We start from the raw sequence: 72,089 nt of genomic DNA, 5'->3' as shown, positions 1-72,089 counted from the left end.
TATTCTAAATATTTTCCTTCTGTACTCACGTGTCATGTACTTATATGAACTTGTTTATTGTTGCACGTAACACTTATTATCTTTTAATCGCAGCCGTTAAAATTAGGATCAACATAGTATATATTTTAAGCATATGTGGACAAACGTGGTTGATTTATTTTGCATCCGTATTTTACTTTTAGTATATAATAGATAGAGCATCATCATGATCCGTTGAAATGACATCATATGAGTTATGGCATGGGTATAAAACCTAATAGTCCTTTCTTAAATTTTGGTATGCATAGCATAAGTAAATAAGTTTACAATCAAAATCGGATGAATGTCTTTGTTGGTTATCCCAGAGAATTAATTGGGTATTCTTCCCACTATGAAGTAAACGACAAAAGTGTTTGTTAATGTTACTTGCTTATTTCCAAGAAATTGTTTTCTAGCGAAGTATTTAAGTGGGAGGACAATAGAACTTGATAAGGTTTATGAACCTGAGCATAATGATCAGAGTAGCGCAGCATCGGAATTGGTTCCGGAAGCGGCCACGGGGATCATGGCTCCCATGACTACAAAGTGTTTTAGCCATGGAGATCGAAGTACCTATTGAACCTTGTAGGTATGGTTTACTTTGTGATCAAATAAATGATTTGTGGACAAAGGATTGATTTTGAACAATGATAAACCAACTACAAACAAAGAAGTTATGATGGGTCCTGGCTCCGTTAAAATGGCTATACACCTCCAAGATAGATGAATACTTTTTGAAAGTAAATGGATCTATAAAATTGATAGACTTGGATGGAATATCCTTGAATAAGCTCGACTTGTCGAAAGATTGTTTACGACTAAGTTCAAAGAGTTGACTACGATAAGATTAGATCTTCCGTAGCGATGCTTATAGTCTATGTGGATTATTCTAGTAATCGCTACATATTTCTTTTATGAGATATGCTAGTAGGATGGCAAAATACATTACTTAACAGAAGTGTGTATTAAAGGTGTATACAAGATACAACCAAGAGTTTTGCTGGTCCGTGGAATACTAGATAGGTATACAAACTTCAATTGGATGAAGTGAGTATCGCGGAGTTGGAATCTTCACCGGATGAAATAGTCAAAGAGTTTTTGATTTCATCAGAAACGATGAAGATGCTTGCATTTGCAAGAAATTAAATGGGTGCGCTGAGACATATTTATAATACTTTATGTAGATGACATATAGTTGGTTATAAATGATGTAATTATATACTTGATTATAAAAGGTTTCATTGAGAATTAACTTCAATGAAAGGATATGGACTGAAACATATTTAGTGTCAAGATCTATGAAGATAGATTGAAACACATAATAAGTTTAAGTCAAAGTACATATAATGGATATTGAAGTAATTCAATATAGAAATATTAAGAAGGTGTTCTTTTCATGTGAAGGTTTAACAAGACTTGAGTGTATTTGACACTCGATGAGTAAAAACACATGAGTGATTTTAGATCATGAATAATATGTACAAAATCAGATATCCTGTGCTCTAAAAAGTTAGGAGCATATACCAGAATGATTCATGTGATGATCATTGGACAACAATAAGAATATCCCTGAGTGCTTTAGAAGAACCAAGGATATATATAGTTTTATATGGGGTAATGACAAACAAATCGCTGTAAGGTGTTGCACCGATATTAGTTTGGTCACATATAAAAATGAAATTCAAATCTCAATTAGGCTATGTGTTGTTTAAAAGGTAGCACAATGCTAGATTTAGAAGAGTTCTAAATATTGTGACGGATTCTACAAACGAAGGCAGAGTATGTCATTGTTTTGACAATGATTGAGGATGTTTAAGTCGAGGAGTTCTTTGAGAACTTGGTGTAGTTCCGGTTGTGTCAGAACTTTGAAGCTATATTGTGTGTGACAATATTAGTGACATATTTTAGACCGCGAAATTAAGGTTCCACCAGAGGACTAAGCATATATAATTAATGCCAACTCATTTGGAAAATGAGTGATGCGTTGAGACGCAAATGAATTGCAAAATACATATTTTTCTGAGCGTGTCAGATCCGTTGACTAAAACCTCTCCCGTGAGCAAAACATGATAAGCACCAGAAGGCCATGGTGTTATATCTTTACAAATGTAAACTAGATTATTGACTCTAGTGCAAGTGGGAGACTGTTGGAGATATGCCCAAGAGGCAATAATAAAGTGGTTATTATAATATATCTTTTTGTTTATGATAAATGTTTACATCCCATGCTATAATTGTATTAACTAAAACATTGATACATGTGTGTTGTGTAAACAACCAGAGTCCCTAGTAAGCCTCTTGTATAACTAGCTTGTTGATTAATAGATGATCATGGTTTCGTGATCATGAACATTGGATGTTATTAATAACAAGGTTATGTAATTAGATGAATGATATAATGGACACACCCAAATAAGCGTAGCATAAGATCACGTCATTAAGTTCAATTTGCTATAAGCTTTCGAATACATAGTTACCTAGTTCTTCGACCATGAGATCATGTAAATCACTTATACCGGAAGGGTAGTTTGATTACATCAAACTCCACTGTGTAAATGGGTGGTTATAAAGGTGGGATTAAGTATTCGGAAAGTGTGAGTTGAGGCATATGGATCAAGAGTGGGATTTGTCCATCCCGATGACGGATAGATATACTCTGGGCCCTCTCGGTGGAATGTCGTCTGATTAGCTTGCAAGCATGTGAATAAGTTCACAAGAGATGATATACCACGGTACGAGTAAAGAGTACTTGTCGGAGACGAGGTTGAACAAGGTATGCAGATACCGATGATCAAACCTCGGACAAGTAAAATATCGCGTGACAAAGGAAATCGGTATCGTATGTAAATGGTTCAATCGATCACTAAGTTATCGTTGAATGTGTGGGAGCCATTATGGATCTCCAGATCCCGCTATTGGTTATTGGTCGAAGAGGAGTCTCAACCATGTTTGCATAGTTCACGAACCGTAGGGTGACACACTTAAGGTTTGATGTCGTTTTAAGTAGATATGGAATATGGAATGGAGTTCGAATGTTTGTTCGGAGTCTCGGATGGGATCTAGGACATCACGAGGAGGTCCGGAATGGTCCAGAGAATAAGATTCATATATAGGAAGTCACTTTCCAAGTTTGGAAATGATCCGGTGCATTTATGGAAGGCGCTAGAATGTTCTAGAACCTTCCGGAAGAAATCACCATGGAAGGTGGAGTCTTCGTTGGACTCCACCAAACCCAACCAGCCAACCAAGTGGGAGGGTGGAGTCCATGGAGGACTCCACCTCCTTGGCCGTCCAAAGAAAGGGGGAAGGGGAGAGTCCCTGTCCCTCTAGGTTTCGTCCATAAGGCAGTTTTTGAATTGGGGTCTTATTCGAAGACTTTGGGCAAACCCTTGGGGTTCCACCTATATAATGAGGAGGAGAGGGAGGGGGCTGCCTCATGACTTGGCCGCACCACCTAGGGCTCCCCTGGCCGGCGCCCTAGCCCCCCTCTCCCCAAACCCTAGCCGCCCTCCTCCTCATACCTCTCCCGCAAACGCTTAGGCGAAGCCCTGCCGGAGTTCTCCACCACCACCGCCACCAAGCCGTCGTGTTGTCGGGATTCCGAGGAGGATCTACTACTTCCGCTGCCCGCTGGAACGGGGAGAAGGACGTCGTCATCAACACCGTACGTGTGACCGAGTCAGAGGTGCTGCCCTATTGTGGCACCGACAAGATCTTCTACGCGCTTTCGAAAGAGGCAAGTGATCGACTACAACAACAACGAGATCTAATCTTGTAGGCTTTGGAAATCTTCGAGGGTTAGTCTCATGATCTTCTCGTTGCTACCATCGTCTAGATTGCATCTTGGCTTCTTATTCGTTCTTGCGGTAGGAATTTTTTTTGTTTTCTATGCTACGAATCCCATCAAGTAGCAGCAGAGGCTGCCGTTCGCAGCAGTAGCTGCGGCCGTGGGTAGCAGCGGAGGCGACCGCTCGGGGCAGCGGTGGTGGCCGTGGGTAGCAGCGGCGGCCGGCAGTAGCAGCGTCGGCGAACCTTCGCAGCAGCGGCGGCGACGAGCGACCAGGTAGTAGCAGCGGCCAGCCAATGCTACAATCAACAACCGTCCTTCTACAATTCGCGACCAGGAGATGCTACCATGGCGCGGTGGCGCTGCTACAAATGGCGGATGACCTTGCTACAAGGGTTGACCAACCTTGCAGCAAGGGGCGGCTGGCGGTGCTACCTTGGCGTGACGGCGTTGCGACAAGAGAAGGGAGGCGGTGCTACAGGAGGGGTGCGGTGGTGCTACAGGCGGTCAACTTCATTGCTGCTTCGGTGGACGATGAAGCTACTTCACCGGCGACGTGGCGTCGGTTTCTCCACGACCGCGTGGCCGTCGGAGGGGATGAGCGGCGTGGGGAGAAGATGTTGTTTAGTTCTCCGGCGAGCCCTTGACTGGTTCTGCGGCGCCCGTGACAGAGTTCTCCGGCGACGCCCACAACAAGTACTCCAGTGACGGTTGTGGCTGACGGGAGGAGCGGGGACGGGGAAGAGAGAGGTTGTGTGGCAGCGCCATGTGCGGGAGTTCAATGACAAGAATCGGCCAGATCGTGGATGTTCTTTTTTCTTTTCCCTTTGTGGTGCCGTTGACCCTGCATGGACGGGTTAGATCTATCGATCGGACGGCTAGCGACCAGGGGATCGGGAGATTTGATCCCCGGGGGACGCTCAGCACGCCCCATTTAAGAAACTAGAAGACTAAATTTCAAACTTGGCAAAGAGATAAGGTTTTCTTATGTAAGAGATAAATTATCATCTTTAGGCATTTCCAATGTTAAAAAGTCCGTAAGGATTTGCACATTAGCAATCATAATAGAAACATCTTCACATATACCAATAGAAATAGCAGTGGATTTATCAGCCATTTAAAGTGAAGCATCAGTAAAAACTAAATCGCGAGAGAAAACTAGAAGACTAAATTGCATATTTGAAAAAATGAAACTGTGTCTAGGAGGAACTAGAAACTTTTTTGATATAGTAGAAGCGGGACTTGGCGTGACAATTCCGAAATTCGTTCCTGACAGGAATCGAACTCCGGTCGTTGGGGTGCGCCACTGCGACCCCAACCACTGGGCTAAGCCCACGTCGTCCTAAATTGCATATTTGGTGAAGAGATAAGGTTTCCCTATTGCTTCCTTTGTGTTGTGCACGAATCAATTATTAGGCTCAGGTGCTTGCATAGAGGGTGGTGCGCCGCGGTTGGAAGTTGCCTTCATCGCGTGTAGGCGGCCACCAGCTGGGAGGAGAAGCGCTGGGGACTGGCTGCCGCCACGGGCCGATGCGACATGCTCAGAGGAGCACCGCCAGGAACGAGCGCGCCGCATCGGAGGACGCTGCTACACGTGCCGGTTTTGGGTTGTCACCGTCGTCCATGGCGCGTGCCCGGGGCACAGCGGCACGAGGTTTTGGCCATTCTTCGCGCTGTAGGAAGGAGCCGCGCTGAAGAGGCTGTGACCGCGTTGGGGCTGATGGCCAGGCCACGAGTCATGCCGAAGAGTCTGTCGCCGCCCGCCAGACCGTTCGTGGCGTGCTGCTTTTCTCGTCTCCTTTTCTCCTCCATTCTTCTCTTGCCCTTACGCTCTCGGTATAGAAAAAGTGCGTGATAACATGTTTGAGAAAGAATGATTAAGAGAATTAAGTGATGTTTCATTGATGATTGTTGGGTGTATATATACCAACTGAACAGACGCCAATAAGGTGGTTACAAGGCTCTTGGGTATTACAACATTTGGACAAAACTAACTACCTACTTAGGGCATGTGCAATGGTTGATAAGACCTGTATTATTTTCACACGCCATGTAATCTAGATATGATAATAAAACTGTTATATTGTGATCCAAATTCATACTAAAGGGAGGCTTTCACTCGTTAGAAGTTAGCCTTAGTGAAACATCATTTAATTCTCATAATCATTCTTTCTCACGTAATCACGAACTTTGTCTCTACCGAGAGCGTAAGGCCAAGAAAAGAACGGAGGAGAAAAGGCTAGGGTTTATCAGACTATAAGATATGGATCGATGCCACCGTCTATATATACCTCTTGTAAGCCGTCGGCTATGGTTTATCATATTATAAGATAACCACGACATTTGTAAACACCTCCCGATATAGTGAAGTTTTGCTAGCTGACACCCGTGGTTTTTTTCCCTTTGTGTTGGAGAGGTTTTTCACGTTAAAATCTTGTGCCTCCCCTGCGTTTTCCATTTCGTTCTTCGTTATTTGCTTGTCGCGTTTATAACAAAAATATGATATACAATGGACTATTTTTTAGTCTTATCTCTATTACCTAGATATCCTAAATTTATGGTGAGAAAAATTGTGCTAAGAGATCATCTCTTAGTTAAGAGAAGACACACCCTTTTTTCAACTTTCTTTTTCCTCCACCTCAACGTTTATCCTATGTGACACCGCTAAAAATATCATCATTGTATATGCCCTTAGCTTAGGACCTAACCTAATATTGATAACTGCCTATTTAGTTTAGTATCAAAGCTATCCTATTTCTAACAGGTGGCACGAACTTGCGCGATCGATGAGTCAGGGCCTCCCAAAGCTGGATCAGAGGGAGGCTACGTGGGGATTATTACGAAACATAAAAGTTTCATAGTAATTTGCCTTAGCTGTGTGCGTGTGATTTCAATGAAATTCTGATGGCATGTGACAAGGAGAGTCGGGAATGCACCGTTTCAAGGAGGCTCTCAAGGATTGTGAATTGCATGATTTGGGTCTCTCCGGTGATCCATGCCCTTGGATAATTAACAACTAGTCAACAGTGGAAAATCAATAAAAGAATGCTTGGATAGAGTTGGGAGATCCGGAGAAGCGAATTACACGTACAAAGAATGATCTAGAGGTATGTAGGAGGTGTGGGATATCACAAGCCCAAGTGCTAAAAGAGCATATCTCGCGTTAAAATTTGGAAAAACTAGAGGCACAACGGGATGTGTGTTGGAAGCAAAGGTCGAAGGTGAATTGGTTGACTAAGGGAGATAAAAAAAAAATAGCGTTTTTCAATTCTGATGCATGGGAGAGATAGAAGCATAATCCTATGAGACATTTGAAGTCGGAGATGGCGGCGATGGTCACCAGTTATTTTTGATGAGATGTCCACCTCCAATGCAGGAGACCGTATGGATGAGCTGTTGGAGCGTGTCATCTGATAACGCCGGACATGAACGGCATTCTCCAACGAAATTTACAGAAGAGGAGGTGAAGAATGCGCTTAATTGTATTGGAGACTTAAAGACGCATGTCTAGTATGGTATGCCCGCCGTTTTCTACAAACGGTTATGGGATGTCTTTAGGGAGTGTGCTACGCATGAGGTCCTTCATGTGCTGAATGGTGGGGAACTCCAGCTAATTGGAATGAAACATATGTGGCTTTAACAACAAAGGTAAAGAATCCAGACAAAATGAAGGATTTACGTCTATGTAATGTGATGTATAAGTTTATGTAATGTCATGTATAAGTTTGTGTCAAAATTTCTAGCCAATAGGCTTAAGCTCATCCTTTCGGATATTATTGCACCCAGTCAGAGTGCCTTTTTTCGAGACGGTTGATCACCGACAATATTTTGCTTGCATAGCAGGTGAATAATTATTTGGAAAATAAGAGGAGTGTTTCGGTTGGTCATGTTGTACTAAAACTTGATATGAGTAAGACATATGACCGAGTCGAGTGGCATTTTCTAGAGAAGATAATGAGAAAAATAGGTTTTGATGAATGGTGGATCTCACTGATTATGAAATGTTGCTCCTAAGTAAAATTCAGATATAAGGTGAATTCACTGGTGGAAAAAGGGCCTTTGGTCGCGGTTCGCAACTGCCATTAGTCGCGGTTGCGCAACCGCGACCAAAGTAGCGCGACTAAAGGCCCCCCCCTTTAGTCGCGGTTCCTTACGAACCGCGACTAAAGGCCCGTCCACGTGGGCGCCAGGCGACCGTCGGGGCGGAGGCCCTTTAGTCGCGGTTCTTCTGGCCGACCGCGACTAAAGGCCGCCGCAGGTTTAGGGTTTTAGGCCCCCCTAAACCTGCCCCCCCCTAAACATGTTTTCTGTTTAATTTGTATTGTTTTATTTCTTTTGTGCTTTATTTGTAATTTTGAAGGAGTTTCACATATTCTACGGTACTACATACATGCATGCATATGAATGTACAATTTCAAACAAATTTGAAATTAGAACCAAAAAGAATTCAAGAGGAATATACAATATATATTCAATATCATCGGATGACCATATACAAGTTTGAACAAGTTTCCATACATAATTTAATGCATGTATAGTTCTACGTCCTCTACGTAGTGTTGTCCTGTAGGATCGATGACTTCCCTCGCGAACCATCCAGCTAGTTCCTCCTGAAGTGGTCGGAAGCGAGCTTCGGACTAAGCGTCTTCCGGAGGTTATTCCTCTTGATGTTGATCTCATCCGACTGGTCCCGCTCATTGGTGTATCTCAGGATCCTCTCACAAACATAGTATCCACATAGATTGGTCCCCGGTGGCTGAATATCCCCAGTCGTCCGCACTGCCCTTTTAAAATGTAGCTCTTTTTTGAATTCACCGACCTTTTCATCTACGAACCGTCTCCAAACCCTACGAGGCAAAGAAAATTAAATGAACAAGAGAGTTATTAATTAGTTACTTGATATTAGGAAATGATGAACGAAATAGGCCGATCGATATAGAGCGCAAATGAATGAAAACAATTACTTTTGCATCATTTTTCTCATGTCGGCCCAAAGCGCCGCATCCATATTCAGAGAGTCGTGGACGAGAACCGTGGAGGTGTGAAATTGAATTACCATCGGAATCCCAGTGGAACCTGCGGACACGATACATGCACAGTCATGCATATATAAATCATCGATTAGCCACATACCATGCATGGAGTAAACAAAAGAGAATGTGCTCAAGACAGAAACACTCACCCAAAATGGTAAGGAAATAGAATATCACTTTTGAGTTCCTGTTTTCTAAGAAACCGCCACAGGTCTTCCTCCACGTCGGCGGGGTGGTGTTCTAACACATATGAATTAACGATGTGTGGGTCAATGAACTCAACATCATGGATGTTCCTTATTTGCATTTCCCGCTTCTTCATTCTGCATAATAGCGTACACAACAAGATAGTTAGGACAATATATAGTGCAGGCAATGAACGAGATGGGGTAGAAATTAATAAATCACTTACGTAACGTAGCAACCGATGATAGATTTGTCGAGGTCGCGCAGATTGAACAGCTGGAACAATTCACTCCGATGAATTGTTATATAGTAATGTTTGAAGTGATGCTCAGCTCTAACTTCCGCATAAATATAGTCTTTGGCGTTTTTAAGTTTTATGTAACTCTTGTACCAATTTAGCAGACCTTTCATTTGTCGAGGTAGATCCTCTTCCTGCGCAGTGCTCGACGAGAGGGCCATTCTTCACATATGTAAATACTACGTCCTTCATTGGCGCCTCATCAAGGCCTAACAGTGCACGAAGAGTGATACCTAAGGTGGCCGCTTGTTCTCTGGCACTCGTTACAGTCAATCCATGTGTTGCCGCAGCTGTTATGATATCGGGGGCATCCGAACCGTCGGCTTGCACTATGAGCGGGGCGATCGATTGTTTACTTTGTTCCCCGAGCTGGGCAACTTCTTTCCCCCTTTCTAATTTTTTCTCGGCCTCCTCCAAGGCTTTCTTCTCCTGCTTCTCCGCCAACTCTTGGTTCCTCTTGAACGCGAGTGCTTGCCTACGAAGTTCACGTGCATAGTCGTCGAGCAGATTCTTTGCGGCTTGGGACGGTGTGTTCAAAAATGACTTAGCCCACTTCTTTTGCTCATCGGTAAATACCGGCTTGGGCTCGCCCTCTATTTTCTTCTTGCAGCTCGCCTTCCATTTCTCTAAATCAGCAGCCGCGCGCCGCCTCGACTTCCTCGGCACTACTTTCCCAAGGCCTCGTGGGGAGAGGCTTCGGTGATACCTCCGGTACCTTTGTTTTCTTAGGTACGTAAGGGTCCGGGTTAATAATCCAGGACTCGCCGCTTCGCTTCTTCGCCGGAGGTGGATTGGGGGCGGCGTGCCGCTTACCCGCCCGGGGCGGACTAGGGGCGGCGGCTGCTACCCGCCGGAGGTGAATTGGGGGCGGCGTCGGCCCTCGTGAAGGAGGTGTAGGTGAAGCACCACCACCACCACCGCCACCGCCGCCACCACCACCACCGTAGGGGTGGACTTGTTGGCGCCTCGCCCGGAAACTTGATAAACTTCTTCTGCCATAGAATGAACTGGCGCTTGACATCTCCAAGTCTTGTCGCCCCTTCGGTGTAGCAATGTCAATGTCCAGAGTCCTCAAACCCTTGGACTATGTCCTCCACCGTGACACGAGCATAGCCATCTTGAATGGGGTTGTTGTGCCGGAGTGCTCCTGGTGGTAAAGCATCGCCGATGGCTACCTTCATGGACATGTTCCCGATAGGATAATACGGATGACATGCTTTCATCTCCTTTATATCGTCCACGGGGTAGCGAGGAGGCTCCGGTGCAGTAATTTCGACCACCGGAGGCTCCGGTGCAGCAATTTCGATCGTCGGTGCACCAGCCCGATGGGGCCTCCGTGGAAGCCACGCTCGCTTCTCCGCTCGCTGGCCGCTTCCGAGATCCAATGGATGATCTTCATGCTCGCGCCCGAGCTGCATCTCTTTCGGCTACTAGTACACTCACGGTTTTCTTCATGACATCCATTTCCGATGCCAACCGCGCCACAACATCCGCTTCCCGATCCATCTTTCTCTTACGGCTTCGTAACCATACGGGTCATCGTTCGGGGAACCCTATTTTCCACGGAATGGGCCCCATGCCTCGTACACGTCCTCCGTGTTCAGGATTCCCGAGGGCTTTTGTCAGGGCGTCGTTCTCTTTGTTGAACTTGATCCTCCCCTCTTGAGCATCCCTCATTGCCTCAATAAGCTTTTTGGTGGGTGTAATTATTTTGCCCTGGTAAACACACTCCCCTGTCTCCAGGGTTCAGCGATCCCCCATGCCCGTACCACCAGCTTTTGGCCCTTGGGTCCCATCCCTCCGTACCTGGACGGATTCCTCGCGCCCTCAGCTCGTTCTCCATCTTCTCCCACCTAGGCAGCCAAAAGCGATACCCTCCTGGCCCCATTTTATGATTGTACTCCTTCTTGGCCGCATTATCCTTATTTTTCTTCGATATTTCAAGGAACTGCTCCGATTTCTTTTGCTTCACAAATTCTGGCCAATCATGTTGCAGTTTCTCATATTGTCCTTTGAAATCCGAGTCTTGCCCGGCTTGACAAAGTCATGGGCTAGATTTTGCTTGTATTTCCGAATGCGTTGGCCATCTTAGAAAGAGCGAACTCGTTTGACTAGCTTGCACCTCTCCTTGTTTTCCGCAATCTTGTTACCCTCCTCATCGTATTTGCGGTATTCCGGAGGTAGAACGAAATGTTCCATAAGCTTTTTGAAGCAATCTTTTTTTGTTCTCTTATCGACAAAAGTGAAACCAAGCACGTGCCTTCTTTGGCTCATTCCACTCCTGGACGGTGATCGAGACGTTGTCTCTAACAACGGCTCCGCATTGGCCGACAAACTTGGTGGCGTTCTTGCTGGGCTCCGGCGGCTCGCCGGTTGCTTCCTCGACAACATCGATGGTGCATGTTTCTCCTGCTTTCATCGTCTTGGTTGCGCCACGCTTTGACGACGACGTACTCGATTGTTTCAACGATCCGGCCGAGGGCTAAAATAAGAAAGAGAGGCGCGCGCGTTAGTACACACATATTTATTCAAATCAGTGAGTTTGTATCACCAGAGGCTCAATGTATATATATATACCTCGACGCCGGAGGTGGTTGCTACTTCCAACTGAAGATCGTCGTTTATCGACGTTTCTTCGGCACCATCTTGCTGACCATGCCCTTCATCTTCACCCTCAAAGTTCGGATAAGAAGAGATATCATCTTCTTCTTGTCCGGTCGGCACATATAGAACATCGCCTTTTATGATGCCGAAGATATGTTCTTCAGCGTCCGGATCATAGTTGTCCATAATCGGGTCAGCTCTATCGTCCGCCATATGTCGATCCCGAAAACATGTAGTAAAAACAAATTAATTGTGTATATGCATTATCACATCTCTTCTACATATAAACAGAGAGGGCGACGAGGGAGGCGACAGGGGGGACGCAGTGACCGCGTGACCGAGAGACCGGTGGCGGTGGCGAAAGGGCGGTGGCGAAAGGGCGGTGGCGGTGCCGAGGACACATAACCCTCGCCGCCCCCTCTCGATCCGTATACGTGCGGTGGTTAAGTTATTTTTGTTATTTTAAAAGTGACAAACTTTTGTTAAGTTATTTTAAAAGTGACCGAGAGACCGGTGGCGGTGGTGAAATAGCGGTGGCAAAAGGAGGGGGCGAGGAAGGGGTGGGAGAGGGTGTCGCGGAAGAGGGAGGCGAGGACGAGCGCGTTGGCGTTGGCGCGTTGACGGCGTTGGCGTTGGCGCGTTGAATAGAGGTAGCGTTGGCGTTGGCGCGTTGAATAGAGGTAGCGTTGACGGCGTTGGCGCGTTGACGGCGTTTGGCGACGGTATGGCGTTACAATTTTAGTTCATTTTTTATTAAGTCAAAATTTTAGTTCATTTTTTATTAAGCCACACTTGAGCTTTCTCATTTAATACACTCCGCATCTTGACGGCGTTGACGCGTTGACGGCGTTTGAATAGAGGTAGCGTTGACGGTGTTGGCGCGTTGACGCCGTTAATTTTAGTTCATTTTTTATTAAGTCAAAATTTTAGTTCATTTTTATTTAAGTCAAAATTTTAGTTCTTTTTTTAGACAAAGTTTTTAATTAAGTCAAAATTTTAGTTCTTTTTTTAGTACCCATTTTAGTTCAATTTTTACTAGTTTTTAATTAAAAAAACTTATAGTTACACAAAGTAAAAAACAAAAAAACTAAAAAAAAAGAAAAAAAAAGGCAGGTCGGGGCTCTCGTCTGCGCGCGCTCCTCCCCTCTCTCTCTCATGCGTGCACACGCGGCGGCCGCCGGCGAGCAGAGCGCCCCCGGGGCGAGCAGAGCGGCGGCGGCCTGGCGCCTCTCCTCTCTCTTTCTCTGCGCCGGTGATGACGAGGGGCGGCCGGCCGGCGACGCGCGCGCGCGGGCTACCGTACGGATCGACACGGGCGTGCGGTACACGTACGCGGAGGGCGGCGGCGACGGCGTCTGCGCGGCGACGGCGTCTGCGCGGCGACGGCGTCTGCGCGGCGACGGCGAGGCTCGGCGACGGCGAGGCGCGGTGACGGCGAGGCTCGGCGACGGCGAGGCGGTGGCGACGTACAGGGCGCGCGAGCTCTCGATCGGCAGAGAGACGGAGCAGAGCGGCGAAGAAGACGATGTGTTTGGCGACGGTTCGGGAAAACTATTTATAGCCCCACCCCTTTAGTCGCGGTTGGGGAGGAGAGCCGCGACTAAAGGGTACCCTTTAGTCGCGGTTGGCCAACCCAACCGCGACTAAAGGCTTTTTTCGCCGGTTTTTCGTTCCCGCGCGCGCACAGACCTTTAGTCGCGGTTGGCGAGGCCAACCGCGACTAAAGGTATTTTTCGAATTACTTTTTGTTTTTAAAAATGTTAAAAATACAGAAAAACTCAGAAAAATAAAACTAATTCAATTCAAAATTTTAAAAATACAAATAATATATCAAAAATTCAGAAAAATAAAACTAATTCAATTCAAAATTTTAAAAATACAAATAATATATCAAAAAATTCATAAAAATAAAACTAATTCAATTCAAATTCTTAAAAATACAAAAAAAATATATCAAATAAATCAGAAAAATAAAACTAATTCAATTCAAATTCTTAAAAATACAAAAAATATATCAAAAAAATCAGAAAAATAAAACTAATTCAATTCAAATTCTTAAAAATACAAATAATATATCAAAAAATCAGAAAAATAAAACTAATTCAATTCAAATTCTTAAAAATACAAATAATATATCTAATAAATCAGAAAAATAAAACTAATTCAATTCAAATTCTTAAAAATACAAAAAATATATCAAATAAATCAGAAAAATAAAACTAATTCAATTCAAATTCTTAAAAATACAAAAAATATATCAAATAAATCAGAAAAATAAAAATAATTCAATTCAAATTCTTAAAAATACAAATAATATATTAAAAAAATCAGAAAAATAAAACTAATTCAATTCAAATTCTTAAAAATACAAATAATATATCCAAAAAATCAGAAAAATAAAACTAATTCAATTCAAATTCTTAAAAATACAAATAATATATCAAAAAATCAAAAAAATACTTCCCGCCACTTTCTTCCCGCCACTTTCTTCCCGCCTCTTTCTTCCCGCCACTTTCTTCCCGCCACTTTCTTCCCGCCTCTTTCTTCCCGCCACTTTCTTCCCGCCTCTTTCTTCCCGCCACTTTCTTCCCGCCTCTTTCTTCCCGCCACTTTCTTCCCGCCTCTTTCTTCCCGCCTCCCGTCTTCCCGCTCCCATTTTTCCCGCCATTTGTCACCGCATATAGGTAGCCCGGCTTGGCCGGCATTATCACATCTCTACAATCTCTCATCACTCTCTCATGGCTTCCACCGCACCCACTCTAACCTACCAGCCAGGTGGAGGAGCTTTGCGCCTCGAACTACCCTTGCCCACCGGCTACCGCGTCCCCGCCGGGCCGGAGCCTAAGCGCCGGCGGTGTGCCGGTCCCTCCCGTCCCTCGGGGTACCGCGCGCCGGGCGGCCATCACGAACCACTACTACCTCGACCTCACGCCGGAGCAGCGGATGAATCCCGCCGGCATCCCGATAACCAAGCACACTTGGGACGCCTTCTTCATCAATCGGCGTGAGAGGGCGCTCGCCGGGTATGAGGAGGACGGTCTCGCCTCCCGGAAACTTCCACGAGGCCGGCCGTCGGCTATGGTGGTACGGCCGGACTCTGCGAGCGTCATGGACTACATCACGGCCGGCGATATCCCCCGCCCGCGCTACCCTCGCTTCGAGCCACGAGCACCGCCCGACGACGGCGACGACGACGAGCCGACGACGACGCCGGCAACTTAGAAGGCCACGACTACCAGTACAACGGCGGCGGCTATGAAGACTACGAGTATGCATATTATACGCCTAGGCAGGAGTATGACTAAATCACTCCAAAATTAATGTATGCAGGAGTATGACTTAGTCACTCCAAATTTCCTGTATGCAGGAGTATGACTTAGTCACTCCAAATTTCCTGTATGCAGGAGTATGACTGAATCACTCCAAATTTCATGTATCATCAGTGCTATCTCGAGTCAATTGAATCATTCGAAAATGGACACCAAACACATCACGGGTAATATAATTCACATGATCCATTCAACAAAGTTTGGTACAATAAATTATTACACATCATTTCTTTCCTTGTGTCCCCGCTTGCTTACGATTGTGCCGTATCCATGGAGCATCCTCATCATTTAACTTAATGCTTGGGTCGGTGTTCACTTTGAAGGGCGGAATTTCAGCAAACATATTATAATCTTCTCGACATGTCTGTCTTGTCCTCCACTCCCACGATGTTTCTTTTCCCCGAAAGAACAATGTGGCGCTTTGGATCATCGCATGATGTACTGATCGTTTTCTTATCTTTCCGTTTCCTCGGTTTGCTACTCATGTCCTTCACATAGAAAACCGGAGCGACATCTTTCGCTAGGGCGAATGGTTCGTCAAGGTAACCAAGATTGTTGAAATCCACCATTGTAATTCCGTATTGCTCGGTCCACCTTTACCCCACCTCCCGTTAGCTTGAACCATTTGCACCGGAACAAAGGGACCCTAAAGGAGGGTCCATAGTCAAGTTCCCATATCTCCTCTATGTAACCATAATATGTGACCTTTTGCCCATTCTCGGTTGCTCGCATCAAAGCGGACACCACTGTTTTGGTTGGTGCTCTTTTTATCTTGGGCGATCGTGTAAAATGTATTCCCATTTATCTCGTACCCTTGGAAAGTCGTTATAGTCGAAGATGGTGTCTTGGCCAACATGTACAACTGATCTACAACATCTTCGTCACTCATTAAATGTTTTCTCAACCAACTGCCGAAAGTCTCCATGTGGGCCTTCCTAATCCAGGATTCAGGCTTCCTGGGGTTGTCCGAGCGTAAAATATTCTTGTGTTTCTCAAAGTACGGAGCCACCAAGCTGGAATTGGTCGAACCGTGTGGTGTGCTTCGGTCGAGAGAATGGCCGTCCATACATATCGTTGATTTCCTTCCGATCGTGCCTTTTCCACTTAGTCTCCCCTCGTGCCGCGATCGAGGAAGACCAATCGGCTTAAGGTCGGGAACAAAGTCAACACAAAACTCAATTACCTCCTCATTTCCATAGCCCTTGGCGATGCTTCCTTCCGGCCTAGCACGGTTACGAACATATTTCTTTAATATTCCCATGAACCTCTCGAAGGGGAACATATTGTGTAGAAATACAGGACCGAGAATGGAAATCTCATCGACTAGGTGAACCAGGAGGTGCGTCATAATATTGAAGAAGGATGGCGGGAACACCAACTCGAACCTGACAAGACATTGGATCCCATCGTTCTGTAACCGTGGTAGAACTTCTGGATTGATTACCTTCTGAGAGATTGCATTGAGGAATGCACATAGCTTCACAATGGCTACTCGAACATTTTCGGCGAGAGCCCCCTCAAAGCAATCGGAAGCAATTGCGTCATAATCACGTGGCGGTCGTGAGACTTCAGGTTTTGGAACTTTTTCTCCGCCATGTTTATTATTCCCTTTATATTGGACGAGAATCCAGACGGGACCTTCATACTCGCTCAGGCATTCAAAAAAGATGACCTTCTCTTCTTTGGTCGAGCGTAGCCGGCACGACCTTGAAACCGTTCCGGATGCAGGTCATCAGGGTCTTTCAAACTTTGCTGGTCCTGCCGTACTTCCTTTGTATCATTTGACTTCCCATACACGCCCAAGAAGCTTAGGAGGTTCACGCAAATATTCTTCGTAATGTGCATCACGTCGATTGCAGAGCGGACTTCTAGGACTTTCCAATATTCTAGCTCCCGAATATAGATTTCTTCTTCCACATGGCTGCGTGCCCGTCGGCTCCCTTCGGAACCGATTGTCCGCCAGGACCCTTTCCAAAGATGACTTTCAAATCCTTGACCATATCAAATACCTCAGCACCGGTAGTGTTCCGCAGGCTTCGGCCGGTGATCTGCCTTGCCGTTGTAATGCTTGCCTTTCTTTCTTATCGGATGACCTTTCGGAAGAAATCGACGATGCCCAAGGTACACGTTCTTCTTACAATTTGGCAAATGTACACTTTCGGCCTCATGTAAGCAGTGCGTGCATGCATTGTATCCCTTATTTGACAGTCCCGAAAGGTTACTAAGAGCAGGCCAATCGTTGATGGTTACGAAAAGCAACGCTCGTAGGTCAAATTCCTCTTCTTTGTGCTCATCCCACACACGGACACCGAGGTCTACCCCACAGCTGTAAAAGTTCATCAACTAATGGCCTTAGGTACACATCGATGTCGTTGCCGGGTTGCTTCGGACCTTGGATGAGCACTCGGCATCATAATGAACTTCCGCTTCATGCACAACCAAGGAGGAAGGTTGTAGATGCATAGAGTCACGGGCCAGGTGCTATGGCTGGAGCTCGCTCGCCAAAAGGATTCATGCCATCCGTACTTAGACCAAATCTTATGTTCCTTGCATCAGCTGCAAAATCTTTGAACTCTCTGTCGATCTTTCTCCATTGCGTTCCATCAGCGGGGTGTCTCAACTCCCCGTCCGACTTACGGTCCTCTTTGTGCCATCGCAACAACTTGGCATGCTCTTTGTTCCTGAACAGACGTTTCAACCGTGGTATTATAGGAGCATACCACATCACCTTGGCGGGAACCCTCTTCCGGGTTTCTGGCCCTCAACATCGTCACCGGGGTCATCGCCTCGATCTTATAACGCAATGCAGGTGCATACCGGGCATTCATTCAAATTCTCATATTCACCGCGGTAGAGGATGCGATCGTTGATGCATGCATGTATCTTCGGAACCTCTAAACCTAGAGGGCGGACAACCTTTTTTGCTTCGTACGTACCGGCGGGCAACTCGTTATTCTTTGGAAACATATTCTTCAACATTTTCAGCAAGTTTTCAAATGCCGAGTCAGCTACACCTGCCCGTGCCTTCCATTTCAGCAAATCCGAGTGTGCAGCCCAGCTTTTTCGGACCATCATCGCATCCGGGTACGGCGCCTTCCCGTGATCCTCTAACATGCGATCCAAATTCTCCCTCTCATTTTCAGTTTCGCAGCGTCTCCGTGCATCAGCAATGGTCCGACCAAGATCATCAACGGGATCATCACGTGCCTCTTCTTCACCTTCCCCTTCACCTTCCCCTTCACCTTCAGCATCCTCCATGAAAGTATCACCGAAATGAGCAAGATAGCTTTCATCGATGAAATCATCCCCTTCTTTATCTTCTTCCATTATAACCCCTCTTTCTCCATGCTTGGTCCAACAATTATAGCTTGGCATGAAACCGTGCCGAAGCAGGTGCATGTGAACATCTCTTGAGGAAGAGTAACCCTTCCGATTCTTACGGTTAACACATGGACGAGATAACAAAACCCCCCGCTTGTTCGCATTAGCCACTACGAGGAAATCTTTCAAACCCGTACTCGAACTCGCCGGAGAGTCGGTTACCGTACATCCATTGCCGATTCATCTGCATTATTATAATATAAAATATATAATTAACCATCATGCATTTGTTAAACTAACTAGCTACAAACAATATAAATTAAACAATGAACTACACACACATGCATATTTTATCAATGACACATCAAAGGTTCAAGTTGCTAACCGCGATCGAGGAGGAAAAAATAAATGAGAAAGCTCAAGTGTGGCTCCAACACTTCATATCATGTTTGTTTCATGCTCTTGGGGCATTTCATCAAACACTTTATGTGCATAAGAGGAACCAAAAGCAAACCTAACACTCACTTGTGAAGTTTGTGAAGAGAATGGCTCCAAATGGCTAAGTGTTGGCTGCTGGATGGGTATATATAGGGAGGGGCTTTAGTCCCGGTTGGCCCGGCCAACCGCGACTAAAGGCCTTCGGGCACCTTTAGTCGCGGTTGGCCCGGCCAACCGCGACTAAAGCCCCCACGTGCACCAGCCTGGCCACCGTGCGCCCGGGCCCAGGACTTTGGTCGCGGTTCGCCACACGAACCGCGACTAAAGACCCCATTAGTCGCGGTTCCTTTACCTTCGCGACTTATGGGGCTTCCCGGAAGCCTGTTTTTCTACCAGTGATTATTAATTAATTAATTACTAAATTATTTATTTATCCAAGACCTGATATCATGAACAAGAAGCCAAGCTTTTGCCGCTTCAAACAGACCCAATGCCGGCCATTTGCCGGTCAGGCTTCCAAGCAAACAAGGCCAATTATCATTCTACGGCCAAAACAAAGCAAGTCGCACCGGCCACACACATGGGTTTATCAGTTTTGACAAGTAGATAAACCGTTCCATCTGTGTGACACCTAAGGAGGGGTGTTTCAGTTCCGATTTTTGGGTGCAAGTTCAGATTGGGACTTAACGTAGAGCCAGGAAAATATTTTCACGCATTACATGTTTTTGCATATAGTTTGGATGATGACTCTTTTTCAGTTTCTTATGGTGCATCACAAGAATTGCCATCTCAATTTGTATACCAAGAAATTCCATCACATAAATTTGCACAAGATGATGGTCCATCCCAAGAATTTTCACAAGGTCAGTGATGGTGAGGGTTTTGTCCGTGAACCAACTAAGCGAAGGGTCATGAGAGGAACTAATTTCACTAAGAAGGAAGATGAGGCCTTGTGCAATGCATGGAGGTGTACTTGTATAGATCCTAGTGTTCGGAATGAACAACAAACCAACTCCTATTGGGAGGGTATCCATGAGCAATATCTTATCCACTCCAAGAACCCAAGGAGTCAAATATCTCTTCAACACCATTTCCCAACTATCAACCCCATACCGAATATCTAAAATGGTCTTGTTGCTTAGCTGTTAGGCCCGAGATACTGTAGCGGGACTTTTATTTCTTAGTTTTCTTTTCTTGTTTTTGGCTGTGTGCATCCGTAGTGCCATTAGGGTGGTGCGTTGTTGCAGAGGCTAGGTGTAATTGGTATCTTCTTGATATTAATATATTCCCTTTATCGAAAAAAAAATATCTCTTCAACACCATTTCCCAACTATCAACCCCATACCGAATATCTAAAATGGTCTTGTTGCTTAGCTCAAGTAGACCATCTCAATCCAAGTGCGACTAATTCTCAAGATAAGGTATGAAAGATCAACTATTGAAAGTCCTTTAGGCTCCCGAGCTCCACTGCTCCTTGCATGTTAAAAAACTCAAAATTATATTTACAAATTCAAACAATAATGAAACAAAATTCTGAAAGTAGTTAATTATTTATCCCACAAACTTGAAAATCTCAATTCAAAATGTTTTGAATTCTGAGCTACATAAAAATGAAAAAGTATGGATTTTTTTCGAGATTGAAAATCACTACATTCAGATCCACACTTTTTTCTTTTTGTGTGGCCAAAAATACACATTATTCCAATTAATAATTTTCATGTTTCCATTAGTTTAGAATTTTGGTTACATTGGCTAGTGCATGAAGCTTGAAATGGTATTAGAGCCAAGGTCTCAAGTTCGAGTCATGTGTGCCATAATTTATCCTAAAATTGTAGGTGCCTCTCCTTCCATGTATAAGGCTTTTGTGCCTACCTCTTAGTTTCACGTGCTGAATTTCTTTTCTCCCGTCACACAATAGGAGGGGTGTTTCAGTTTGCAATTTTGGTTGCGTTGACTAATAGATAAAGCTTGATAGCTAAAACCCGCGGTCAAAATTAAATAGTAAAAGCCTTAATGAGGCACCAAAATAGTAAGCCAAACTACTAAGTTATCATAGAGTTTACCACAATAGGCTCAGATTTTTTCCAAAGGAAGACAGTAATAACTATATGACCATAATTGATCCATTATTGGAATTCGGGGCTCTTCAAACTTCAAATAAATATTGGCCATACCACTCAACATTTTTTAAACGGAGGCAAAAGCTTTGCCTCATGATAGGGCAAAGGTGGCCGATCTTTCGATGAGACATGGATAGATCGATTTGTTGGTGGAGTTCGTGCTTGACGATCCGACTACACGTGCAAAGCTCGTGCGCCAATGCAATCGCTAGGACAATCTCCGGGAGTTACTGATCTTGCGGATGCGCGATTAGCCTGACCAGCGAGGGTCTTAATTCCTACCTGAAATCGAGAACGAGTAAGAACTAATGATGCAATCAGAATATTGCGGATGAAAGATGAAAGCTTTATTGACAAAGGTGGGATTCCGAATAGTCGGTCTTGTTTTGGGCGTTGGCCTCAAAAGAAGTACACGAGAGTTGCAGTGATGGCTAACTTTTAGTCTAATCAAAATCCAAGTCTAAATGTGACGACTATGGGGGTATTTAAAGGAGGAAAAGGTGGGGTTTCGGCCAGCCATACATATGGTGGCCGAACCAAACCCTAGAAGGCCTTGTCCCCTTCAATACGGACTCTAAAAAGTGCATGACTTAATTCCTGCGAATATGACATGGGCCTGGCCCAAAACTAAAGGTGACGCAACACCATATTATGCTATGGACGAAATTATGAAGTGGAAAATTCTATATTTCGTCCATGTCTTCATCTCTTCTTATGGTGGCTTCAAAGTTCTGAAATCTCCACTTGCGGCGTCATCTTCAATCCTCAAATGCTTGCTGCCATCTCCTCCATGCGTGATCATGCTCCAATGCTTGTCCTCCTCATCCATGCTTGGTCCATCATTCCTAAGAGTAACAAACATATCTGATTTAGGCATCATCATATTCTCATGTATGTGAGGAATAGTTCCAAGAAACGAAAGTACCTGATAGTTAAGTTGTTTGGCACGAGCTCGAGTGATTGGTCCTTGTATTTGTGTGGCTGTAGGTACAACGATTGTATCAAGAGATGGGATGTCCTCATCATGCCCACCTTCTTGAATGGAAGTCGTCCTCGACGAAAGCTCCTCTTCTTCACCAAAGTAAGGCTTCAAATCTGCAATGTTAAATGTAGGACTAACCGGACCCAATTCTGCAGGAAGCTCAAGTTTATATGCATTATCATTTATTTTCTCTAACACCTTAAAAGGACCAGCAGCGCGTGGCATTAGTTTAGACTTGCGCAATTCAGGAAAACGATCTTTGCGCAAATGCAACCAAACAAGATCACCAACATCAAACACAACATGCTTTCTTCCTCTATCCCCAGCAATTTTATACTTAGCATTCATGTGTGTTATGTTGTCTTTAGTAGTCTCATGCAATTGTAATATCAATTCAGCATGTTGTGTAGCATCCAAATTATTTTGCACCGAAGATGGTAAAAGCAATAAATCAATAGGTGTACGTGGAACAAAACCATAAACAATCTCAAATGGGCACATCTTAGTGGTAGAATGCAGTGAACGATTGTAAGCAAATTCAACATGAGGTAAACATTCTTCCTACAATTTTAGGTTCTTCTTCAAAACAGCCCGCAGCATAGTAGACAAAATTCTATTTACTACTTCAGTTTGTCCATCAGTTTGGGGATGACATGTAGTACTAAATAGCAATTTAGTCCCTAACTTAGCCCATAAACATCTCCAAAAGTGGCTAAGAAACTTAGTATCACGATCAGAAACAATAGTATTTGGCACACCATGTAAACGAACAATTTCGCGAAAGAACAAATCAGCAACATCTGTAGCATCATCAGTCTTGTGACATGGAATAAAGTGTGCCATCTTAGAAAACCGATCCACAACAACAAATATACTATCCCTCCCCTTTTGTGTACGAGGCATACCCAAAACGAAATCCATAGAAATATCCTCCCTACACTAGGAACAGGAAGAGGCATATATAAACCATGTGGATTAAGTCGAGACTTAGCTTTTTGACATGTAGTGCAGCGTGCCATAAATCTCTCAACATCTCGACGCATGCGTGGCCAAAAGAAGTGTGCAGCAAGTACATCCTCTCTCTTCTTCACACCAAAGTGACCCATCAATCCTCCTCCATGCGCCTCCTGCAACAACAAAAGACGAACGGAACTATCTGGGATACATAGCTTGTTTGCACGGAACACAAATCCATCATTGAGGACGAATTTGTTCCATGTTCTACCATCTCTACAATTCAACAACACATCTTTAAAATCAGCATCATGCAAGTATTGTTCCTTTATGGTTTCTAATCCAAAAATCTTGAAATCAAGTTGAGATAGCATAGTATAACAGCGCGACAAAGCATCAGCAATAACATTATCTTTACCCTTTTTGTGTTTGATAACATAAGGAAAAGACTCAATAAATTCAACCCACTTTGCATGGAGACGATTCAACTTAGCTTGACTACGAATATGCTTCAAAGATTTATGATCAGAATGTATAACAAATTCTTTAGGCCATAAATAATGTTGCCAAGTTTCTAATGTCCGAACCAGCGCATATAATTCTTTATCATAAGTAGAATAGTTCAGACTAGGCCCACTCAATTTTTTACTAAAATATGCAACAGGTTTGCCCTCTTGTAATAACACACCTCCCAAACCAATTCCACTAGCATCACATTCAAGCTCAAAAGTCTTATTAAAATCAGGAAGTTGGAGTATGGAGCATGTGTTAACTTATCTTTCAGAACCATGAAGGCTTCTTGTTGTGCATCGTCCCACACAAAGGGCACATCCTTCTTGGTAAGCTCATTCAGCAGCGCAGCAATGGATCCAAAATCTTTCACAAAGCGCCTATAGAAACCAGCGAGGCCAAGAAAACTCCTCACTTGTGTGACCGTCTTTGGCTGCGGCCAACTCTCAATTGCCTCAATCTTGGTTGGATTAACTTCAATTCCCTGCGCAGTAACAACATAGCCAAGAAACGCAACTCGTTTGGTGCAAAAGGTTCACTTCTCAAGATTACCATACAAACGTGCATCACGTAAAGCATTGAAAACAGCACGTAAATGATCCAAATGTTCCTCCAAAGATTTGCCATAAATCAGAATATCATCAAAGTATACCACCACAAAACGTCCAATAAAAGCACGTAAAACTTCGTTCATCAGTCTCATGAAAGTACTAGGTGCATTAGTTAGATCAAAAGGCATCACTAACCACTCATATAAGCCGAACTTAGTTTTAAACGCTGTTTTCCATTCATCTCCTAATTACATACGAATCTGGTGGTAACCACTACGCAAATCAACTTTAGAGAACATAATAGAACCACTCAATTCATCAAGCATATCATCTAAACGAGGTATATGATGACAGTATCGAATGGTAATATTATTAATAGCTCTACAATCAGTACACATGCGTGAAGAACCATCCTTCTTAGGTACCAAGATAATATGAACAGCACATGGGCGAAGAGACTCACGAATGTAACCTTTATCTTGGAGAACCTGAATTTGTCGCTGAATCTCTTTCGTCTCTTCAGGATTGGTACGGTATGATGCACGGTTGGGCAGCGAAGCTCCTGGAATCAAGTCAATCTGGTGTTCTATGACACAAATAGGTGGTAGTCCAGGGGGAACATCTTGTGGGAACACATCAATGAATTCCTGCAAAAGGTTAGCAACCGCAGGTGGCAAAGAAGGGGGCATATCCTCAAATGAAAATAGAACTTCTTTGCAAATGATAGCATAGCATTGAGTAGTGTTCACATCAAGTTCAGCAATATCAAATTTGCTAGCAAGCAAACAAGGATTTTTCAAACGAATTTCAGTAGCATGGTTCGAATCAGATTTAGTATTTGTCTTATGTGGTACAAAATCTGCAGCAACAATCTGATTTTCACTCTTATGTTTCTCCTCGTTTTTTACTCTACTAGCTCTAGCAAGATCCTCTTTTACTATTTGTTCAGGACTCATAGGTTTGAGACCAATTTTCTTTCCGTCATGCATAAGAGAATACTGATTAGTTCTACCATTATGAACAGATTCTCTATCAAATTGCCAAGGTCTACCAAATAACAAAGAACAAGTGAATGTTCTAGGACGTCGCCTAGAGGGGGGTGAATAGGAGGTGTATAAAAACTTCTACTTGAGAGCTAAACTAGGCGGAATAAAACTACACATGTGTTTACTAGCTTAGCTCAAAGCCTACCAACTAGGGGTTTGCCTAAGAGCGCCAACAACCTATGCTAGCATGATGAGCAACAAGGTGATAACAAGCTAGGTATAGCACATCAAGCAAGATAGGTATAACAAGGTAAAGCGCATAGGTAAAGGAGCTCGGGTTGAGAAGTAACCGATGCACGAGGAGATGACGATGTATCCCGAAGTTCACACCCAAAGGAGGTGCTACGTCTCCGTCTAGAGCGGTGTGGAGGCACAAGGCACTCCAATGAGCCACTAGGGCCACCGTATTCTCCTCGAGCCTTTCCACCAAGGGGAAAGCCTCGATCCACTAAGGGACCCTTGAGGGTGGTCACCGAACCCGTACAAGCTTGGGCAAACTCCCAAGTATCAAGCTCGAGGCAACTCCACAACACGGAGGCTCTCAAGCATAAGGCCACAAGAGGCTACAACACGCCACACCGGCAACAAAGCCACCAAGACACAACGCGCCACAACCGGCTCCAAAACCACAAAGGCTAACTGATACGTCTCCGACGTATCGATAATTTCTTATGTTCCATGCCACATTATTGATGATATCTACATGTTTTATGCATACTTTATGTCATATTTATGCATTTTCCGGCACTAACCTATCAACGAGATGCCGAAGAGCCAGTTGTTGTTTTCTGCTGTTTTTGGTTTCAGAAATCCTAGTAAGGAAATATTCTCGGAATTGGACGAAATCAACGCCCAGGGGCCAATTTTTCCACGAAGCTTCCAGAAGACCGGAGGACTTACGAAGTGGGGCCATGAGGTGGCCAGACAATAGGGCGGCGCGGCCCAGGTCTTGGCCGCGCGGCCCTGGTGTGTGGGCCCCTCGTGACGCCCCTGACCTGCCCTTCCGCCTACATATAGTCTTCGTCGCGAAACCCCCAGTACCGAGAGCCACGATACGGGAAACCTTCCAGAGACGCCGCCGCCGCCAATCCCATCTCGGGGGATTCAGGAGATCGCCTCCGGCACCCTGCCGGAGAGGGGAATCATCTCCCGGAGGACTCTTCACCGCCATGGTCGCCTCCGGAGTGATGAGTGAGTAGTTCACCCCTGGACTATGGGTCCATAGCAGTAGCTAGATGGTCGTCTTCTCCTTATGTGCTTCATTGTCGGATCTTGTGAGCTGCCTAACATGATCAAGATCATCTATCTGTAATGCTATATGTTGTGTTTGTTGGGATCCGATGGATAGAGAATACTATGTTATGTTGATTATCAATCTATTGTCTATGTGTTGTTTATGATCTTGCATGCTCTCCGTTATTAGTAGAGGCTCGGCCAAGTTTTTACTCTTAACTCCAAGAGGGAGTATTTATGCTCGATAGTGGGTTCATGCCTCCATTAAATCTGGGACGAGTGACGAAAGTTCTAAGGTTGTGGATGTCTTGTTGCCACTAGGGATAAAACATTGATACTATGTCCGAGGATGTAGTTATTGATTACATTACGCACCATACTTAATGCAATTGTCCGTTGTTTGCAACTTAATACTTGGAAGGGGTTCGGATGATAACCTCGAAGGTGGTCTTTTTAGGCATAAATGCATGCTTGGATAGCGGTCTATGTACTTTGTCGTAATGCCCAATTAAATCTCACAATACTCATCATATCATGTATGTGCATGGTCATGCCCTCTCTATTTGTCAATTGCCCAACTGTAATTTGTTCACCCAACATGCTATTTATCTTATGGTTGAGACACCTCTAGTGAACTGTGGACCCCGGTCCATTCTTTTACATCGAATACAATCTACTGCAATACTTGTTCTACTGTTTTCTGCAAACAATCATCGTCCACACTATACATCTAATCCTTTGTTATAGCAAGCCGGTGAGATTGACAACCTCACTGTTTCGTTGGGGCAAAGTACTTTGGTTGTGTTGTGCAGGTTCCACGTTGGCGCCGAAATCCCTGGTGTTGCGCCGCACTACATCCCGCCGCCATCAACCTTCAACGTGCTTCTTGGCTCCTCCTGGTTCGATAAACCTTGGTTTCTTTCGAGGAAAACTTGCTACTGTGCGTATCACACCTTCCTCTTGGGGTTCCCAACGGACGTGTCAACTACACGCATCAAGCATTTTTCCGGCGCCGTTGTCGGGGAGATCAAGACACGCTGCAAGGGAGTCTCCACAATCCAATCTCTTTACTTTGTTTTTGTCTTGCTTTATTTTATTTACTACTTTGTTTGCTGCACTTATATCAAAACACAAAAAATTAGTTGCTAGCTTTACTTTATTTACTGTCTTGTTCTCTATATCAAAAACACAAAAAAATTAGTTACTTGCATTTACTTTATTTAGTTTGCTTTATTTACTACTGCTAAAATGCGTACTCCTGAAAATACTAAGTTGTGTGACTTCACAACCACAAATAATAATGATTTCCTATGCACACCTATTGCTCCACTCGCTACTACAGCAGAATTCTTTGAAATTAAACCCGCTTTACTCGAATCTTGTTATGCGAGAGCAATTTTCCAGTGTTAGTTCCGATGATGCCGCTGCCCATCTCAATAATTTTGTTGAATTGTGTGAAATGCAAAAGTATAAAGATGTAGATGGTGACATTATAAAATTAAAATTGTTTCCTTTCTCATTAAGAGGAAGAGCTAAAGATTGGTTGCTATCTCTGCCTAAGAATAGTATTGATTCATGGACTAAATGTAACGATGCTTTTATTGGTAGATATTATCCCCCTGCTAAAATTATATCTTTGAGGAGTAGCATAATGAATTTCAAGCAATTAGATAATGAACATGTTGCTCAAGCATGGGAGAGAATGAAATCTTTGGTTAAAAATTGCCCAACCCATGGATCGACTACTTGGATGATCATCCAAACCTTTTATGCAGGACTGAACTTTTCTTCGCGGAACCTATTGGATTCAGCTGCTGGAGGTACCTTTATGTCCATCACTCTTGGTGAAGCAACAAAGCTTCTTGATAATATGATGATTAATTATTCTGAATGGCACACGGAAAGAGCTCCACAAGGTAAGAAGGTAAATTATGTCGAAGAAACCTCTTCCTTGAGTGATAAGATTGATGCTATTATGTCTATGCTTGTGAATGATAGGACTAATGTTGATCCTAATAATGTTCCGTTAGCTTCATTGGTTGCCCAAGAAGAACATGTTGATGTAAACTTCATTAAAAATAATAATTTCAACAACAATGCTTATCGGAACAATTCTAGTAATAACTATAGGCCATATCCTTATAATAATGGTAACGGTTATGGTAATTCTTATGGGAATTCTTAAAACAATAATAGGAACACACCCCCTGGACTTGAAGCTATGCTTAAAGAATTTATTAGTACACAAACTGCTTTTAACAAATCTGTTGAAGAAAAGCTTGGGAAAATTGATATACTTGCTTCTAAAGTCGATAGTCTTGTTGCTGATGTTCATCTTTTGAAATCGAAAGTTATGCCTAATGAAAATCATAATAATAAAATTGTTACTACAGAAAATTCCATCCAAGTTAGAATTAATGAGAATATTAGATTGATGGCTGAATTGCATGCTAGGTGGGAAAGAGAAGAAAATGAAAAACTAGCTAAAGATAATGTAGCTAAAGTTTGGACTATTACCACCACTAGTAATGTTAATGCTCCACATGTTGCTGCACCTACTACTATCAATGGTAAAATAATTGGTGTTGGCAATGTTTCCACTTCTAATGCAAAGCGTGCAAAACTGCCGGAAACTGCTAAAACTGCTGAAATTGCCTGTGATAAAACTGCTGAATTTTTTTCCAACATTGGGGATGATGATCCCATTGCTTTAGATTATAATGGTTTGGATTTTGATGATTGTCACATCTCTGAAGTTATAAAGTTCTTACAAAAACTTGCTAAGAGTCCTAATGCTAGTGCTATAAACTTGGCTTTCACAAAACATATTACAAATGCTCTCATAAAAGCTAGAGAAGAGAAACTAGAACGTGAAGCTTCTATTCCTAGGAAGCTAGAGGATGGTTGGGAGCCCATCATTAAGACGAAGGTCAATGACTTTGATTGTAATGCTTTATGTGATCTTGGTGCAAGTATTTCCGTTATGCCTAAGAAAATTTATGATATGCTTGACTTGCCACCATTGAAGAATTGTTATTTGGATGTTAATCTTGTTGATAATGCTATAAAGAAACCTTTGGGGAGGATTGATAATGTTCGTATTATGGTTAACAATAACCTTGTCCCCGTTGATTTTGTTGTCTTGGATATTGAATGCAATGCATCTTGTCCCATTATATTGGGAAGACCTTTTCTTCGAACTTGTTGGAGCTATCATTGATATGAAGGAAGGTAATATTAAATATCAATTTCCTCTCAAGAAAGGTATGGAACACTTCCCTAGAAAGAGAATGAAGTTACCTTATGATTCTATTATTAGAACAAATTATGATGTTGATGCTTCATCTCTCGATAATACTTGATACACACTTTCTGCGCCTAGCTGAAAGGCGTTAAAGAAAAGCACTTATGGGAGACAACCCATTATTTTACTTCTGCACTTTATTTTATATTTGAGTCTTGGAAGTTGTTTACTACTGTAGCAACCTCTCCTTATCTTAGTTTTGTGCATTGTTGTGCCAAGTAAAGTCCTTGATAGTAAGGTTCATACTAGATTTGGATTACTCGCGCGAAACAGATTTCTTTCGTTGTCACGAATCTGGGCCTAATTCTCTGTAGGTAACTCAGAAAATTATGCCAATTTACGTGAGTGATCCTCAGATATGTACGCAAATTTCATTCAATTTGAGCATTTTCATCTGAGCAAGTCTGGTGCCTCAATAAAATTCGTCTTTACGAACTGTTCTGTTTTGACAGATTATGCCTTTTATTTCGCATTGCCTGTTTTGATATGCTTGATGGATTTTTCTATTCCATTGACTTTCAGTAGATTTGTGCAATGTCCAGAAGTATTAAGAATGATTATGTCACCTCTGAACATGTAAATTTTAATTGTGCACTAACCCTCTAATGAGTTGTTTTGAGTTTGGTGTGGAGTAAGTTTTCAAGGATCAAGAGAGGAGGATGATACCATATGATCAAGGAGAGTGAAAGCTCTAAGCTTGGGGATGCCCCGGTGGTTCACCCCTGCATATTTTAAGAAGACTCAAGCGTCTAAGCTTGGGGATGCCCAAGGCATCCCTTCTTCATCGACAACATTATCGGGTTCCTCCCCGAAACTATATTTTTATTCCATCACATCTTATGTGCTTTGCTTGGAGCGTCGGTTTGTTTTTGTTTTTGTTTTTGTTTGAATAAAATGGATCCTAGCATTCATTGTGTGGGAGAGAGACACGCTCCGCTGTTGCATATGGAAAAATATGTCCTTAGGCTTTACTCATAGTATTCATGGCGAAGGTTGAATCTTCTTCATTAAGTTGTTATATGGTTGGAATCGGGAAATGCTACATGTAGTAATTCTAAAATGTCTTGAATAATTTGATACTTGGCAATTGTTGTGCTCATGTTTAAGCTCTTGCATCATATACTTTTCACCTATTAATGAAGAAACACCTAGAGCTTGCTAAATTTGGTTTGCATAATTGGTCTCTCTAAAGTCTAGATAATTTCTAGTATTGAGTTTGAACAACAAGGAAGACGGTGTAGAGTCTTATAATGTTTACAATATGTCTTTTATGTGAGTTTTGCTGCACCGGTTCATCCTTGTGTTTGTTTCAAATAACCTTGCTAGCCTAAAACCTTGTATCGAGAGGGAATACTTCTCATGCATCCAAAATCCTTGAGCCAACCACTATGCCATTTGTGTCCACCATGCCTACCTACTACATGGTATTTCTCCGCCATTCCAAAGTAAATTGCTTGAGTGCTACCTTTAAAATTTCCATTCTTTACCTTTGCAATATATAGCTCATGGGACAAATAGCTTAAAAACTATTGTGGTATTGAATATGTACTTATGCACTTTATCTCTTATTAAGTTGCTTGTTGTGCGATAACCACGTTCCTGGGGACGCCATCAACTACTCTTTGTTGAATATCATGTGAGTTGCTATGCATGTTCGTCTTGTCTCGAAGTAAGGGAGATTTACCACTCATTTAATGGTTAGAGCATGCATATTGTTAGAGAAGAACATTGGGCCGCTAACTAAAGCCATGATCCATGGTGGAAGTTTCAGTTTTGGACATATATCCTCAATCTCATATGATAACATTAATTGTTGCTACTGATACGTCTCCGACGTATCGATAATTTCTTATGTTCTATGCCATATTATTGATGATACCTACATGTTTTATGCACACTTTATGTCATATTCGTGCATTTTCTGGAACTAACCTATTAACAAGATGCCGAAGTGCCAGCTCTCGTTTTCTCGCTGTTTTTGGTTTCGTAAATCCTAGTAACGAAATATTCTCGGAATTGGACGAAACGAAGACCCGGGGGCCTATTTTTCCACGGAGCTTCCGGAAGACCGAAGAACATACGAAGTGGGGCCACGAGGTGGCGACACCACAAGGCGGCGCGGCCAAGGGGGCCCGCGCCGCCTATGGTGTGGCCCCCTCGTCGGCCCCCGACTCTGCCCTTCCGCCTTCTTAAAGCCTCCGTCGCGAAACCCCGATGCGAAAAACCACGATACGGAAAACCTTGCGAGACGCCGCCGCCGCCGATCCCATCTCGGGGGATTCTGGAGATCTCCTCCGGCACCTCGCCGGAGAGGGGATTCATCTCCCGGAGGACTCTACGCCGCCATGGTCGCCTCCGGAGTGATGAGTGAGTAGTTCACCCCTGGACTATGGGTCCATAGCAGTAGCTAGATGGTTGTCTTCTCCTCATTGTGCTTCATTGTTGGATCTTGTGAGCTGCCTAACATGATCAAGATCATCTATCTCGTAATACTCTATGTTGTGTTTGTCGGGATCCGATGGATAGAGAATACCATGTCATGTTAATTATCAAGTTATTACATATGTGTTGTTTATGATCTTGCATGCTCTCCGTTACTAGTAGAGGCTCTGGCCAAGTTTTTACTTTTAACTCCTAGAGGGAGTATTTATGCTCGATAGTGGGTTCATGCCTGCATTGACACTCGGGACGATGATGTAAAGTTCTAAGGTTGTGTTGTCTTGTTGCCACTAGGGATAAAACATTGGCGCTATATCCGAGGATGTAGTTGTTGATTACATTACGCACCATACTTAATGCAATTGTCCGTTGTTAGCAACTTAATACTCGGAGGGGTTCGGATGATAACCCGAAGGTGGACTTTTTAGGCATAGATGCAGCTTGGATGGCGGTCTATGTACTTTGTCGTAATGCCCAATTAAATCTCACTATACTTATCATGTCATGTATGTGCATTGTTATGCCCTCTCTATTTGTCAATTGCCCGACTGTAATTTGTTCACCCAACATGCTTTTATCTTATGGGAGAGACACCTCTAGTGAACCGTGGACCCCGGTCCATTCTTTAATACTGAAATACAAATCTGCTGCAATACTTGTTTTTACTGTTTTCTCTCGCAAACAATCATCTTCCACACAATACGGTTAATCCTTTGTTACAGCAAGCCGATGAGATTGACAACCTCACTTGTTTCGTTGGGGCAAAGTACTTTGGTTGTGTTGTGCAGGTTCCACGTTGGCGCCGAATCTCCGGTGTTGCGCCGCACTACATCCCGCCGCCATCAACCTTCAACGTGCTTCTTGGCTCCTCCTGGTTCGATAAACCTTGGTTTCTTTTCGAGGGAAAACTTGCTCGCTGTGCGCATCATACCTTCCTCTTGGGGTTGCCCAACGAACGTGTGAAATACACGCCATCAAGCATATTTTCCGGCGCCGTTGCCGGGAGATCAAGACACGCTGCAAGGGGAGTCTCCACTTCTCAATCTCTTTACTTTGTTTTTGTCTTGCTTTATTTTATTTACTACTTTGTTTGCTGCACTTATATCAAAACACAAAAAAATTAGTTGCTAGCTTTACTTTATTTACTGTCTTGTTTGCTATATCAAAAACACAAAAAAATTAGTTTACTTGCATTTACTTTATCAAGTTTGCTTTATTTACTATTGCTAAAATGGCCAACCCTGAAAATACTAAGTTGTGTGACTTCACTAGCACAAATAATAATGATTTCCTATGCACACCTATTGCTCCACCTGCTACTACAGCAGAATTCTTTGAAATTAAACCTACTTTACTAAATCTTGTCATGAGAGAGCAATTTTCTGGTGTTAGTTCTGATGATGCTGCTGCCCATCTCAATAATTTTGTTGAACTATGTGAAATGCAAAAATATAAAGATGTAGATGGTGACATTATAAAATTAAAATTGTTCCCTTTCTCATTAAGAGGAAGAGCTAAAGATTGGTTGCTATCTCTGCCTAAGAATAGTATTGATTCATGGACTAAATGCAAGGATGCTTTTATTGGTAGATATTATCCCCTGCTAAAATTATATCTTTGAGGAGTAGCATAATGAATTTTAAACAATTGGATAATGAACATGTTGCTCAAGCTTGGGAAAGAATGAAATCTCTCGGTTAAAAATTGCCCAACCCATGGACTCGACTACTTGGATGATCATCCAAACCTTCTATGCAGGACTAAATTTTTCTTCGCGGAATTTATTGGATTCAGCTGCTGGAGGTACCTTTATGTCCATCACTCTTGGTGAAGCAACAAAGCTTCTTGATAATATGATGGTTAATTACTCTGAATGGCACACGGAAAGAGCTCCACAAGGTAAGAAGGTAAATTCGTTGAAGAATCCTCTTCCTTGAATGATAAGGTTGATGCTATTATGTCTTTGCTTGTGAATGATAGGACTAATGTTGATCCTAATAATGTTCCATTAGCTTCATTGGTTGCCCAAGAAGAACATGTTGATGTAAACTTCATTAAAAATAATAATTTCAACAACAATGCTTATCGGAACAATTCTAGTAATAACTATAGGCCATATCCTTATAATAATGGTAACGGTTATGCTAATTCTTATGGGAATTCTTAAAACAATAATAGGAATACACCCCCTGGACTTGAGGCCATGCTTAAAGAATTTATTAATACACAAACTGCCTTTAACAAATCTGTTGAGGAAAAGCTCAATAAAATTGATATTCTTGTTTCTAGAGTTGATAGTCTTGCCTCCGATGTTGATCTTTTGAAATCGAAAGTTATGCCTAATAGGGATATTGAAAATAAAATTGTTACTACAGCAAATGCCATCCAAGTTAGAAATAATGAGAATATAAGATTAATGGCTGAACTGCGTGCTAGGTGGGATAGAGAAGAAAATGAAAAACTAGCTAAAAAGGAAAATGTAGCTAAAGTTTGGACTATTACCACCACTAGCAATGCTAATGATTCATATGTTGCTGCACCTCCTACTATCAATGGTAAAATAATTGGTGTTGGCAATGCTTCTACTCCTAGTGCAAAGCGCGCAAAATTACCCGAAACCGCTAAACCGCTGAAACTGCTTGTGATAAAACTGCTGAAATTTTTTCCAACCTTGGGGATGATAATCCCATTGCTTTAGATTGTAATGATTTAGATTTTGATGATTGCCACATCTCTGAAGTTATAAAGTTCTTGCAAAAACTTGCCAATGCTAGCGCTGTAAATTTGGCTTTCACAAAACATATTACAAATGCTCTCATAAAAGCTAGAGAAGAGAAACTAAAACTTGAAACTTCTATTCCTAGAAAGTTAGAAGATGGTTGGGAGCCCATCATTAAAATGAGAGTCAAAGATTTTGATTGTAATGCTTTATGTGATCTTGGTGCAAGTATTTATGTTATGCCTAAGAAAGTCTATGATATGCTTGACTTGCCACCATTGAAAAATTGTTATTTGGATGTTAATCTCGCCGATAATGCTAAAAAGAAACCTTTGGGGAGAGTTGATAATGTTCATATTATGGTTAACAATAACCTTGTCCCCGTTGATTTTGTTGTCTTGGATATTGAATGCAATGCATCTTGCCCCATTATATTGGGAAGACCTTTTCTTCGAACCGTTGGTGCCACTATTGATATGAAGGAAGGTAATATTAAATATCAATTTCCTCTCAAGAAAGGTATGGAACACTTCCCTAGAAAGAGAATGAAGTTACCTTATGATTCTATTATTAGAACAAATTATGATGTTGATGCTTCATCTCTCGATGTTACTTGAGTTACACTTTCTGCGCCTAGCTGAAAGGCGTTAAAGAAAAGCGCTTTTGGGAGACAACCCATGTTTTTACTCCAGTATTTTTATTTTATATTTGTGTCTTGGAAGTTTTTTACTACTGTAGCAACCTATCCTTATCTTAGTTTTATGTTTTGTTGTGCCAAGTAAAGTCTTTGATAGAAAAGTAAGTACTAGATTTGGATTATCGCGCAGTTCCAGATTTCTTTGTCGGCACGAATCTGGGTCTATCTCCCTGTAGGTAGCTCAGAAAATTAAGCCAAATTACGAGCATGATCCTCAGATATGTACGCAACTTTCATTCAATTTGAGCATTTTCGTTTGAGCAAGTCTGGTGGCCTAATAAAATCCATCTTTACGGATCTGTTCTGTTTTGACAGATTCTGTCTTTTATTTCGCATTGCCTCTTTTGCTATGTTGGATGAATTTCTTTGATCCACTAATGTCCAGTAGCTTTATGCAATGTCCAGAAGTGTTAAGAATGATTGTGTCACCTCTGAACATGTGAATTTTTATTATGCACTAACCCTCTAATGAGTTGTTTCGAGTTTGGTGTGGAGGAAGTTTTCAAGGATCAAGAGAGGAGTATGATGCAATATGATCAAGGAGAGTGAAAGCTCTAAGCTTGGGGATGCCCCGGTGGTTCACCCCTGCATATTCTAAGAAGACTCAAGCGTCTAAGCTTGGGGATTCCCAAGGCATCCCCTTCTTCATCGACAACATTATCGGGTTCCTCCCCGAAACTATATTTTTATTCCGTCACATCTTATGCACTTTGCTTGGAGCGTCGGTTTGTTTTTGTTTTTTGTTTTGTTTGAATAAAATGGATCCTAGCATTCACTTTATGGGAGAGAGACACGCTCCGCTGTAGCATATGGACAAATATGTCCTTAGACTCTACTCATAGTATTCATGGCGAAGTTTCTTCTTCGTTAAATTGTTATATGGTTGGAATTGGAAAATGATACATGTAGTAAATTGCTAAAATGTCTTGGATAATTTGATACTTGGCAATTGTTGTGCTCATGTTTAAGCTCTTGCATCATATACTTTGCACCCATTAATGAAGAAATACTTAGAGCTTGTTAATTTGGTTTGCATATTTAGTTTCTCTAGAGTCTAGATAACATCTAGTATTGAGTTTTGAACAACAAGGAAGACGGTATGGAGTCTTATAATGTTTACCATATGTCTTTTATGTGAGTTTTGCTGTATCGTTCATCCTTGTGTTTGTTTCAAATAACCTTGCTAGCCTAAACCTTGTATCGAGAGGGAATACTTCTCATGCATCCAAAATACTTGAGCCAACCACTATGCCATTTGTGTCCACCATACCTACCTACTACATGGTATTTATCCGCCATTCCAAAGTAAATTGCTTGAGTGCTACCTTTAAAATTCCATCATTCACCTTTGCAATATATAGCTCATGGGACAAATAGCTTAAAAACTATTGTGGTATTGAATATGTACTTATGCACTTTATCTTTTATTAAGTTGCTTGTTGTGCGATAACCATGTTTACGGGGACGCCATCAACTATTCTTTGTTGGATATCATGTGAGTTGCTATGCATGTCCGTCTTGTCCGAAGCAAGAGAGATCTACCACCTTCATGGTTGGAGCATGCATATTGTTAGAGAAGAACTTTGGGCCGCTAACTAAAGCCATGATTCATGGTGGAAGTTTCAGTTTGGACATATATCCTCAATCTCATATGAGAATAATAATTGTTGCCACATGCTTATGCATTAAAGAGGAGTCCATTATCTGTTGTCCATGTTGTCCCGGTATGGATGTCTAAGTTGAGAATAATCAAAAGCGAGAAATCCAAAATGCGAGCTTTCTCCTTAGACCTTTGTACAGGCGGCATGGAGGTACCCCATTGTGACACTTGGTCAAAACATGTGCATTGCAAAGATCCGGTAGTCCAAGTTAATTAGGACAAGGTGCGGGCACTATTAGTATACTATGCATGAGACTTGCAACTTGTAAGATATAATGTACATAACTCATATGCTTTATTACTACCGTTGACAAAATTGTTTCATGTTTTCAAAATAAAAGCTCTAGCACAAATATAGCAATCGATGCTTTCCTCTTTGAAGGACCATTCTTTTTACTTTTATGTTGAGTCAGTTCACCTATCTCTCTCCACCTCAAGAAGCAAACACTTGTGTGAACTGTGCATTGATTCCTACATACTTGCATATTGTACTTGTTATATTACTCTATGTTGACTATTATCCATGAGATATACATGTTACAAGTTGAAAGCAACCGCTGAAACTTAATCTTCCTTTGTGTTGCTTCAATGCCTTTACTTTGATTTATTGCTTTATGAGTTAACTCTTATGCAAGACTTATTAATACTTGTCTTGAAGTACTATTCATGAAAAGTCTTTGCTTTATGATTCACCTGTTTACTCATGTCATTACCATTGTTTTGATCGCTGCATTCACTACATATGTTTACAAATAGTATGATCAAGGTTATGATGGCATATCACTTCAGAAATTATCTTTGTTATCGTTTTACCTCGCCGGGACGAGCGGAACTAAGCTTGGGGATGCTTGATACGTCTCCGACGTATCGATAATTTCTTATGTTCTATGCCATATTATTGATGATACCTACATGTTTTATGCACACTTTATGTCATATTCGTGCATTTTACGGAACTAACCTATTAACAAGATGCCGAAGTGCCGTTCTCGTTTTCTGCTGTTTTTGGTTTCGAAATCCTAGTAACGAAATATTCTCGGAATTGGACGAAACGAAGACCCGGGGGCCTATTTTTCCACGGAGCTTCCGGAAGACCGAAGAACATACGAAGTGGGGCCACGAGGTGGCGACACCACAAGGCGGCGCGGCCAAGGGGGGCCCGCGCCGCCCTATGGTGTGGCCCCCTCGTCCGGCCCCCGACTCGCCCTTCCGCCTACTTAAAGCCTCCGTCGCGAAACCCCCGATGCGAAAAACCACGATACGGAAAACCTTACCGAGACGCCGCCGCCGCCGATCCCATCTCGGGGATTCGGAGATCTCCTCCGGCACCCTGCCGGAGAGGGGATTCATCTCCCGGAGGACTCTACGCCGCCATGGTCGCCTCCGGAGTGATGAGTGAGTAGTTCACCCCTGGACTATGGGTCCATAGCAGTAGCTAGATGGTTGTCTTCTCCTCATTGTGCTTCATTGTTGGATCTTGTGAGCTGCCTAACGGGATCAAGATCATCTATCTGTAATACTCTATGTTGTGTTTGTCGGGATCCGATGGATAGAGAATACCATGTCATGTTAATTATCAAGTTATTACATATGTGTTGTTTATGATCTTGCATGCTCTCCGTTACTAGTAGAGGCTCCGGCCAAGTTTTTACTTTTAACTCCAAGAGGGAGTATTTATGCTCGATAGTGGGTTCATGCCCGCATTGACACTCGGGACAAGTGATGAAAGTTCTAAGGTTGTGTTGTGCTGTTGCCACTAGGGATAAAACATTGGCGCTATGTCCGAGGATGTAGTTGTTGATTACATTACGCACCATACTTAATGCAATTGTCCGTTGTTAGCAACTTAATACTCGGAGGGGTTCGGATGATAACCCGAAGGTGGACTTTTTAGGCATAGATGCGGTTGGATGGCGGTCTATGTACTTTGTCGTAATGCCCAATTAAATCTCACTATACTTATCATGTCATGTATGTGCATTGTTATGCCCTCTCTATTTGTCAATTGCCCGACTGTAATTTGTTCACCCAACATGCTTTTATCTTATGGGAGAGACACCTCTAGTGAACTGTGGACCCCGGTCCATTCTTTAATACTGAAATACAAATCTCGCCGCAATACTTGTTTTTACTCGTTTTCTCCGCAAAAAATCATCTTCCACACAATACGGTTAATCCTTTGTTACGGCAAGCCGGTGAGATTGACAACCTCACTTTGTTTCGTTGGGGCAAAGTACTTTGGTTGTGTTGTGCGGGTTCCACGTTGGCGCCGGAATCTCCGGTGTTGCGCCGCACTACATCCCGCCGCCATCAACCTTCAACGTGCTTCTTGGCTCCTCCTGGTTCGATAAACCTTGGTTTCTTTCGAGGGAAAACTTGCCGCCGTGCGCATCATACCTTCCTCTTGGGGTTGCCCAACGAACGTGTGAAATACACGCCATCGGCTACATGCTTATGCATTAAAGAGGAGTCCATTATCTCGTTGTCTATGTTGTCCCGGTATGGATGTCTAAGTTGAGAATAATCAAAAGCGAGAAATCCACTCGCGAGCTTTCTCCTTAGACCTTTGTACGAGCGGCATAGAGGTACCCCTTTGTGACACTTTGTTAAAACATGTGTATTGCGATGACAATCCTGGTAATCCAAGCTAATTAGGACAAGGTGCGGGCACTATTAGTATACTATGCATGAGGCTTGCAACTTTTAAGATATAATTTACATAACACATATGCTTTATTACTACCGTTGACAAAATTGTTTCTTATTTTCAAAACCAAAGCTCTAGCACAAATATAGCAATCAATGCTTCCCTCTGCAAAGGGTCCTTTCTTTTACTTTTATGTTGAGTCAGTTCACCTATCTCTCTCCACCTCAAGAAGCAAACACTCGTGTGAACTGTGCATTGATTCCTACATACTTGCATATTTCACTTGTTATATTACTTTACATTGACAATATCCATGAGATATACATGTTATAAGTTGAAAGCAACCGCTGAAACTTAATCTTCCTTTGTGTTGCTTCAATACCTTTACTTTGATTTATTGCTTTATGAGTTAACTCTTATGCAAGACTTATTGATGCTTGTCTTGAAAGTACTATTCATGAAAAGTCTTTGCTTTATGATTCATTTGTTTACTCATGACATTACCATTGTTTTGATCGCTGCATTCATTGCATATGCTTACAATAGTATGATCAAGGTTATGATGGCATGTCACTCCGAAATTATCTTTGTTATCGTTTACTCGCTCGGGACGAGCAGAACTAAGCTTGGGGATGCTGAAACGTCTCCGACGTATCGATAATTTCTTATGTTCCATGCCACATTATTGATGATATCTACATGTTTTATGCATACTTTATGTCATATTTATGCATTTTCCGGCACTAACCTATTAACGAGATGCCGAAGAGCCGGTTGTTGTTTTCTCGTTGTTTTTGGTTTAGAAATCCTAGTAAGGAAATATTCTCGGAATTGGACGAAATCAACGCCCAGGGGCCTATTTTTCCACGAAGCTTCCAGAAGACCGGAGGACTTACGAAGTGGGGCCACGAGGTGGCCAGACAACAGGGCGGCGCGGCCCAGGTCTTGGCCGCGCGGCCCTGGTGTGTGGGCCCCTCGTGACGCCCCTGACCTGCCCTTCCGCCTACATATAGTCTTCGTCGCGAAACCCCCAGTACCGAGAGCCACGATACGGAAAACCTTCCGCAGACGCCGCCGCCGCCAATCCCATCTCGGGGATTCAGGAGATCGCCTCCGGCACCCTGCCGGAGAGGGGAATCATCTCCCGGAGGACTCTTCACCGCCATGGTCGCCTCCGGAGTGATGAGTGAGTAGTTCACCCCTGGACTATGGATCCATAGCAGTAGCTAGATGGTCGTCTTCTCCTTATGTGCTTCATTGTCGGATCTTGTGAGCTGCCTAACATGATCAAGATCATCTATCTGTAATGCTATATGTTGTGTTTGTTGGGATCCGATGGATAGAGAATACTATGTTATGTTGATTATCAATCTATTACTTATGTGTTGTTTATGATCTTGCATGCTCTCCGTTATTAGTAGAGGCTCGGCCAAGTTTTTACTCTTAACTCCAAGAGGGAGTATTTATGCTCGATAGTGGGTTCATGCCTCCATTAAATGCTGGGACGAGTGACGTAGAAAGTTCTAAGGTTGTGGATGTGTTGTTGCCACTAGGGATAAAACATTGATGCTATGTCCGAGGATGTAGTTATTGATTACATTACGCACCATACTTAATGCAATTGTCTCGTTGTTTGCAACTTAATACCGGAAGGGGTTCGGATGATAACCTCGAAGGTGGACTTTTTAGGCATAAATGCATGCTCGGATAGCGGTCTATGTACTTTGTCGTAATGCCCAATTAAATCTCACAATACTCATCATATCATGTATGTGCATGGTCATGCCCTCTCTATTTGTCAATTGCCCAACTGTAATTTGTTCACCCAACATGCTATTTATCTTATCGGAGAGACACCTCTAGTGAACTGTGGACCCCGGTCCATTCTTTTACATCGAATACAATCTACTGCAATACTTGTTCTACTGTTTTCACGCAAACAATCATCATCCACACTATACATCTAATCCTTTGTTACAGCAAGCCGGTGAGATTGACAACCTCACTGTTTCGTTGGGGCAATGTAATTTGGTTGTGTTGTGCAGGTTCCACGTTGGCGCCGGAATCCCCGGTGTTGCGCCGCACTACATCCCGCCGCCATCAACCTTCAACGTGCTTCTTGGCTCCTCCTGGTTCGATAAACCTTGGTTTCTTTCTGAGGGAAAACTTGCTACTGTGCGCATCACACCTTCCTCTTGGGGTTCCCAACGGACGTGTCAACTACACGCATCACTAACACACTCCACAAAGGCCACAACGCCACAAAGGCCACCACGCCACAAAGACGATAAGGCCACTAAGGCTACAAGGCCACAAAGGATACAACACCACAAAGGCTACAACGCCACAAAGGCCACCACGCCACAAAGACGATAAGGCCACTAAGGCAAGAACACCACTAAGGTTAAACACGCACTCTACGAGATCGAAACCCCGGAGAGAACCCAAACCGATGCACCTAATGCAATGGCTATGAACACCACTAAGATGCCCAAGTTCTTCTCTCCCAAATTCCAACAAAGCTACAAAAGCTATTGGGGGGATAAGGGAGGAAGAACAAATATGTGGAGAAACACCAAATAACTCCAAGACCTAGATCTAGCAAGATCCCCTCACTTGGAGAGGGATTCAATTGGTGAAGCTCTAGATCTAGGTCTCCTCTCTCCTTTCCCCCAAAAATATGCAAGAAATAGTGTGGGGATCAAGAGGAGGAAGAAACAACTCAAGGTCAACAATGGAGGAGAGAGAATGGAGGGGAAGAAGTGATTGGGTCGGAGGTGGAAGAGAGGTATATATAGGGGCCCCAGAAATACGACTGTTGGGGCTGAAAAACGGTCAGATCCGCGCCCAAAGCGGTACTACCGCTTGTCGAAGCGGTACTACCGCTCGCGCGCGAACTGCTCAGAAAACAGATGAAAAACGGCCCAAAACCGGTAGTACCGCTCGGCGGAGCGGTACTACCGCTTGTGTTCGAATGTGAGCAAAACAGTGAAAAACAGAGAGAGAGAAGGGGCGGCAGCATGCATGCGGCGCTACGGCAGAGCGAGCAGCAGCAGCGCGTGGGCGGGAATCATGGCGCGGCACGCGAGGCAGTTGGCGAGCGGAGCGACGGGTCAACGCGCGCGGGATCGAGCGAGGCTCTCCCGCGCGGGCAGCGAGCGGCGAGCTGGCGTGGTGCGGTGGTGGGCTGGCGGCTAGGCGAGGTGGGCCGTGTGGGGCGGCGGCCCACTGCGGGCGAGGCAGTGGTGGCCCGTGGCGGGAGCTGAGGCACAGCGTGGGGTGGGTCGGATGGTTGGCTGCGGCCCACGCGAGGGAGATGGAGGCTGGAGAAAAAAGGAGAAAAAGAAAAAAGTGTGGGCCGGTAGTACCGGGCCCGGTACCGGCCTGGTACCGTAATTGGGTTACGGTACTACCGGCCTGGTACCGGTCCGGTACCGCTCCGGGTCCAGTAAGGATTTGGAGGCTGGCCGGTACTTGGGCCGGAAGCCCAAGCGGTACTACCGCTCCCCCCTTTTTTCTTTTTCTTTTTCCTGCAAAACGAGAAATGCGATAACTCGGGCTAGGAAACTCCAAATGCAGTGAAACCAATTTTGCTAGAAAGAGGACGACAAGAGCTACCTCTACACAAGGTGAAATCATGAAAAAGAGTGAGTGATGATTTTCCCATGGTCATAGAGGTGTAACCTCTCAATATGGTATATCGGGAAAATCATCACCCTCGAACACGCAACATGCGATGCACCCGGAATCTGTTTCCGATGAGCTAGATCTTGTCATGAGAATGAACACAAGCTCTAACCTATCTCATGGATAAGAACCAAGAACAACCAAGAAATACGATGCAATGCATGCAAGGTTTGAGCTCTCTCCGATGAGGCGACCTACTATCCTATCGAGCACAAACCTTAACCTTGCGCGTTCCTCTCGAGTCGGCAACTCCATCTTCATCATTGTACATGCCACCGTCTTCCTCCAACATACACGCCACCGTCTTCTTCAATCTTGTACGCACGCCACCGTCTTCATCCATCTTCTACGCCGTCTTCTCTCTTCATCTTCAACAGCGTCTTCGTCTCTCTTCGACACCGTCTTCATCGTTCTCCGTCTTCTCCATCTTGCAACCTTGAGTCCAACACATGGCTATGGACTTGACCTAAGATTGATTCTCAAAGAAACCGTTAGTCCATAGGGATTTTCATCAATTACCAAAACCACACATGGGGTAATGGACATGTTCTTTCAATCTCCCCCATTTTGGTAATTGATGACAATCTCTTTGAGAGGGTTTAAATATGGAATTTAGCGAACAACCCAAGTTGAATATTTAGAACAAACTCCCCCATAATATATGCATGTGTGAATGAACTTGAATTTCATTGCATATACCGGCAATTAAAGCCTAGCGAAGTATCCTCTAAATATTCAACCATGCAAAGCAACAAATGCAAGGCATGAAAGGCAAATGCTTAAGAACCAACAAAAGCAATTCCCTTAAACCCTCCAAACTTCTCCCCCATTGGCATCGATTGCCAAAATGGACGAAAGGTTTGGAAGGCCAATATAGTGAGTGTTCCTCCATAAGTTGTGCATTTCTCATAATTGTGAGTGAAATCAAATGCACATATTCAATGACGAATATTCGGAGGAAATCAAACTATATTGAGGATCAAAGATTGCAAGAGGATATGAGGGTGAGAAGGCTTCGACAAATGAAGCAAGCAATCCAATGACCCCAAAGAAACACAAGCTTAATAAGAAGCAAGTAAAACAAAGCTTGTGCCAAAATCAAAAATGAGTGCTTGAAGATGCAAATAGGCTAAAATGAGCACTCATATCAAATTCTTTGTGGAGTCATCAAGAGATAAATAAGAATGGAAAGAATGGACTCCAACAAAGAGGGATATCAAAAGATATGTACCATCTCTCATGTATATAAGTTTCTCTAAGTGGACAACATCACAAAGACATTTATCCACAAAGAAACATGCACACACAAGATAGGTACAAGAGAAATAGAGCAAGATATCCAAAACAAGCATGCTCAAGGACTTATCTTATTTTAGGAAAGTAAAACCAAATATCAAGAAATGAGATAGCCAACTCCCAAAGAAAGCAAGGTTCCAAAAAAACCAAACCCTCAACGCTTTTCATGATGGCACAAAGTACCGAAAAGAAAAGGTTTGTCTTCCAAGTCAAATTCTTGAAACAAGACAGTGTTCTAGCAAACATAGGAGAGCTCCCCCAAGACTAGCGCACTATTTAGGATTTTGCATTTGAATACAAAATGCACAAATGCGGGATCATCGCTCTACCATTGTTTATCAAAACACTAACAAGGTTCAAGTGAAATAAGGAGATCCAAAAGAAGCAAGGAAGACATATGGGAGACTAACCCACAAGGACAAATTATTGGCAAGAAATGAAGCAATTGAGCACATGAGCCAAGTGTGAGGATGATCCGGAACAATACAACACGATTTATTACCAGTTGTCCAAGGACAAGAGGTATTTAGGAAGTACTTCCATATGATAGTTTGTGAGTAAGTCCAAGATCACCTTCACAACAAAGAAAGCATATGGTAAAGTGGGATTTGTTTGAGCACACATGTCACATAGGAGCAAGATATTCTATAATATCAATTCTATGTGACACAACCTCAAATGTTCACATTTTCTAGGCTTGTAAAATGCACAAAGCACAATACTCCCCCATAATGTGATAAAGACATTTTTCGTGCAAGAGGCAAATAAGAACCAAGTGAGATAATTAATGGACATTATAGAATTTTAATTCATCATGTCGCACATTTTAGGATTGTGAAGTGCACAAAGCATATCACTCCCTCAAAATGGGATATTCCACTAATTTCTCACATGAGCCAACAACTAAGATATCAATAATATGCAATAGGCTCAACAAAGGACAATTGTACATGACGTGCCACCCAACATATATAATCAAGCAAGCAAGATAAGCCTTTTGGCCTATGCAACTTTTTCGACGTCATCTCTCGGAGGTCTGTTGGCGTGAGGCAACTTAGAAGGCTACAGGAAGAGATCGTGGTGATACTGTGCGAGATTGAGATGTACTTCCCGCCCGCATTCTTCGACGTTATGGTGCATCTGCTGGTACATATCGTGGAGGATATCATCCAACTGGGGCCGACGTTCCTGCACAGCATGATGCCGTTCGAAAGGATGAATGGTGTCATCAAAGGGTACGTTCGCAACAGGGCACGTCCAGATGGAAGCATAGCCAAGGGCTTTCTGACCGAAGAGTGCATCTCCTTCTGCACGAGTTATCTAGAAATCGAGAATCCCGTCGGTCTGCCCGTAAACAGGCACCTCGGGAAGCTCGCTGGATGGAGTCACCGCGAGGGTAGCCGCGAAATGCATGTCGACTTCAAGGGTCGAATCGCCGACTTTGAAAGAGCAAACCTAGTCGCGCTACAACACATAGACGTGGTCGATCCTTGGGTGGTAGAGCACAAAACCTTCATCGCCACGACGTACAATGATCGGGGCCAACGAGAGGACGGACAGAGATATAATCAAAGAGCACAACTCAACCTTCACGCGGTGGTTCAAGGACAAGATGCTGACGTACCCTATAGACGAGGATTCTTCTCGCGGAAGAAAAACTCATCTTCGCCTTGTCACGGGCGCCGAACACAACCTGATGACATTTCAGGCGTACGATATCAACGGCTACACATTCTACACCGAGGAAAAGGACATGAAGAGCGATTATCAGAACTCCGGGGTAACGATGGAGTCCTACACCGGTGACATCAAGCAGAGATACTACGGAAAGATCGGGGAGATCTGGGAGCTGAGCTACGCCGGAGAGAATGTGCCGATGTTCCGTGTCAGGTGGGCCAAGAACGTCGTAAAAGAATACCGACATTTCACCACCATGGTTATACCCGAAGCCAAATCCAAGACAGCGGGCGCAAAGGTCACCGCGAAATATGAGCCATGGGTACTAGCTTCCCAAGTGGACCAATGCTTCTTCATTACCGACCCGCAAAAGCCCAGCCGTGTTGTCGTGAGGAGAGGCAAAAGGAGCATCATCGGAATGGATGGAGCCACCAACGAGCTAGACTTTGACCAAGTACGGCGATCCGAAGATGGAAGATGACGACGACGATGATGAAGAACCATACACAACAAGAAGAAGCAGGACCACCCTACCTAAAGGCCGTCCATTCAAGAGAAGAAGTCTAGGAGTTCCGGGGCTAAATTATTCAACCGCGAGAAAGAAGGGCAAGAAGATTGTGAAATAATAATTATGTATCATTTTCTTGTATGAATAATGGATGTCATATTGTTAATCTACACATTGTACCGATCAAAATAGACAAATAATTTATGCCTTTTATTTTGGTGTATTATGCTATTTTGGATGTTTATTATAGTGGCTCCAGCGGCGCCAACATTGGTGGCTCCGGCGGCGCCAACCTTGGTGGCTCCCGCGGCGCCAACCTTGGTGTCTCCCGCGGCGCCATTACTTCAGCTCAATGCACCCATCGCTACGGATAATACGCCGCCCGACACCGCGCCAACAAGCGGCCACTCCATCAGTGGCACGCCCGCCGCCGGCGGTGCCTCGACCTTAGCCGAGCTGGACGCCATCACGGTAACCAACCCTCGTCTCCGATGACTTCCATATCCTTGCCTTTGACTACGCTAGCCATCCCTAACGCCCTACATGTTTTCCGCGAGGTGCCGCCGCCGACGTCCCATGCACTCTCCTCCATTTTGTGAACGGCGAGTTGATCGATGTTGCCAAGGCCAAAATCATTCAACCGAGCAACCGGCAGTTACACGGTGTACCCATGGCACCCGATGTGTATAGGATTCAACTGGTTCGGGTGCTTAGTGGCTACGACGACGTGGTACCTCCCTTTCAACCCCATGGTGCCGACGAAGATGAGGTCCTTACCCTCCACCAATGCTTCAATTGGTCCATGGTTTGGCCAAAGAGCCAGATTCGTTTGGGGGCGAGCGACACCACCCCACGGACAGCACCCCAAGCCGTGCCGGCGCCAAGCCATGGCAAGACCACCCCAACGGTGCCGCCATCAGCCGACGAGGACATGCATATGGCACAGGATCCTCACGATGGTCCGGACGAGGACAGTACGTTTGCCAACCTTAACTGCAACTAAGATTTTGCGATGGACTATGATCTCATTTGCCAACCCTCTCAAGCTGCCGCCGATGGGAAAACCTATTGCAACAAGCGGCGCCTATTCTGTTCTCAGGAGACGCCTCCAGCTGCCGACTTCACCGACACTCAGCCAATAACCGAGGTGAGAAGTTTTATCAGTCCTAACACACTGAAGAAGGCTTGCGAAGAGGAGAATGCAGTCCCAATAAATACGAAGCCGAAGGGACGAAAAAGAAAGAAGAAGGACGACAAGTCTGCCAGCCAGCCGGCACCGATCCGTGCTCAGGACGGGCCACCAGTGCCCAAGGATATCGAGTCGAGGGTGCATGTGTCGGGTGAGCCGATGCTAATTAAAAGATTGTACGATGCTGCACCCGGTCCTATGCGATCTCTGGTGGACGGTGTTTGGCATATGGAGGAGCGACATCTCAAGGAGAAAGATAATGGATACCGGTGTATGTGGCCAAGGTGCCCTCGGGCCATGGCTTTGTCGATAGCGGCTTCGCCCAGAAGATCTTCTTGCGGTATGATGACATCTTCGCCATGTTGAACAGTTATCCGCTGCACTAAACCTTCGTTCGCCTATACTCGATCAGTAAGGCGATGCGGATCATTAGAGACAAGACCCCGGGCATCGCGATAGCCGACCCCTTCTACATGCGTGCCGTCCACTTGGCCAGCGCCGGTGATCGGAAAGTGGCGTCCGAGTACCTCAAAGGCTTCTTTCTAGCGAACCAGAAGAAGTACAACCTCCTCCCGCTCGTATTTCCCGAGTAAGTCATCCCCTCACCGGTCTTAACACGTGATTTTTTTAGATTTCCATCGTCCTGTTCTTAAACATTATGTGTTCTATACGCAGAGACAATACCTGCACACTCATCTCCGTAACCCCGAAATATTCCACGGCCACATACTTTGATGCGGAGAGAAGTCAAGCACGGACTACACGAATGTCAAGGCTGTACTTGATGATGCTCTCAATGGCTACGTCAAAGCTAAAGGCATCATGGAGAGGCCAAATCGTAGGTACGGGAAGCACGTGTTCAAGCACATGACAAATTTCCCCTGCGTCAAGAAGCCGCCTTCTAGTAAGAAGGATGCCTACTACGCCCTCCACCACATGGAGGCGTTCATACGGGACCAGCAGCAGCTTACGCTGCCTGAGCATCTCAGAGACTGGGGCAACGGCTTGTCGCGGATCCGGGACGACGGCATCAAGCAAGATTTCTTTCGCATCCAAGTATAGTTCTGTGAAATCATCTTTCAAGATGTCATTAGAAGCGCGGGGGAGTTCTATGCCAGCTATCAGCCGTCGAACAGTGACATAGACACAATGCTCCAAATGCAGGGTGACGACTACCGCTCATGGATGTGCTTGAAGAAAGGCGGCGGTTTTATCCACGCTCCTAAGTCCCTTTAGCCGAGTCTTGATGTGCGAGCCTAGTTATGTAGTTGTGAACTAAAGACGAGCTTGTGTTGTAATAAACTTTATCCAGCACTTTACTTGCATGTCTGTTTAATTAGTTTCGACGGTCGTTGAACTTATATGTAATCGATGGTATTAATTACTAGTTCGGTTATGTTTGTGAACTTATATATATGGCTCTGTCGTTTTCCGCACTTGATTTGGTCATTAATTTTGTTTGCATATGCCGATGATTAGATCGGGGGTGGAGCAAGCGAGCCTGGTGTGATGGCACAAATATCCATGTCTTGTGCATCCTACCTGGCCTCGCTTACTCCATCCCTGAATGTTAAAATTTGTTTCGACCAACAATGTATGAGGCATATGCTATTTAGTTGATACCACTTGTCTCTTTCTTCCATTTTAGTGCCGATGATTAGAATGTTCGGTCAACTATACACTCCGGGCTGACGCTAGTGAGCCTGGTGTGATGGCACAAATATCAATCTCTTGTGCATCCTACCTGGCCTCGCTAACGCCATCCCGGGATGTTCATATTTGTTTCGGCCAACAATGTATGAGGCATATGCTATTTAGTTGATACCACTTGGCTCTTTCTTCCATTTTAGTGTCGATGATTAGAATGTTCGGTCAACTGTATACTCCGGGGTGACGCTAGTGAGCCTGGTGTGATGGCACAAATATCAATCTCTTGTGCATCCTACCTGGCCTCACTAACGCCATCCCGGGATGTTCATATTTGTTTCGACCAACAATGTATGAGGCATTCCATTTAGTTCATACTAGCTACTTTGTCTCTTATTTGAGTTGGCACTTCTTAATTGCATTGGCCGATGATTAAATTTTGTGGTCACTACACTTGGGGGAGGCGTTAGTGAGCCTGGTGCGATGACACAAATATCAATCTCTTGTGCATCCTACTTGGTCTCACTAACTCCTTCCCTATTTGTTTGGACCAACAATGTATGAGGCCCTTGTCATTCCATTTGCTTTGGTATCTCAAAATGCCGATGATTAGAATGTTTGCTCACCTATACACTTGGGGGAGGGGCCAGTGAACCTGGTGCGATGACACAAGTATCAATCTCTTGTGCATCCTACTTGGTTTCGCTGACCCCTTCCCTAAATGTTAATATTTGTTCCGACCAACAATGTATGAGGCATGCCTTTTAGTTCATACTACTTGGATCGTTTTTGAGTTTGCTCTTATTCGTTGCAAACATCTATGAGCGTGCACTAATGTTTCTTTGGCTTGTTCATATATGTGCAGATATGACGTGGTATGTCGTGTACAAGGGCAAGGTTCCCGGAGTCTACAACGACTGGGAGGAGTGTCGGAGACAGGTTCACCGTTTTAGTGGTAACAGCTACAAAGGGTACACCACTAGAGTTGAGGCCGAAGACAGATACGCACGCTATCTGGCGGGAGAGAGGACGGAGCGGAGGAGGAACCGGATGAAGACCACTTTCATCGGGACGGTGCTAGTAGTGACTCTAGCTCTCTTCTATGTGATGGTAGTTTAGATGATCGACCTTGTGTAACCACTATCTCATTTGTGAATTTGTAACCCCGTAACACTTGTCTAATATTTGAAATCTTGTGAATCATGGAGGCTAATGTGAAGGACTATGTATTGGTAGACTGTGCTGTTGTATATATGTGTTATATATTCTGTATTTGTGCTGTTATACTGTGCTATACAACATGTACAAATACATGCCAGAAATACAAAAAATGAAAACGAACTACTAGCAGTGGCGCACTACTGGACCATGAGTGGCGCACGACCAGCAACTAACAGTGGCGCACTATCCTGGACCCAGTGGCGCACAACCCTATGATCACCTTCGAAACTGCCAGTGGCGCACCAAAGCTGCCAGCAGTGGCGCACGTCTGAGATGCAACAGTGGCGCACCTGAACAGGCAGCAATGGCACACCAGCTCGCCGTAACAGTGGCGCACCCAAGGAGGCAGCAGTGGCGCACCGACAGCAGACAGTAGTGGCGCACTGCTACTGAACAATAGTGGCGCACCCCTTTGGAGTAGTAGTGGCGCACCAGTGTACCTGTCAATGGCGCACAGGGTAGTGCGCCACTATTACTTATTACTTAGGGTAGTTGTGGCGCACCAGAGCTGCGCCACTACTAAAACTTAGCAGTGGCGTGATTACAGTGGCGCACCAGCAGTGCGCCACTGATGGGGAAAGGTGGTGCGCCACTAATTGCCTATTTCCTAGTAGTGACATACTCGAGGAAAGCAAAGTATTTTCATTATGGCAACAAGACAAGGAAATCATACCATCAAGTCCAAAGATGAAAGATGAAACATTGCAATGGGATAGGAATGAAGAATCATCAAGAGAAGGCTCACCATCAACAATGCAATGTTCATCACCACTCACCATATCAATACCTTGTGTCTTACCACACTTTGGTGAAGTGGAAGGAGTGTGATCATCCTCAATGGTCTTGGACCCACCATATGTATGTCAAAGCTTTGTCCAAAACTCATGAGCACTCCGGAAAGGCGCGATGGAGGAAATCACTACATGACTCACAACATGGCAAAGCACTTTAGTAGCTTGAGCATCTAGATAAGAGTTTTTCTTCTCCTCAAAGGTTGGATTTTGTGGATCCTTAGGAGGAGAAAAACCCATATCAAGAATTTGCTCCACATGTGGGTGCATGCCCCTAAAATAATCAAGCATGTAGAATTTCCAAGCATCATAATTAGTGCCATCAAATGTAAAGGTGGAAATTTGCACTAATCCTCTAGCCGACGTCATACTCTCTAGGAGGTGAAGCCCAATGATGGCGTGAAAGACACACGTCCGTTGGGAACCCCAAGAGGAAGGTGTGATGTGTACAGCGACAAGTTTTCCCTCAGTAAGAAACCAAGGTTATCGAACCAGTAGGAGTCAAGGAACACGTGAAGGTTGTTGGTGGCGGAGTGTAGTGCGGCGCAACACCGGGGATTCCGGCGCCAACGTGGAACCTGCACAACACAATCAAAGTACTTTGCCCCAACGTAACGGTGAGGTTGTCAATCTCACCGGCTTGCAGAAAACAAAGGATTAGATGTATAGTGTGGAAGATGATGTTTGTTTGCGAAGAACAAGTAAAGAACAAGTATTGCGGTAGATTGTATTTCAGATGTAAAGAATGGACCGGGGTCCACAGTTCACTAGTGGTGTCTCTCCCATAAGATAAATGACATGTTGGGTGAACAAATTACGGTTGGGCAATTGACAAATAAAGAAGGCATAACAATGCACATACATATATCATGATGAGTACTATGAGATTTAATCGGGGCATTACGACAAAGTACATAGACCGCTATCTAGCATGCATCTATGCCTAAAAAGTCCACCTTCAGAGTTAACATCCGAACCCCTTCCAGTATTAAGTTGCAAACAACAGACAATTGCATTAAGTATGGTGCGTAATGTAATCAACACAAATATCCTTAGACAAAGCATTGATGTTTTATCCCTAGTGGCAACAGCACATCCACAACCTTAGAACTTTATGTCACTGTCCCAGATTCGGTGGAGGCATGAACCCACTATCGAGCATAAATACTCCCTCTTGGAGTTACAAGTATCAACTTGGCCGAGCCTCTACTAGCAACGGAGAGCATGCAAGAACATAAACAACATATATGATAGATTGATAATCAACTTGACATAGTATTCCATATTCATCGGATCCCAACAAACACAACATGTAGCATTACAAATAGATGATCTTGATCATGATAGGCAGCTCACACGATCTAACATGATAGCACAATGAGGAGAAGACAGCCATCTAGCTACTGCTATGGACCCATAGTCCAGGGGTGAACTACTCACACATCGATCCGGAGGCGATCATGGTGATGAAGAGACCTCCGGGAGATGATTCCCCTCTCCGGCAGGGTGCCGGAGGCGATCTCCTGATTCCCCCGAGATGAGATTGGCGGCGGCGGCGTCTCTGGAAGGTTTTCTGTATCGTGGCTCTCGGTACTGGGGTTTTCGCGATGAAGGCTTTAAGTAGGCGGAAGGGCAGGGTCGGTGGAGGCACGAGGGCCTGATACGTCTCCGACGTATCGATAATTTCTTATGTTCCATGCCACATTATTGATGATATCTACATGTTTTATACACATTATATGTCGTATTTATGCATTTTCCGGCACTAACCTATTAACGAGATGCCGAAGAGCTAGTTGTTGTTTTCTCGCTGTTTTTGGTTTCAGAAATCCTACAAAGGAAATATTCTCGGAATTGGACGAAATCAACGCCCAGGGTCCTATTTTTGCACGAAGCTTCCAGAAGACCGAGGGGGAAAGGAAGTGGGGCCACGAGGCGCCGACACAACAGGGCGGCGCGGCCCTGGCGTGTGGGGCCCTCGTGTGGCCCCCCGCGTTGCCCTTCCGCCTACTTAAAGCCTTCGTCGCGAAACCCCCAGTACCGAGAGCCACGATACGGAAAACCTTACTGAGACGCCGCCGCCGCCAATCCCATCTCGGGGATTCCGGACATCACCTCCGGCACCTCGTCGGAGAGGGGAATCATCTCCCGGAGGACTCTTCACCGCCATGGTCGCCTCCGGAGTGATGAGTGAGTAGTTCACCCCTGGACTATGGGTCCATAGCAGTAGCTAGATGGTTGTCTTCTCCTCATGTGCTTCATTGTCGGATCTTGTGAGCTGCCTAACATGATCAAGATCATCTATCTCGTAATTCTATATGTTGTGTTTGTCGGGATCCGATGGATAGAGAATACTATGTTATGTTGATTATCAATCTATTACCTATGTGTTGTTTATGATCTTGCATGCTCTCCGTTATTAGTAGAGGCTCTGGCCAAGTTTTTACTCTTAACTCCAAGAGGGAGTATTTATGCTCGATAGTGGGTTCATGCCTCCATTAAATGCGGGACGATGGACGGAAAGTTCTAAGGTTGTGGATGTGCTGTTGCCACTAGGGATAAAACATTGATGCTATGTCCGAGGATGTAGTTATTGATTACATTACGCACCATACTTAATGCAATTGTCTGTTGTTTTGCAACTTAATACTGGAAGGGGTTCGGATGATAACCTGAAGGTGGACTTTTTAGGCATAGATGCATGATGGATAGCGGTCTATGTACTTTGTCGTAATGCCCAATTCAATCTCACAATATTCATCATATCATGTATGTGCATTGTCATGCTCTCTTTATTTGTCAATTGCCCGACTGTAATTTGTTCACCCAACATGCTATTTATCTTATGGGAGAGACACCTCTAGTGAACTATGGACCCCGGTCCATTCTTTTACATCGAATACAATCTACTGCAATACTTGTTCTACTGTTTCTCTCGCAAACAATCATCATCCACACTATACATCTAATCCTTTGTTACAGCAAGCCGGTGAGATTGACAACCTCACTTGTTTCGTTGGGGCAAAGTACTTTGGTTGTGTTGTGCAGGTTCCACGTTGGCGCCGGAATCTACGGTGTTGCGCCGCACTACATCCCGCCGCCATCAACCTTCAACGTGCTTCTTGGCTCCTCCTGGTTCGATAAACCTTGGTTTCTTTCTGAGGGAAAACTTGCCGCTGTGCGCATCACACCTTCCTCTTGGGGTTCCCAACGGACGCGTCTTGTACGCGTATCAAGCATATTTTCTGGCGCCGTTGCCGGGGAGATCAAGACACGCTGCAAGGGGAGTCTCCACAATCCAATCTCTTTACTTCGTTTTTGTCTTGCTTTACTTTATTTACTGTCTTGCACTCTATATGAAAAACACAAAAAAATTAGTTACTTGCATTTATTTTATCTAGTTCGCTTTATTTACTACTGCTAAAATGGCCACTCCTGAAAATACTAAGTTGTGTGACTTCACAACCACAAATAATAATGATTTCTTATGCACACCTATTGCTCCACCTGCTACTACAGGCAGAATTCTTTGAAATTAAACCTGCTTTACTAAATCTTGTTATGCGAGAGCAATTTTCAGGTGTTAGTTCGATGATGCTGCTGCCCATCTCAATAATTTTGTTGAATTGTGTGAAATGCAAAAGTATAAAGATGTAGATGGTGACATTATAAAATTAAAATTGTTTCCTTTCTCATTAAGAGGAAGAGCTAAAGATTGGTTGCTATCTCTGCCTAAGAATAGTATTGATTCATGGACTAAATGTAAGGATGCTTTTATTGGTAGATATTATCCCCCTGCTAAAATTATATCTTTGAGAAGTAGCATAATGAACTTTAAACAATTGGATAATGAGCATGTTGCACAAGCTTGGGAAAGAATGAAATCTTTGGTTAAAAATTGCCCAACCCATGGACTGACTACTTGGATGATCATCCAAACCTTTTATGCAGGACTGAACTTTTCTTCGCGGAACCTATTAGATTCAGCTGCTGGAGGTACCTTTATGTCCATCACTCTTGGTGAAGCAACAAAGCTCCTTGATAATATGATGATTAATTACTCTGAATGGCACACGGAAAGAGCTCCACAAGGTAAGAAGGTAAATTTTGTTGAAGAAACCTCTTCCTTGAGTGATAAGATTGATGCTATTATGTTTATGCTTGTGAATGATAGGACTAATGTTGATCCTAATAATGTTCCGTTAGCTTCATTGGTTGCCCAAGAAGAACATGTTGATGTAAACTTCATTAAAAATAATAATTTCAACAACAATGCTTATCGGAACAATTCTAGTAATAACTATAGGCCATATCCTTATAATAATGGTAACGGTTATGGTAATTCTTATGGGAGTTCTTACAAAAATAATAGGAACACACCCCCTGGACTTGAAGCTATGCTTAAAGAATTTATTAGTACACAAACTGCTTTTAACAAATCTGTTGAGGAAAAGCTCAATAAAATTGATATTCTCGCTTCTAAGGTTGATAGTCTTGCCTCTGACGTTGATCTTTTGAAATCGAAAATTATGCCTAATAAGGATATTGAAAATAAAATTGTTACTACAGCAAATGCCATCCAAGTTAGAATTAATGAGAATATAAGATTGATGGCCGAATTGCATGCTAGGTGGGAAAGAGAAGAAAATGAAAAACTAGCTAAAGAGAATAATGTAGCTAAAGTTTGGACTATTACCACCACTAGTAATGCTAATGCTCCACATGTTGCTGCACCTCCTACTATTAATGATAAAATAATTGGTGTTGGAAATGTTACTACTCCTAGTGCAAAGCCCGCAAAACTGCCTGAAACTGCTAAAACTGCTAAAACTGCCTGTGATAAAACTGCTGAAATTTTTTCCAACATTGGGGATGATGATCCCATTGCTTTAGATTGTAATGGTTTGAATTTTGATGATTGCCACATCTCTGAAGTTATAAAGTTCTTACAAAAACTTGCTAAGAGTCCCAATGCTAGTGCTATAAATTTGGCTTTCACAAAACATATTACAAATGCTCTCATAAAAGCTAGAGAGGAGAAACTAAAACTTGAAACTTCTTTTCCTAGAAAGTTAGAGGATGGTTGGGAGCCCATCATTGAGATGAAGGTCAATAACTTTGATTGTAATGCTTTATGTGATCTTGGTGCAAGTATTTCCGTTAGACCTAAGAAAATCTATAATATGCTTGACTTGCCACCATTGAAGAATTGTTATTTGGATCTTAATCTTGTTGATAATCCTATAAAGAAACCTTTGGGGAGAATTGATAATGTTCGCATTACCATTAACAATAACCTTGTCCCCGTTGATTTTTTTGTCTTGGATATTGAATGCAATGCATCTTGTCCCATTATATTGGGAAGACCTTTTCTTCGAACTGTTGGAGCTATCATTGATATGAAGGAAGGTAATATTAAATATCAATTTCCTCTCAAGAAAGGTATGGAACACTTCCCTAGAAAGAGAATGAAGTTACCTTATGATTCTATTATTAGAACAAATTATGATGTTGATGCTTCATCTCTCGATAATACTTGATACACACTTTATGCGCCTAGGTGAAAGGCGTTAAGAAAAGCGCTTATGGGAGACAACCCATTATTTTACTTCTGCACTTTATTTTATATTTGAGTCTTGGAAGTTGTTTACTACTGTAGCAACCTCTCCTTATCTTAGTTTTGTGCATTGTTGTGCCAAGTAAAGTCCTTGATAGTAAGGTTCATACTAGATTTGGATTACTGCGCAGAAACAGATTTCTTTGTCTGTCACGAATCTGGGCCTAATTTTACTGTAGGTAACTCAGAAAATTATGCCAATTTACGTGAGTGATCCTCGAGATATGTACGCAAATTTCATTCAATTTGAGCATTTTCATCCGAGCAAGTCTGGTGCCTCAATAAAATTCGTCTTTACGAACTGTTGCTATTTTGACAGATTATGCCTTTTATTTCGCATTACTTTGTTTTGATATGCTTGATGGATTTTTCTATTCCATTGACTTTCAGTAGCTTTGTGCAATGTCCAGAAGTGTTAAGAATGATTATGTCACCTCTGAACATGTAAATTTTAATTGTGCACTAACCCTCTAATGAGTTGTTTTGAGTTTGGTGTGGAGGAAGTTTTCAAGGATCAAGAGAGGAGGATGATACAATATGATCAAGGAGAGTGAAAGCTCTAAGCTTGGGGATGCCCGGTGGTTCACCCTGCATATTTTAAGAAGACTCAAGCGTCTAAGCTTGGGGATGCCCAAGGCATCCCCTTCTTCATCGACAACATTATCGGGTTCCTCCCCGAAACTATATTTTTATTCCATCACATCTTATGTGCTTTGCTTGGAGCGTCGGTTTGTTTTTGTTTTTGTTTTGTTTGAATAAAATGGATCCTAGCATTCATTGTGTGGGAGAGAGACACGCTCAGTTGTTGCATATGGACAAATATGTCCTTAGGCTTTACTCATAGTATTCATGGCGAAGGTTGAATCTTCTTCGTTAAATTGTTATATGGTTGGAATCGGGAAATGCTACATGTAGTAATTCTAAAATGTCTTGAATAATTTGATACTTGGCAATTGTTGTGCTCATGTTTAAGCTCTTGCATCATATACTTTGCACCTATTAATGAAGAAACACCTAGAGCTTGCTAAATTTGGTTTGCATATTTGGTCTCTCTAAAGTCTAGATAATTTCTAGTATTGAGTTTTGAACAACAAGGAAGACGGTGTAGAGTCTTATAATGTTTACAATATGTCTTTTATGTGAGTTTTGCTGCACCGGTTCATCCTTGTGTTTGTTTCAAAATAACCTTGCTAGCCTAAACCTTGTATCGAGAGGGAATACTTCTCATGCATCCAAAATCCTTGAGCCAACCACTATGCCATTTGTGTCCACCATACCTACCTACTACATGGTATTTCTCCGCCATTCCAAAGTAAATTGCTTGAGTGCTACCTTTAAAATTTCCATTCTTTACCTTTGCAATATATAGCTCATGGGACAAATAGCTTAAAAACTATTGTGGTATTGAATATGTACTTATGCACTTTATCTCTTATTAAGTTGCTTGTTGTGCGATAACCATGTTTTACGGGGATGCCATCAACTACTCTTTGTTGAATATCATGTGAGTTGCTATGCATGTCCGTCTTGTACGAAGTAAGGGAGATCTACCACTTTAATGGTTAGAGCATGCATATTGTTAGAGAAGAACATTGGGCCGCTAACTAAAGCCATGAACCATGGTGGAAGTTTCGAGTTTTGGACATATATCCTCAATCTCATATGAGAACATTAATTGTTGCTAAATGCTTATGAATTAAAGAGGAGTCCATTATCTGTTGTCTATGTTGTCCCGGTATGGATGTCTAAGTTGAGAATAATCAAAAGCGAGAAATCCAAAATGCAAGCTTTCTCCTTAGACCTTTGTACAGGCGGCATAGAGGTACCCCTTTGTGACACTTGGTTAAAACATGTGTATTGCGATAATCCGGTAGTCCAAGCTAATTAGGACAAGGTGCGGGCACTATTAGTATACTATGCATGAGGCTTACAACTTGTAAGATATAATTTACATGATACATATGCTTTATTACTACCGTTGACAAAATTGTTTCTTGTAATAAAAGCTCTAGCACAAATATAGCAATCGATGCTTTCCTCTTTGAAGGGCCTTTCTTTTACTTTTATGTTGAGTCTGTTCACCTATCTCTCTCCACCTCAAGAAGCAAACACTTGTGTGAACTGTGCATTGATTCCTACATACTTGCATATTGCACTTGTTATATTACTCTATGTTGACAATATCCATGAGATATACATGTTACAAGTTGAAAGCAACCGCTGAAACTTAATCTTCTTTTGTGTTGCTTCAATACCTCTACTTTGACTTATTGCTTTATGAGTTAACTCTTATGCAAGACTTATTGATGCTTGTCTTGAAGTGCTATTCATGAAAAGTCTTTGCTTTATGATTCATTTGTTTACTCATGTCATTACCATTGTTTTGATCACTTGCATTCATTACATATGCTTACAATAGTATGATCAAGGTTATGATGGCATGTCACTCAGAAATTATCTTTGTTATCGTTTACACGCTCGGGACGAGCAGAGAACTAAGCTTGGGGATGCTGATACGTCTCCGACGTATCGATAATTTCTTATGTTCCATGCCACATTATTGATGATATCTACATGTTTTATACACATTATATGTCGTATTTATGCATTTTCCGGCACTAACCTATTAACGAGATGCCGAAGAGCCGATTCTTTGTTTTTCGCTGTTTTTGGTTTCAGAAATCCTACAAAGGAAATATTCTCGGAATTGGACGAAATCAACGCCCGGGGTCCTATTTTTGCACGAAGCTTCCGGAAGACCGAAGGGGAAGGAAGTGGGTCCACGAGCGCCGACACAACGGGGCGGCGCGGCCTGGCCCTTGGCCGCGCGGCCCGGCGTGTGGGGCCCTCGTGTGGCCCCCGCGTTGCCCTTCCGCCTACTTAAAGCCTTCATCGCGAAACCCCCGGTGCCGAGAGCCACGATAAGGAAAACCTTGCGAGACGCCGCCGCCGCCAATCCCATCTCGGGGGATTCCGGAGATCACCTCCGGCACCTGCCGGAGAGGGGAATCATCTCCCGAAGGACTCTTCACCGCCATGGTCGCCTCCGGAGTGATGAGTGAGTAGTTCACCCCTGGACTATGGGTCCATAGCGGTAGCTAGATGGTTGTCTTCTCCTCATGTGCTTCATTGTCGGATCTTGTGAGCTGCCTAACATGATCAAGATCATCTATCCGTAATTCTATATGTTGTGTTTGTCGGGATCCGATGGATAGAGAATACTATGTTATGTTGATTATCAATCTATTACCTATGTGTTGTTTATGATCTTGCATGCTCTCCGTTATTAGTAGAGGCTCGGCCAAGTTTTTACTCTTAACTCCAAGAGGGAGTATTTATGCTCGATAGTGGGTTCATGCCTCCATTAAATGCAGGACGGTGACGAGAAAGTTCTAAGGTTGTGGATGTCTTGTTGCCATTAGGGATAAAACATTGATGCTATGTCAGAGGATGTAGTTATTGATTACATTACGCACCATACTTAATGCAATTGTACTGTTGTTTTGCAACTTAATACTGGAAGGGGTTCGGATGATAACACTGAAGGTGGACTTTTTAGGCATAGATGCATGCTTGGATAGCGGTCTATGTACTTTGTCGTAATGCCCAATTAAATCTCACAATATTCATCATATCATGTATGTGCATTGTCATGCTCTCTTTATTTGTCAATTGCCCGACTGTAATTTGTTCACCCAACATGCTATTTATCTTATGGGAGAGACACCTCTAGTGAGCTGTGGACCCCGGTCCATTCTTTTACATCGAATACAATCTATCGCAATACTTGTTCTACTGTTCTCTGCAAACAATCATCATCCACACTATACATCTAATCCTTTGTTACGACAAGCCGGTGAGATTGACAACCTCACTTTGTTTCGTTGGGGCAAAGTACTTTGGTTGTGTTGTGCGGGTTCCACGTTGGCACCGGAATCTCCGGTGTTGCGCCGCACTACATCCCGCCGCCATCAACCTTCAACGTGCTTCTTGGCTCCTCCTGGTTCGATAAACCTTGGTTTCTTTCTGAGGGAAAACTTGCCGCTGTGCGCATCACACCTTCCTCTTGGGGTTCCCAACGGACGCGTGATGTACGCGTATCAGGGCCCCACACCATAGGGCGGCGCGGCCCCACCCTTGGCCGCGCGGCCCTGTGGTCTGGGCGCCTCGTCGCCCCACTTCGTTTCCCTTTCGGTCTTCTGGAAGCTTCGTTGAAAAATAAGACCACAGGCGTTGATTTCGTCCAATTCCGAGAATATTTCCTTTGTAGGATTTCTGAAACCAAAAACAGCAGAAAACAGCAACTGGCTCTTCGGCATCTCGTCGATAGGTTAGTGCCGGAAAATGCATAATAATGACATAAAGTGTGTATAAAACATGTGAGTATCATCATAAAAGTAGCATGGAACATAAGAAATTATAGATACGTTTGAGACGTATCACCCAACAAGATAAGAGAGCCCTAGCTCTGATACCAATTGAATGTTCTAGGACGTCGCCTAGAGGGGGGTGAATAGGCGGTGTATAAAAACTTCTACTTGAGAGCTAAACTAGGCGGAATAAAACTACACATGTGTTTACTAGTTTAGCTCAAAGCCTACCAACTAGGGGTTTGCCTAAGAGCGCCAACAACCTATGCTAGCATGATGAGCAACAAGGTGATAACAAGCTAGGTATAGCACATCAAGCAAGATAGATATAACAAGGTAAAGCACATAGGTAAAGGAGCTCGGGTTGAGAAGTAACTGGTGCACGAGGAGACGACGATGTATCCCGAAGTTCACACCCAAAGGTGCTACGTCTCGGTCTGGAGCGGTGTGGAGGCACAAGGAACTCCAATGAGCCACTAGGGCCACCGTATTCTCCTCGAGCCTTTCCACCAAGGGGAAAGCCTCGATCCACTAAGGGACCCTTGAGGGTGGTCACCGAACCCGTACAAGCTTGGGCAAACTCCCAAGTATCAAACTTGAGGCAACTCCACAACACGGAGGCTCTCAAGCATAAGGCCACAAGAGGCTACAACACGCCACACCGACAACAAAGCCACCAAGACACCAACGCGCCACAACCGGCTCCAAAACCACAAAGGCCACAATGCCACAAAGGCCACCACGCCACAAAGACGATAAGGCCACTAAGGCTACAAGGCCACAAAGGATACAACACCACAAGGGCTACAACGCCACAAAGGCCACCAAGCCACAAAGACGATAAGGCCACTAAGGCAAGAACACCACTAAGGTCAAACACGCACTCTACGAGATCGAAACCCCGGAGAGAACCCAAACCGATGCACCTAATGCAATGGCTATGAACACCACTAAGATGCCCAAGTTCTTCTCTCCCAAATTCCAACAAAGCTACAAAAGCTATTGGGGGAATAAGGGAGGAAGAACAAATATGTGGAGAAACACCAAATAACTCCAAGACCTAGATCTAGCAAGATCCCCTCACTTGGAGAGGGATTCAATTGGTGAAGCTCTAGATCTAGGTCTCCTCTCTCCTTTCCCCCAAAAATATGCAAGAAATAGTGGGGGATCAAGAGGAGGAAGAAACAACTCAAGGTCAACAATGGAGGAGAGAGAATGGAGGGGAAGAAGTGATTGGGTCGGAGGTGGAAGAGAGGTATATATAGGGGGCCCAGAAATATGACTGTTGGGGCTGAAAAACGATCAGATCCGTGCGCAAAGCGGTACTACCGCTTGTCGAAGCGGTACTACCGCTCGCGCGCGAACTGCTCACAAAACAGCTGAAAAACGGCCCAAAACCGGTAGTACGCTTGTATTCGAATCTGAGCAAACCAGTGAAAAACAGAGAGAGAGAGAAGGGGCAGCAGCATGCATGCGGCGCTGCGGCAGAGCGAGCAGCAGCAGCCCGTGGGCGGGAATCGTGGCGCGGCACGCGAGGCAGTTGGCGAGCGGAGCGACGGGTCAACGCGCGCGGGATCAAGCGAGGCTCTCCCGTGCGGGCAGCGAGCGGCGAGCTGGCGTGGTGCGGTGGTGGGCTGGCGGCTAGGCGAGGTGGGCCGTGTGGGGGCGGCGGCCCACTGCGGGCGAGGCGGTGGTGGCCCGTGGCCGGAGCCGAGGCACGGCGCGGGGTGGGCGGATGGTTGGGCTGCGGCCCACGCGAGGAGATGGAGGGTTTGGAGAAAAAGTGTGGGCCGGTAGTGCCGGGCCCGGTGCCGGCCTGGTACCGTAATTGGGTTACGGTACTACCGGCCTGGTACCGGTCCGGTACCACTCCGGGTCGAGTAAGGATTTGGAGGCTGGCCGGTACTTGGGCCGGAAGCCGAAGCGGTACTACCGCCCCTTTTTTCTTTTTTTCTTTTTCTGCCAAACGGAAAATGCGATAACTCGGGCTAGGAAACTCCAAATGCGGTGAAACCAATTTTTCTAGAAAGAGGACGACAAGAGCTACCTCTACACAAGGTGAAATCATGCAAAAGAGAGAGTGATGATTTTCTCATGGTCATAGAGGTGTAACCTCTCAATATGGTATATCGGGAAAATCATCACCCTCAAACACGCAACATGCGATGCACCCGGAATCCGTTTCCGATGAGCTAGAGCTTGTCATGAGAATGAACACAAGCTCTAACCCATCTCATGGATAAGAACCAAGAACAACCAAGAAATACGATGCAATGCATGCAAGGTTTGAGCTTTCTCCGATGAGGCGACCTACTATCCTATCGAGCACAAACCTTAACCTTGCGCGTTCCTCTCGAACGGTGTTATCACCAGATTTTAACCAAGTCTGGAGATGGGCCGTGATTAAATGGGCTTAGAGAATATGCACGGAAAATATTCCTGAACCGGCCTTGTATAAGAAGTTTGGGCTAGATTGCCTGTGTATATGTAAATTATAGTAGGTTACGTGTCGGTTAGAATTAAGAGATAGAGTTTAGCTCGTACACAGTTGGGTTTATTCCCAAGTTAGAAAGTCTACGGACTATAAATATGTATCTAGGGTTATTGAGAAAGGAGGACGATCACGTTCGCAACAAACCAATCTAGGCGCATCGCCACCCCTTGTTTCGAGGGTTTCTTCCGGGTAAGCGCCATGCTGCCTATATCGCATCTCGCGATCTAGGCAGTATCAAGTTTATTCGTTGTTCATGTGTTGCTCGTACTGAAGCCTTTTTGATGGCGAGCAACACCGTTATCGTAGATATGTTAGGGTTAGCATCGGTACTTTCTTGATGTATTCGCTTAGTTATGCTATCCCTAGATATCTAGCTGTCCTTACACCTATCTTAGGTGTAAGGGCAGCACCTTGCTTAGTCTTTATTTAGTAGATTCGATCTGTTACGGTTGTTCCTTGTTCTTCAGGGATTAGTTTGATATCCATATGGTTAGGCCTTGCAAACGGGTTGAATGATCCAGTAGTGCGTAAGGTACGGTTTGCTGATCCTAGAAGGGATGTTCCGAGGATCAACTCCATGTTGGTTTTTAGGCCTTTTCTAGGGTTGGTTTTCTGTCATCTTTCGTATCTGCCAGGCTCAACTACGTGTAGGACGTTCCGGTTATGTGGTGAAAACCCTAAATCGTCGTAGATCGTTTTAGCTTAGTATTGATCAAGCAGGACCACCATGTTATCGTAGATCCAATACGAATCATGGGTGGATCGGCTCCTTGAGCCGATTCACAGGATAACCTGAGAGCCGATCGAGGCTCGTATTTAATGTTTACGTGTATGCCATGCAGGAAACTAGTCGAAGCAATCCATCACCTTCCTGACCAGGTATAGGTCAGGTGGCACGCCCTTGCACCAGCTTGGACGTGCGTGCCGGAGCATTGCGGGCTGTCGCCCGAGGGACCGGGGCCCACCGGCGGTCCCGGTAGCCTCCCGGCTCTCCGTGTTGCCCGTCGCTGCTCGCCGGTGGGTTTTGGCAGGCAACACATTCCGGCACGCCGGTGGGACGTTCTTCTACATCAAGTCGCATCAACATCCGCACCGGAGATGGCGGAAGACCCGATCACGTACGAAGATCCGGCGAGGAGCATAAGAAGAAGTATAACGAGCTTAAAGCTCTCTTCGAAGCCGACCTCATCGGCTCTTTCGAGAGGACCCGCACACATGGCATTAGGTGGAAAGGGTTCTCAGCTGAAGGCGCTCTCGATGAAGTGGATCTGTCTACTTCTTCAGAAGAACGCACCAGAGCTCTGCGTCAGGAGATTAATTATATGGTGGCTCATTCGCTACACCGTCATTCCGAGAGCCTGGTGAACGCTTTCGAGCGCGTTGCGCTTCGCGTGGTCCAGGAAATCATGAAGCATCAGTACTCTCCATCAGGACCTACCCTAGGGACTCACCAGGGAGAGATTCCGTTCCAGACCAGGCCGCAGCTGCCGTTCTCGCTAGCAGCTCCAGAGCCGCCGGGTTCACCGGCGTACGTCGTCTACAAGATTGGAGGCGATCCTGCTCATTACCAGTTCATACTTGAACCTCCTAAAGAAATCCCGCATGGATACATGTGCACGTACGTGCCGGACTGCAACAATTTGGCGCGCACGAACCAGATTACAACAGGAGGGATTTCTGGAACAGCAGGAGGGATTTCTGGAGTAGACGCCGATAAACAGGCGTGGCTGGCTAAATATGCTACCGCAACGAATCAGCAAAGTTCAGCCCCTGCAGCTAACACCGTGGACCAGATCAGTGCAATCTTGAGAGACCAGTTCGGCATGGTGCCAAAGAGGAGGGCGATCGGCTATTCCAAGCCGTACCCCAACGAGTATGATTTGATTCCACTACCGCCCAAGTATCGGCTCCCTGAGTTCTCAAAGTTTAGTGGCTCAGAAGGCTCTAGTTCAATTGAGCATGTGAGCCGATATTTGGCACAGTTGGGCATGATCTCAGCATCAGACCAGCTACGCGTAAGGTTTTTTGCGCAGTCTCTCACAGGATCGGCTTTTGGGTGGTACACCTCGCTGCCACCAGATTCAATCCGGACGTGGAAGCAGATGGAAGAGCAATTCCACATGCAATATCACTCAGAGGCTTCCGAGGATGGCATTGCCGATCTGGCACAAGTACGACAGAGGCGCGGAGAGACGGTATCGGAATACATTCAGCGCTTCAGGACCGTCAGAAACCGATGTTATTCGGCTCGTTTGAATGAGAAAGAAGCAGTCGATCTGGCAGTGTTGGGTCTCACGTCGCCGCTCAAGGACATGGCCTGCCAAGCAGAATACACTTCACTTGCGCATATGGTTCAGAAACTTTCATTGTATGAACAGCGCCACCCAGAATTGTACCAGGACAAATTCAAACGCCCGGTAAGCCTGGTTGAGACAGAAGAGGATGAAGACTCTGCAGGAGACCAGGAAGTAGCCGTGGCTGAATGGACTCGGGGGGCAAACCCCGTGTCCTGCAAATGGGTTAAACCACAAGGTCCTGCAAAAGGGTTTGACTTCGACGTGAGCAAAGCTGAACAGATTTTTGATCTTTTGCTTAAGGAAAAGCAGCTGAAGTTACCCGAAGGCCATAGAATCCCTACGGCGCAAGAGATGAACGGAAGGCCATACTGCAAGTGGCATCACTCTTTCACCCATACCACCAGCGACTGCAAAGTGTTGCGTCAGCAGATCCAAATGGCGATAAAACAAGGCCGTCTGATTTTCAGCCAGTATGCCATGAAAGTGGACACGCAACCGCTTCCTGCCGTTAACATAGTGGAGTGTAATTAATCACCCCGTGAGACGCCAGCCAGATTTCTCGTTCAGTATTAACATGGCAGGGCCTGTATACCACCCCGGCAAGGACAAACAAGAGAGCAGTCGTTCTCGTGGTAAGGAAAAGGAGGAGGCCGGTCCACGCGACCGGCCCCGATATGATGACAGACGGTACGTCACTGAGGAACAAGTGAGAAGCGTGCGGTACCAACGACCACTCTCTGAGCATCTCCTTAACAAGTATGAGCGTCAGTACGACCAACACCGGCGATACAACGTAGACGACGAGAGAGATCGTCAGTCTAGTGTAGACAACGCAAAGTATCGTCGGTATGATAGAGACGACGAAGGATATGAGCGTCGCACTAAGGGAAGGTCAAGGGAGCAAGAAGACATGGACCGACACTGGGATTGTCCTTTCTTTAAGCATTGCTGGGACTCAGGAATGAGCCGATTGCCTACAATCGGCAACTGCCCAGAATGTAGACAGAAGAAGAAGGACGCAGGAGACGTGTCAGTGTTCAAACGTCTAGGGCCTCTCCCATCTCGGAACAAGCAAGCTGAGTCCTCTCGGGTGGAAGATCTCGAGGAGTTAGAAGATGAAAAAGAAGAAGAAGAAGATAGATACCACCGGCCAAGGTGGTGCCCTGATGGACTCAGTCACTCTCAAAAGCGTAGGGTTCAGCGGCTACGTAGCTTGGAGGAAGCCGAGAGGTTATACCTGCACACGTTGAGGAAGGCACAGCCCGATCTGGCCGCGAAAATTCAGCAAACTTTGGACGAGGAGGGTCGTCCACAGAAGAAAGAATGGCGCCCCAAACCAAAGAAAGCCGATGATAAGGCATCGGCTGGCACAAACATGGTGTTCATACTTCCGTCGGAGTTTTGTGCTCCAAGAACAGAAGAGGCACCTGTAGCACAGCTTGACTGCAGCCCACGGCCAGTCATCTTTGAAAAGCCACGAGAAAGGAGCTACAGACATCTGAAGGCCCTATACTTGAAAGGTTATATCAACGGGCAGCCTGTCAACAAGATGCTGGTTGACACGGGAGCGGCAGTCAATATTATGCCATACTCCATACTACGTCGCCTGGGACGCTCTAGCGCGGATCTGATCAAAACCAACGTCACATTGAGCAACTTCAACGGCCAAGCATCAGAAGCGCAAGGCGTTCTGAGCGTGGATCTAACTGTAGGCCGAAAAACCATCCCCACGTCATTCTTCATCGTCGACGACAAAAGCACCTACGCCGTCCTGCTAGGGAGGGATTGGATTCACGCCAACTGCTTCATTCCATCCACAATGCACCAGTGCTTGATACAGTGGGATGGAGATGAAGTGGAGGTCGTCCATGCAGATGACTCAGCCGAAATCTCAACGGCTGGCATGAACATTTGGGAAGCGGAAGACCAAGAGCCACTCTCTGGAGTTAGTTTGGACGGCTGTGAGCGCATCGAAGTGACAAAAAAACGGGGTGAGGCTGGTCTTATCCACCGGCCTGACAGTGTAGAAAGAGCAAAGTCTATGGATGTACGTGACAAGGCCGATCCCTGTGATCGGCCCCAAAAAATAAGAAGTAATGATCTCAACTCCAGCATGTCACGTAGATATAGTAGAGCACGAACAAGATGTAAACCTTCATTGAGCAATGCAATCAAAATGGGGGCCGATTCCAGCAATCGGCCCATATTATCCTCGCCATACGTTTTGCCTCGTGCTGAGCATCGATCTAGCAGGTGACGGAAAGCTAGGGTATGGGTTTACATCGGCTGATGAGCTAGAAGAGGTTGACATTGGTCCTGGGGATAAGCCACGACCAACTTTTATCAGCAAAAAGTTAGATCCGCATTTGAGGAGCCTGATGATAGCTCTGTTGAAAGAATACCCAGATTGCTTTGCATGGGATTACACAGAAATGCCTGGGTTAGACAGGAGCATAATTGAGCATCGGCTCCCTCTCAAGAAAGGATTTAGGCCGTTCCAGAAACGAGCACGTCAGATGAAGGCCGAAATTCTTGAAGAAGTCAAGAAAGAGATCGAGAAAATGTTGGCCGCCGGGTTCATCAGGCCATGCAGGTATGCTGAATGGATTTCTAGTATCGTACCTGTAGAGAAAAAGGACGGCCGATGGCGTGTCGCCATAGATTTTCGAGATCTCAACAGAGCTACTCCAAAGGATGAATATCCAATGCCTGTGGCAGAGACATTGATCAATGCAGCTGCTGGTCATAAGGTGTTAAGTTTCATGGATGGCAATGTCGGCTACAACCAAATTTTCATGGCTCCAGAAGATATACACAAGACTGCATTCAGAGTACCAGGATCAGTGGGCTTGTTTGAATATGTGGTCATGACTTTTGGACTGAAGAATGCCGGTGAACATACCAAAGAGCCATGAATTACATCTTCCATGATCTGATCGGCAAATTGGTGGAAATTTACATCGATGACGTGGTGGTCAAGTCTGTCTCCATAGAAGGACACTTGGATGATTTGCGACGCATCCTGGACCGAACTAGAAAATTCGGGCTAAGAATGAATCCAAAGAAGTGTGCTTTTGGTGTAACGGCCGGTCAGTTCTTGGGTTTTTTGGTTCATGAACATGGAATTGAGATCGGCCTGAAAAGTCAGGAGGCAGTATGAACCATGCAGCCACCTACCACGAAGAAAGAACTCCAATGTCTCATCGGCAAAATCAACTTCGTCCGACGGTTCATCTCCAATCTGTCAGGACGAATCGAGCCGTTCATGGCATTGGTGAAAATCAAATCTGATGACGAGTTTCAATAGGGGGCAGAGCAGCAGCGAGCGTTTGACGAGATTAAACAGTATCTAACAACGACGCCTGTGTTAGTTCCACCTCAGCATGACAGACCATTCTATATTTACTTATCAGTGGCTGACACTTCCATCGCTTCAGTGGTGGTGCAACTTTATGATGGTCTGGAGAGGGTGGCTTTCTACCTCAGCAGAAGGATGTTGGATGCAGAGACAAGGTACCCTGAGATCGAGAAGTTGTGCCTCTGCCTATTTTTCACCTGCACCAAGCTTCGTCACATCTTTCTGTCAGCGGAAATTGTCATCATATGCAAGTCAGACGTCATCAAACATATGTTGTCGGCCTCTGTGTTGAAAGGCCGACTCGGTAAATGGATGTTTGCATTGTCAGAATTTGATCTCCGGTATCAGCCTGCGAAGGCAGTCAAGGGACAAGCGTTGGCCGATCTGATTGCTGAACGAATCAACACTGACATAGCAGTACTATCTGTACGTGCATGGGCCATGTTCTTCGATGGATCGGCTTGTGATGATGGTTGTGGCATCGGCGTTCTACTCGTGTCGCCTCGGGGGGTACCATATTCCTTCTCCATCAGGTTATCTACCCCTTGCACCAATAATGTCGCTGAGTATGAAGCAATACGCAAGGGAATGGAGTTGCTTTTGGAAGCTGGGGCAGAAGCTGTGGAACTTTTTGGAGATTCAAAATTGGTGATTTCCCAGCTCACGGAGGAATACAAGTGCGAGAGTGAGTCACTCTTCCCATTATGGATGCAATGCCGTGAGCTGATGGCACAATTTAGGTACATAAACTTTAATTGGATCCCAAGGTCACAAAATACCGAGGCCAACGATCTCACACAGGTGGCATCAGGCTACAAGGACGTAACAGATGGAGCCGATGTTCAGGTGCAGTTCCTGGAACAGGATGACTGGAGAGCCGATATCTTCAATTACTTGAAAGATTCGGCTCGGGGGCACCTAAACGGATAAGGTACAAGGCCATGAAATATGTCCTTATAGGAGATGACATGTTCTACAGGACTTTGGAGGGGTTACTTCTCAAATGCCTGGGACCAGCCGAGTCGAATCGGCTCTTACACGAGGTACACGAAGGCGCCTGTGGAACTCACCAATCGGCTCATAAGATGAAATGGTTGATCAGGCGATCAGGGTTTTACTGGCCCACCATGCTTGAGGATTTCTTTAAGTACTATAAAGGATGTCAAGCGTGTCAGATGTTTGGGAAAATTCAGATGGTACCCGCATCAGCAATGAACCCCATCATCAAGCCTTGGCCATTTCGAGGTTGGGGCATGGATATGATCGGCAAAATCCATCTTGCATCGAGCAAAGGCCATGAGTGGATTTTGGCCATTACAGATTATTTCACTAAATGGGTGGAAATCGTCCCTATGAAGTCAGTAAAATCAGAAGATGTTATCAATTTTGTGAAAGAACATGTCATTCATAGATTCGGGATTCCCCAGACTATCACGACCGATGAAGGTTCGGTCTTCATTTCTAAAGAGTTCAGAAAGTTCTGCGACGACATGGGAATTAAGCTGATCCGATCGTCTCCATACTATGCTCAGGCAAATGGGCAAGCTGAAGCGTCCAACCAGAGCCTCATCAAGCTGATTAAGAGGAAAGTTGACGAGCACCCTAGACGTTGGCATGAGGTATTGTCAGAAGCTTTGTGGGCTTATCGCATGTCATGTCATGGGGCTATAAAAACCTCGCCATACCAGCTGGTCTATGGACAAGAAGCCGTATTGCCTTGGGAAATTACGGCTGGATCGAGACGTGTTACGTTTCAGAATGATCTAACAACTGAAGAATATGCAGCCCTGATGAGTGATAGTATTGAGGATCTGACGGAACACAGACTTTGGTCATTGGAGAAGACTAAAGAGAACAAAGCCAAGGTAGCTCGCGCATACAATAAGAAGGTGAGACCAAAGGAGTTTCAGGTTGGTGATCTAGTATGGGAAGCTGTGTTGCCATTAGGAACTAAGGATAAAGCATATGGTAAATGGTCTCCTAATTGGCACGGACCGTACAGAGTCGACCAGGTTTTGAAGGGTAATGCATACATGCTCGAGCAGCTGGATGGTGTTAAAT

The sequence above is a fragment of the Lolium rigidum genome, chromosome 2 (genome assembly GCF_022539505.1).
Source record: "Lolium rigidum isolate FL_2022 chromosome 2, APGP_CSIRO_Lrig_0.1, whole genome shotgun sequence".
NCBI classification, from domain to species: Eukaryota; Viridiplantae; Streptophyta; class Magnoliopsida; order Poales; family Poaceae; genus Lolium; species Lolium rigidum.
The sequence above is the reverse complement of the archived record's forward strand: the minus strand, read 5'-3'. Positions refer to the sequence as shown.